The sequence below is a fragment of the Phalacrocorax carbo genome, chromosome 2 (assembly GCF_963921805.1).
Source record: "Phalacrocorax carbo chromosome 2, bPhaCar2.1, whole genome shotgun sequence".
Lineage (NCBI taxonomy): Eukaryota > Metazoa > Chordata > Aves > Suliformes > Phalacrocoracidae > Phalacrocorax > Phalacrocorax carbo.
In genome coordinates, this window is record NC_087514.1 from 66,669,436 (window position 1) to 66,741,368 (window position 71,933).

The following is a 71,933-nucleotide window of genomic DNA, read 5'->3' on the forward strand; positions in this document are numbered from 1 at the left end:
CCAAAACAGTTTTAGCACAGTTGTCTCTGCTGAAATCGCAGTTTTCTGAGGAGCTGCCCTAGGACTGTGGTACAAACCCCTGCAGGAACTAAGGACTGTTGCAGACCTCACCACTTACTGTTGCAGGTGATGGATATGTTCCTTTCACTTCACTTTCCATAGCATAAACCTACACATAATAGATACCCGTAGAATTCAAGCACAGCAAGCTGTGGTAGCCACTGGCCAATTTATATGTATGTCTCCACCTCATTACAAATATGCCCCAAGCAAAGTATTCCATTGCAAATTCCTCTTCTCCTGGGAGAGCAGTAAAGCATTAGTAATGACAAATGTTAGTGATAATGCTTAAAGTATTCCTGGAGGATGCTCAAATATTTTGGTGATGAGCTTGTTAGAACACCTTCTGTAAAGTGATACTGAACAATACTCATGCCCTGATGCAGAATCAGACGCTCCTTTGAGCATGTTTGTTCTGCAGGGAGGAGGGGTTACAGTCTGAATGAAAAGGTTAAGAAGATGTGTTTGAAGAGCAAGAGATTTCAGTGAGCACCTGCGGAAATGAAATCAGGCCCTTCTAGCTCTCAATCAGGCAACGAATGTGTGGCAATCTCTCCTACTGCAGGGAGCCAAAGCTCACACCTGCCTTGGCAATGTTACAGAGCTAGCATTTTTCACATGGATAAAAGCTCTTTTGGAGTATCTTCTGTAGGCATAGCTAAGGTTTCCTTGAGTCAGGCAGACTTCTTTTCACCAAAAAAAGTGGTTTTCATAAAAGTGTATAGTTGATACTGACGTGGAAAGAATAAAACTAAGTATTGTTAAATGTTGACATTGCTTCTCTCTTTTCTGAAGATTCTCAGGACATGGAAGGCTACAAGTCTTTAGTCTTTTATTTTAGAAACCACCGCTTTCTGTAAGGCATCACCACTGAAGAGTTTGCCACTGGTTATGGGTGTGCTCACTACCGCTGCACCACCCTTATCTGTAACAGAAGGCAAGATTTTGCAGCTGACTCTGCTCTAGTCTACGATTAGATTAAGTAACTGGCATCTCCTGAGTACGAGGATCTCTGCTGCTAATGCAGCACAGTGCCTGAGAATGGCTCTTCCTGCTCTTCACTCTCAGTCCTCCTCGTCTCCTGACTCTTACGTGTTTTTTCCCTCTGCTGCTGCCACCCCTTAAGCTCTTTGCTATTGAATATTCAGTAAACAGTAACGTAAACTCACTGATTAAATCATACAGAGTAAAAATTTAAAAATGCCTCATAGGAGTCACACAGTATCTCTTTAAATGACTCTTATGCTATTCCCGCACTATGTAGAGAGCCTCATGCTATGAGTAATATTGGAAGCAATGTAAATAATATATTAAAAAAAACCAACCCTTACTTCCTCTCAGTCAGGCTTATTGCACATTTTACTGTTAAAAGATGCCTCAGATCTGGACCCTGGTCAGCTCATATGGACAACCACCCATTGTATGGCTAGAAGAGTTAGGTTCATCTCCATTCCTCAGTAGACTTCTAGCTGCTTACTATGAAAGGAGTAGACCAGCAGCTGACCAATAGATCAGAGAGCCCCACCTGTAACCAGCCTGCTGCTCAGCATGATCCTGACACGTGGGAGATGTGGGTCTAAGACCCCTAAGGGATTTGAAGCCTTTATCCAAGGTCAGCCTGCTAACTACTGTGCTGCTGGGTAAAGCATGATTACATGGGGCACTCTCTTCTGTGGGGTTATGAGGCTGCCTGCTGAATCAGGTCACACAGGTAGGACTGGCAGGGAGAATACCTTGTGCATGAATCCCACAGGAGCTGGGGTTAAACAAGTGCCAAGCTGCTTAGAGTCATCAGGTCACGGATTGCTCTGTGCATGCAAAGGAAAAGCAAGCACCTGCAGGGTTAGCTCATGTGAAAGCCAGCTATGCCTAATTTTAGTGCTAGATACATGCTGTCAAGGATGTGTATATATTCCCTTCATGAATTCAGCTGTTGGACTGCAGCTAATTTCCCTCTGCTATAGCATTTGCATAAGGTTTTATGAGTTCTCCCTGTATGAATGTGTGTGAGTAAAGAGCAAGGGCAATCTGATAATTTATATGAAATGTAGGTACACAGATCATGTTCTTGCATAAGTGTATCATTGCTTATTTCTACCATGACTTTCTATATTATTGATGATTCCTAGCAGAATGGAGAGATAGCACAAACTTCAAATAGGCGCTATCCTGAATCTCACGAATACCACATATGTACGTGTACATTCATGCATATGTACATACACAGAAAACACCCTTAACAGCATCCCACTCATAACATGCAGTTAAATATAGGAGTCTTTTGTCTTCAATGCAATACAGGAATGTAGGAGAGAAGAGATTACTTGGCAAGCTTATTTTCAAGGGAAAAAAATTGTTTGGCCCTGTGCACTAAACCACAAAACCAGACACACAGAATTGCTCATACCCATTTCTTGGAGAGTAGAAGTAGGGCCTCCAGAACGCACGCCTCCCCCAGATGCTCTTGCTTCCTGGGACATCATTGATGAAGCCAGTGATCCTCCTCTGATCCCAGAGGAAGTGAAACCAGCATTGTGGACGTTTTGGTCAGACATTTCTCTTGCTGATGGTGTGGAACCCACTGAAGCATTGCGAGGCTCAGCCAACCTTTTTAAACACTGCCTAGCTAACAGCAAAGAAATGAAACTACTACCACAATCAGACAGAAGGAAAACTGAAACTTATCCAGGAAATGAAACTGACCCTTGTGAGCATGCCTTTTTATTGCTGTTGTCAGATCTAGGTTCAGGCAAACCAACTAATTCCCTTTTATGATGCTAAAACACAGTAGTAGCACATGAATCATTGACTGGCAACTGATGTGGCTGAGAACTTTGCTTCTTTGTTCTTTTGCATTGCACTCTTGTACTGAATTGCACCTGCAGAAGATAGCCCCTCGTTTTAATAATTAATACAACTCTGAGTAAATAAAATAGATAAAAAGGCAGTAAAGTGGTGGTCAAGTCAAAACTGCAACTTGAGTTGGTTATAGCACCCAGAGTTCAGCTGTGGTACAGCCACCCCTGAAGAAACTGGTTTACAGAGGGCTGGAAATCAGAACTCAACAATGGATGCTGGAAATTAATTTATTTATGGAAGGAACGGTTAGGGGACCTTACGTCATATGAGCAGATTGACACAGATATTTTGTTCTTCCTCATGCAAATCCTGCTAAAGCAGGGCCTCCATCTTTAATGAACAGGCCTTTGCAATTAGCACACACTCCTTTATTGCAGTTTTTCTTAGCCAGTAGTTTAAATAAGGCTGTTTTAAAATCCATAGGTCTCCTCCCGTATGTAAAGAGGAATATCTGATTAGGTCACAATACCACAGGTGTGGCTTTCAAAGTAGAAACATACAGAATTAAAATATGGTGTTTTCATGGTTGCATAATATCCATATCTTGTACACGGTGGGTTATAGAACAAAGGATACAAAGTCTGTTCCTCTCTTCTTGTATGTGCTGTTTATCTGAGCAGTGGGACATCAGGCAGCATGGCTCTTTTAACCTTTTTTTAAATTCAATTATTCTTTAATTCATATATGTTAGTTTTCTTCATTCTAATGCTTGCTATTTTGATTTTCTGCTCTGCTTGCATTATGACTTCTTTAATTATGATGCATCTTTATCCCCATAATGTCTCCAGTCTCTCATTTATCATTTTGAATTACTTAAGGTTATAAAATATCTAAAGTTGCAGCTTAAATGCAAGTAAAATTCCATGTAAGAATAGGACAATTAATGCTATAGGCCCTCTTCAAAGTGACAATAAACCCCAAAATGTCACTTTCTTTGTACGTATTGCTACAGATACTTCCTTCAAAACTGCTAAAATCTTTTGGTGTTTTGTTAATATCATTTACTTAATACTCCAAAGAGCCCATCAGGAAATGATGATAAAGTCTGGCAAAGCTGCAGGGAATGAAGGCTTCACAAAGTTGCAGAGACTCTGTATGTGATGACCTTTTACTCAGTCCTAAAACACAATTCATAATGGATACACACAAAGTTGTTCAACTAAAAATAGTTAGAATTAGATAAAAGTGTTATTGCAAACAAAGTGCCTCAAAGCAATTTATGATTGGCAGATACATCAGTGAATAGGTGGGGAAAGGAGAAAATAAGAGTAGTCTCATAAAAACAAGGCGAAGAAACTCAATGTGATGAGAGGGAAGCCACTGAAGGTATTCAAGGGAAGCCTGTGTTTACAAGCGTGCCACGGACCTAGTCAGCAAGGAGGTGGCTCTAAAATCTGCCATGTGGTTGCAGTGAGTTGGATGAGGAACATGTGAATAGGCACAGATGACATGGTGTTAAAAACAGCTGAGCTCTGCCTACCTTCAGGCTCTTGTTACTGTAGTGGTACAGCAAATATAAGTTATGGAGAAGTTCTGACCTGGAAGGGGTTTTCTTTTACTTGTTTTCAGCTTATTATGAAAACTTGGGACAATCTCTTGTATGAAGATGCATGAAAACAAGGTCAATCTCTTGTACCTCTGTCAGGGCTGAGTCTGCTGTTGGGTCTTAACAGCCCTGGCCAGCCCCTGCTGGGCCTTCAGTCCCTGCCTGAGAGATGCCATAGGTGGACCTCTCCACAGCTCCATCACAGGCATACATCATTGATCCAGACTGAGCTGCAGCCTGTCTTCATGCCTTGACCTTTGACCTGCCCAGTTAGCAAGGATAGACTTGATCAGCTATGACTGGACTGTGACTGACCCTGGCTACCATCACCAGACCGGGAACTGATATGTTGACTCATGTTTCTGGCTTGACCTTGGAGTTGCCTCATCACTACAAACTCGCCTGATGATTTGGACTCTTGGTTCAACCTGCCTATGTGGGAAACTCTAGCCCGGGAACGGCTAGCAGAAAGCGGGCATTGAAGTAGAAGGACAGGCTCAGGGTCGGAGCGACCTTGGGCCCAGCTGTTGTTGACCGGTAAAGGAGTGTGAGAAACAAGTAACTGCTAATTGCAAGGCTGAACACAGGAGATAAGCATGGGAGGAGTTGGCATCTACCTCCCAGCCAAGGATGAGCTATGCTTTTGCAAATATGTATGAGCTAATTTACGAACGGTATAAAAGATATTTGCTAATTGCCAATAAACGAGACTTGATGATCATCATCGGATGGTGCCTGTCTCCTGCTGGTTTTCCGTCAAATGGTGACCCCGACGTGATACCACGGACGGTCCAGCGTAGGGTTCGGGTCCTGCAAGCAGAGGGACGGCAAAACAGACAGTGCAGCTGGTCTGCGTACCCTGGGCGACCACATAGGTGGGCTCAGTCTGCGTGCCCTGGGCGACCACATAGGTGGGCTCAGCCGATACGTGCTGCCGAGACCTTGGGAGCTGCAACGGCGCCGACGAGCACAACGCAGAGGCAAGCAGCATATGATTTCTTTACATCCCTCTTAGAAAGGCGTAGCATTAAGGGTATAGATCTACGCAAAGAACTACCGTTGCTGATAAGCTGGGGATGCGAGAAGGGACGCTTTAGTAACCCACACCTGAAAAGGATTATTTCGGATACATCAGCGAGAGACGGAGATGCACTGGCAGACGGTGGCCAGGGGGCAAAGAGGAGTCGATTTATGCATCATTTTTGATACGTCCCGACCCTCCGGCCTGGATCCAACCTCGGGATTCAAGACGGGATCCGCTTTCCGCAGTTGAAGCTAACAAGGGAGCGAGAGCCGTACAAAGACGCTGATTTTCCTCACATCGGGCGATGGAGGTCGAGGTAGCTTTCGAATTATTAAAGCGCTTTTTAGAAAAGCGGGGAGTAAGTCAGTTAAAAGACTTGTCAGGATTAGTTGCAGTGGGTAAAGCGAAAGGGTTTTTTAAAGAACCGGAGTCGATTTTTGAAGTAGAGGAGTGGGGAGCCTATGGTGATTGTTTGTGGGATTTGGTGATAGATGACGATAAGACAGCGGAAAAGTTAATGAAACCTTGGCGGGAAGTGATTAACTGTATGAAAAAATATAAAACTGAAAAAAGATTAGCAACAGCCACCTCTGATCGGCTAGACAACTGTGACCCCAATGCTGGAAAGATTGGAATTGGCTTAGACAATCTCTCTCCTCCCTTCTCGGGGATCCCAGTTGTCGTACCTCGAAAGCCCCTTATTCCCCCCTCTCCCGCCCCTGATAAATCTACATCTGTAGAAACTAGCGGAGGAGGAATAAGCTTGGGAAAGGGAGGTGAAGATATTGAAAATTTATGTGATGTAGTCTCTCCGGTGGAGGAAAATAAGCCGAGCACGCTGTCTAGTCACCGTTCTGTGCCTGCTGTGCGCAGCCAGGTTGACTGGCGAAAAATCGGGTTAGAGGCATTACAGAACGGGGACCTAGAGACCGCCGATTTGTTAGCTCAGGCTTTCCCTGTCATCTATCAACCGGACCCTGCTAACAATCAAAATTTATTAGCACACCATAATCCTCTTGATTGGAAAATTTTTATGAAGGGCCCATTGCTGCGTCAATGTGTTATGGAAAACTCCAACCATGCTACTAAAAGCATTTTAATTACACTTCCCCTAGACGCAGGCATTGAGGTGATGCTTGAACGCATGAGTCGGGTACCTCCCGGCCCCCGAGCTATGTTAGTTGAAGCATTGAGGGAAGTTGGGCAGGGAATGGTACGCGTTCAGCAACAAGTTTGTGCCGCTCTCGCCCCATTGGGTCCAGCCAAAAACTCTCAACAGTAACCAAAGAGGGTCACTGCCACATGGACTTTCCCAATCCCACTGACATGGCTCACAGCAGAGCCAGTATGGGTCGGGCAGTGACCGCTCAAACGGGAAAGTCTACAACAAGCCTGTATATTAATAAAAGAACAATTAGATCAAGGACATCTCAAGCTGTTACATGATCTACGGGCAGTGAATCAGCAAATGCAAGCGATGGGGGCTTTACAGCCTGGCCTTCCAAATCCAGCCATGCTACCAACTGACTGGCATTTACTAATTATTGACTTAAAGGACTGCTTTTTTACTACAAAGCTGCATCCTCAGGATACCCAGCGGTTTGCATTTACATTACCGGCAATCAACAGAGAGGGTCCTGACTTACGCTTCGGATGGACAGTATTGCCACAAGGCATGCAGAATAGCCCTACTCTGTGTCAACTCTTTGTAGATGCTGCATTGAAAGAAGTGAGGCAGCAATGGCCGGACACTATAATTTACCCTTACATGGATGGCATCTTGTTTGCGCAAGTACAACCTTTCTCAGCACAGCAAGAATTATATTTACAGCAACAGCTCCAGCTACACGACCTAGTAATAGCAGCAGAGAAGGTTCAACGTTCACCGGTATGGAAATACCTTGGGTGGCGCATCAGTGACTCTCAATTCTTCGCCCAATGTTCAAGGGCACTGACCCTGCCGCGCCGGTCCGACCGAGTGCTGAACAACACACTATGATACAACGTCTTAGCTCCGAGATCGTCCAGAGAGCAGTAGACCGCCTGGACCCCGATCTCCCCATCGATCTCACCATACTCCATGGTTCTACTCACATTTTGGGTGCACTTACTCAGTGCAAAAAGAAAAAGGGGGAGAAGATAAGGGTGTTGGACTGGCAAAAGTTTTGTTTGTGCAAAAGTTTTGTTTGTATTAAATCACTTATGCCTATTTGCAGAACACGATAACCCTCCTGCGTGGGTGCGTCAGTACAACACATTGCAGGTATCCCTCACAACCCAACGGGTCAAGCAATAGTGGAACGAGCTAATGGGTTGCTGAAAACCTATGTTCAAAAGTATGCAGATATAAAAGACCCGCAGGAGCGGCTGGTAAAAGCACTGTTTGTGCTAAACTATTTGTGTGTATTTGGCTCTGAGGGAGTGCCTGCTGTCATCGTTCACTATAGACAGAAAAAGGACGAACGGGAGCTACCCCGAGTTTGGGTCAAATACAAAGACCCGCATACGGGTGTATGGTCAGGGCCTGTGGAGGTTTTATATTGGGGGAGGGGGTATCTCTATGTTTCTACCCCTACAGGGCCGCAATGGATTCCAGCTAGATGTGCCAGACCCGCCACCTCCCCCACACAGCGCGACGCAGAACAGTTGCCCACCGCGGCACCAGCCGAAGCGGCACCTGAACGGTTGGGATCAGCGGAAGGAACCCAGAGGAGCGCTGTGCAGCACTCACCAGTGAATAACCACGGTCCAGGAGGAACAAAGGTCCCAGAGGGTGCATAGCGCCCGAGGTTTGGTCTGGTTTCGACCGAGAATACAAGGCGGACTGATAATGAGCTCTGCTGAACAGAAATTATGGGTATTAGCCCTTTTAAGTGTATGTAGCACTGCCCTTGTGCCTAACGTTTTTGACCCACGAGAAAATATCTGGGTCACACTAGCTAGATCATTGAATACAACTAGCTTTTGTGCCAGCCTAGCAACGCCCGACTCCCCATTTGTCACATGTCTTATTGGGGTGCCTTTAAGTAATGCAACCTTTATGACTTTTACTCAGTCCGTAGCGGAGCTGCAACAGCAGCATAATATAACTCGGAAGCGTCCCTTTAAGTGGCGTGACACCCCTTCGGTGTTTGTTGAGTATGATATCTGGGATGATGTACTCCCCGTAGGCCCAGAACCACAAGAGCTTGCCCTTGCGGGCTCTCTTAATGCTACTGCTTGGTGTAACTATACCTCTGTAAATATATCACGCTCTAACAATATGCCTATTGTGCTACCTGCAGGTTTGTTTTTAATTTGTGGAGATGGGGCTTGGCCTGGCATCCCGTCACATATAAAGGGAGGGCCTTGCTCTATAGGTCGCCTAACGTTTCTTACCCCTAACACTTCAATGATTTATCAACATTATAGAAAGATGAGAAGCGAAAGGAGCACTCATAAGTTTGAGGATAACTGTGACTCTACAGCTGAATTTTGGAATCCTACAAAGATCATAGCTGTTTCCTTCTTGGCTCCTGGAGTTGGTGTTGCTCAAAGCCTCACGACATTAAACAAGCTAGGGTGTTGGCTAGCTAAGCAAACAAATGCCGCATCAAAGGCATTATCTGACTTATTACTAGATGTAGACTCTGTAAGACAGGATGATCCATGGCATTGGTTTAACAGCTTGTTTAATGGATGGGGCATTGGCAATTGGATCAAGAGTATTTTGCAGATGGGATTAATAATATTTATACTGTTTATTATTGTATTAATGTATGTCCCTTGTATATCGCAATGTATGCAACAAATGATGGAAAGAAGTATGAGTGCCGTGTTCCTTTCTCAAGGAACAAAAGAAAAAGGGGGAGATGTGGGAAACTCTAGCCCGGGAACGGCTAGCAGAAAGAGGGCATTGAAGTAGAAAAGCAGGCTCAGAGTTAGAGCGACCTTGGGCCCAGCTGTTGTTGACCGGTAAAGGAGTGTGAGAAACAAGTAACTGCTAATTGCAAGGCTGAACACAGGAGATAAGCATGGGAGGAGTTGGCATCTACCTCCCAGCCAAGGATGAGCTATGCTTTTGCAAATAGGTATGAGCTAATTTACGAACGGTATAAAAGATATTTGCTAATTGCCAATAAACGAGACTTGATGATCATCATCGGATGGTGCCTGTCTCCCGCTGGTTTTCCGTCATGCCTATCATCCCCGTATCTGCTGTGCTCACCTTGCTTGGGGTGGTGGGACAGGGACTCACTGTTCCCTGGCAACTTGTGACAGGACTAACATCACAGCCTCCAGATTAAAAAGACTCAGTGAGACTGCTGAAGTGGGATTGGGAACAAGAACTCAGTCCCTGAGCCTGCAGCTTCCAGAGGTCCTCTCCCTCCACAGATTCATCCAGAAAGACATGCTGCTTCTCTCACCTGGCAGCTTTGTGTGAGATGTTTTCCTAAATGGTCCCCTACCTTGTTTTGTTTTGTTTTACTGGTATTTCTGGTTAGAAAGTGTAACTTCCAAGATGTTAGGCAAGTGTAGTTGATGTCCAGCTGAGTTCACAGAGAGCCTGTCACAGAAGCACTAAGGCAGTTGTAAGTCTTTGTGGACAGTGATAATTTAAGAGCCAAACTGATGCAACTTCTACTTAAAGTATGGAAGGAAAGAGAAAACAACTCATTTGTATCACTGAGCCTGACATTATAACAGTAAATTTGATCTGGGAAGTATCTGAGTAATTTCCCAGCTCCAGAAGCTAAAAATCTGAGGAGAGGGGGGTGTGAGCTGACCTGAAAAACATCCAGTGGCACTTCTAAGCCTCAGAGAACAGAGAGTCAAAGCCATGAATACCAAGAGTACGACTGCCTTTATTTTCAGTGTCACTACAATTTCAGTAGCCTTAGGTGCTGAAGCATTTATAGATGAGGATAACATAGTTTGATGTTTAACTCTCTGCGTTTCAGGTTCAAATGAAATCCTTAAGTGTCAAAAACAGTCTAGACTGTGTGCTTTTTGAAAGGAATTGGAAAACCAGAGGCTTGATTGGAAGTACTTTGGAAATTTGAGCCGTGGGCATCCTTCCCTTCTTCAGTTAAAAAAAAAAAAAAGTGTGCTAAGCTGAGAAAACCAAACAAACCAATACAACCAGATGTACACACAACTCTTCTATATTTTGCTCAGGAATGACCTTACTCATCTGTGTCTGTGGATATAAAGTGTTGTGCCTCTTCAGTATGTTTTCCTTGAAGTCCTCACTAGTGTGCCACTTAGAGATATTTTCCTCACAGTGAAGCTGGGCAGCTGATCACAGACATTAATCTCTGCGTAGCCTCCTTTCGGTAGTCACCTTTTTCATTCCAATAACATGTTCATTGAAGTCACTTTTTCATAAACATTTTCCCATAAACCTCTGTTTCAAAAGAGATTATTCAAAAAGCTTTTAAACAATTACTCTTTTGAAGGGTCTAATTGAAGGAAATAAACCTGTAGAGAATCTGACTGAACCAAAGATCTTCAGCATCCAAGATTATCTATCTGTCACCCTGTGACCTATTTCCTTCACACTATTTTTTAATTTTTGTAGCAATTATAGTGTATATGGATAATACCTATTAGCATATTTATGGTCATTGCTTCATATTTATTGTCTGCACAACTCATTAATCTTCATCTAGTGTGTGAGGCTGACAGCTCAATCTATTTTGCAATCTCTGGGCAGCAGCCATATCCAAAAAGCTTTTGTTTCCCTGTAAATAAACTGTGTTCAGGACCAGAGGACAATGGTACATCATGCAGTGATTGACATAAGCCATGGCTGCTAATCAAAAGTAGATTTTATTACCAGCTGAGTCAAGTGCATTATGGGGCCATTGTTCTAGTGCTGTCAGGGCAAGAGCATACGTAGTCAGTCACCTTCTCAAGATGGGTTGATTGTTCTCCAAGATTAGACAGAGTTGCCTTATTATCCATCCCAGACAACAAGGCATCTCACCCAAACAGACGCCTTTACAGAAACTGCCTGTACATTGAATTGATTTGAATTGCTAATGCATAATCTGTCCAGCACAGATGTGCAATGAATATTTGGATGTTGTTTTGCATGTCAGTTGAGAAGGCTGAATGATGAGGTGATGATCATTCAGTGATGGGTACTGGACATTTGCCAACAATTGAGTTTGAGCACTTTCCCTGACAGTAATCAGATCAGCTTCCAAAACGTCTTTTCTTCAATTCACTGACAATTTATGTTAGAAGATAATGCAGCTCTCTTACAGTTAACACAGTTGGCAGCAATTTGCATTTTTTTCATATAATTAAATTTTTCATTTCATCCAGGAAGAAATACATACAAGCCGCATATAACTGATACATATATTCCAAGACACTTCCAAAGTAACTCCACTTGACTTATCCATCTAGATAGTCAAAAACACTGAAACACTCCACAATACAGGTGGCACTAGTTTTATTAGTTATAAAGCTACATTTGCTGTGAAAAATTAGAAGCCTTGTTATCAAGCTGTATTAGGTAAGGTCTCCAAAAAAAAGCAATTAACATAACAAGCATTTAACACATGACCATGGTCATGCTTAGAGTAGGTCAGCAAACACACTGTTCTCATTTTAAAAATTTCAGTTTCTGTCAGGATTGACATAGTATAAAAAAGGAACAGAAGTGAACCCCACCAGACTTCAAGGAACTGATATGAGCTCACACAGTGACCTCACATGATTTATGTGAATGTGAAGGAGGTCTTTATGTAGTCGTAATCATAGAACCATACAAAAATTTAGGTTGGAATGAAGCTCTGGATCTCATCTGGTCTGGCCAGGGAGTTACTCTGTTACTTGCTCAGAGACACATTCAGTTGAGTTCTAAGTTGTCTCCAAGAATAGAGATTCCATGTCGTCTCTGGGCAACTTTCCCCAGTATTTGACCACTCTTATAATGATTTTTCCCCATGTATATCTAATCAGAATTCTGCAGCTTATGTCTGTTGTCCTTTCTCGGTGCACCTCAGGGGAGATTCTCCATCTTCTTTATATTCGTCATTACTTCAGATCTAAAAAGCACAGTTAAAACCCCACCTTTAGGACATAGGTAGCTAAAATGCTGTTGATAGCTTAGAAAATCAGGGGTTCATGGGGACACTTCTGATACCTAAAAAAATTTACGTTCTAACTTTATTTAGGTATGCGTCTAGCATATCTCTAATTGTATAGTGAATCACTTTCCCTCAGAAATAAATAATAATGCTTCTCAAGAACTTCTAGAGTTCTTTTTAGAATACACATTAATTCATGCAGGTTTGTTATCTCTCTTTCTAAGAAAAAGATGAGTACTCATGTGTGGTAGGTACTTCCTTTAACTTGCCAGTCCTCCTACTAGTGAAATGTCCTATACCTAGGAAAAGAGTGGGGAGTGATTGAGCCAGAAGTTTTACAACCAAGGTCAGAAAGGAGTTTACAGGTAAGTCTGATTTTTCCATATGTCAGCCTTGTTCAGGGTTAGGCTAAGTGGATCTCATTTGGATTTTTATTATCATGTTCATCTGTCAAAGAAAGAGATCATTATCCCTGCATTACAGATTAAACAAATCACAGAGTTGCACTGATGGCTTTTGGGGGGAAGAAAATTCCAACTTTGGATGCTTTAGTTTTACGTGCTATTAAAAAGAGAACTATAAACACGTGTAACATCTGTACGCTCTGCATACTCATATCAGCTGAAATTCCATGGGTTTTCAGCTAGAAATTCAGAAACAAAGCCTTTGAGTAAGTCGCCTGAGAAGACAAAGTTTAGACCTTGAATGGAGTCAGATGGCAAAATCTTACTGGATGTCTGCTTCACACATCTGAATTGCAGCCTGTACTCCTCAGAGCTCCCCGCACCTGGATCCTACCCAACACTGGCACCTCCGCTTTTGACCTTAATACTATGTTGGTGAGCATAGTCAGTCTTGATGTTGTAGCTTATGCCAGGACTTTGTTCTATAATCCAAATATATCAGATGAGGCTCTGCTCAAAACAGACTCTGCAAAAGAGGGAGCAGTCGTGCCCTGAATGCTCAAGCTCAGAGGATTCACCCAGATCAGGACTCAGCCCTTTAAGACCCACACCATAGGAACCTGGAGTAGAAGCACCACTCAGCCATGGACTCATGTTCCCATTTGTTCTCTGTCTCCAAGGAAGCCTTCATTATTTCATTGGGCTTCCTGCTGATGCTTTCATTTCCCATCCTGAGCTATCACATGCTTCTGAGACACTGAAATGAAAGCCTAGGCATCATTCTCAAGGCTGCTAGTTTCTGCTGCAAGGAGAGTGATACTTGAAAGATGTCATGAAATAGCCAGCACTTAATGTTCTTAGTGAAGTAATTTTTTATCCCAAAGACATTTAACACAAGCCATTATTCCTGCACTGAAAGATCTTTTCCTTACGGCTAAAAGTCTTCTTTTCCAAACCATGGAAAGTTACTTCAGCTGACAAATAAATGTCAGCAGCTTAGTCTTTTATTTTTTGACCCTGAAAATGGACATAAAGACAAATTGTTCACATATATATTATTCTGGTAAAGAAACACATAGATACGTGCTAAAACTGTGTCATCTGCTGCGTAAAAGTTCCATTTGACCTTGAGATTGCAGTCTTCTCATGTACAGTTATATTAACAAAACCCTAGAATACAGGAATACAGACTATTCTAGACTGTAGGAAGGAAAAGAGTATTAATAAGTTCATGTGGTCTTCAAGATGTATAGACATGAGGGAAAACTGTAAGTCTTTCTGGAACCTAGAAAGTAGATTCATGAAAGCAACGGACCAAGTGTATAAGCCACTAATTGCTTGTACCTCTCCCTTAAGGGAATATAAGGGGCTTTTTTTTCCTGAAAGAAATGTGGTGAAAACAAAAATAAAACGTGAAGAAATGGAATTAATGGTCAAAGTGCTATTTTAAACAACACTGAGCTCCCACTGCTATTCAAATGTAATCAAAACTGCTCGCTTAACAAAGGCATTTCAAAATACACCACCTACAAATTTAAGTAAGCATATGTAAGCACAGGAACCTTTTCTAGTTCATGGGCACCACATGGACAAGTTCATGGTAGAGTTTGTGCTCCAGCATAAGTGCTGAGCAGTTCAGAATGGCTCAGGTCCCTCAGGGCAGCTGCTCTCTCAGCCAGGGAACCTGATCCAGTGGATGCCCATGGGCAAGCCTGGTGGGTCCAGTTCCAGATAGAAGCATCTGGCAGAAAAGGAGACTGTGATGCCTCCCATCTACAGCCTCAGTTAGAGGACACGAGTTCACTTGCTGTCTCTGCTATGGGGGTTGTCAGCTCTCTTCCTCACCTCCCATACTGCAGCTTCTGCATCCAAGGAGTGCACTCTAACCACGTGTATCTGTGATCAGCGTTGCAGGGTCCAAGGGACTACAATGAAGTCCTGTTTTCAGAAATGAAAGGGCAAGTCTTGTCAGAAGATGAAAGCTGAGCACAGAGAGCTTAAAACATATGGACCTCTCCGTGCCTGTAAGTTGAACATAATTTTATTTTTCCTATTCCCAGGAGATTTCTGAGGCCACATATATTATGTTACACAGATATTATGGTAATAAGCATAGTATAAACATTTAATGTAAATGAAGAGGTTTGAATGCTGATACAAGCGAGTATCTATGAAAGTGTAAGTTGTGGAAGTGCCTTTATGAGTGCTTTGAAAAGCTATTAATGATGAAGCGGCTAATCTGTTGCATGGGCAAGGGGTCTGAAGACCAGATGGCCTGATTTACTTCTCAGCTCCAGCTGCAAGATGTGTGGATAGGTTTCAGGCCATGCTTACAAAGGACAGGGGTTTCCTTGGAAGAGCAGTAAGAGTGGCTGATTCTTTTAGAATCTTCTAGGCCCTAATAGAGTGTTTCAATGAGGGGAAACCTCTTATGTTTCTGTGTAAGTTTTTGCATCTGAAGGATGTTCAGATTTGGCATTAGTCTTTTCTGTTTTGAGAATGCAGGCTACATCTTTATATGACTTACACTGTTATGCTGGAGATTGTAATCTGATTGAAGGCTGTGAGTCTGCTTACAGTCATTGTTACAGATAAATGTAATACAGCAACTGAGATATTGTAAAGGGTAGACAATTATAGCAGCATGAGTAAGGATGAAGTACAGTGAAAAAAGCACACAGTGAAAGCTCTCCCTGGAAAGGTCATGGAGCATGTCCTCTTTGCATCCATACCTGAGCACGTGACGGATAAAAAAGCAATCGGCAATACCCAGCGTGGATTTGCCAAGGGTATACTGTGCGCGGCCAACCTGACTGCCCTCTGTGCCAAAATGCCTGGTATCCCCTCAAGTGCAGTGGAAGCTTTCATAACAGAAAGAAATCAAAATTTCTCAGAAAAAGCTGTTTGTAAAGGAGTTTGCAACTGTAAACAAAAGAAAAAAACTTCCTCACCTCTACAGTATTTAGGGAAACATGGCTGCCCGTGAAGGCTGGACATTAATAGATGCCTTGAAGCAAAAGTGCCTCCAGCAATTAGGTAACTTTCCTCAAGACACAGATGGCTGTAAACTTCTGAACATCACCCATTTATGACAACAGAATGCAACCCTTACAAAAAGGTTCATCAAGCAGATCTGAATCCTTGTGGCTAGTTCTTAAGTGAGAAAGAAAGTGCTTCTTTATTTATAATGCTAAAGCTGCTGGGCAAGACACAGCAAAAGACTTAAATTAAATGTCAGCTCATGAGGTACTAACAATAAATAATGGAGAGATTTCTGTTGCCTTTGGTGGCTCCAGATAAGCCACTGCATAAACTATTTACTGCAGGTAGGTTGTGCAGTCCTAGATGGATCATTCTGTCCTAGACGGATCGTCTATGTTTTGTTACTTGGATGAGAGAGCAGGCTGGTGTGAGCCTGTGCTGCCCACATCTCAGGGCCTTTATGGTCCCAAGCCCTGTCTGTACAGTAAAGTAGTTGGGAATGTACCAAAGCTTCAAGAGCAATCCTCTCTCATTTCTTCTTCTCATGCAATATACACCCATCTAGTGTACTATCCTTCCCTGCTTGCCTGCAGTGTGTGCAAGCTGTGGCGGTGGCAGCGTGCTCTGCAGATGGATGTGTTTTTGCAGGATGTCTAGTAGGAAGGGATGCTGATCCATGATCCAGCAGGATGTTACGAGACAGAGAGGGGATATGAGATGACTTAGAGGCACTGATGTGGTCCATTCACAGTGCCCACACGTCTTCCTGCAGGAATTAACTGCTAATCTGCCTCCTGGGGGACACTGACACTTTAAATATTTGGCTACCCTTCTGCATCGCAGTACTGAGGCTGCCGGACCCCCTGGGATGTGTAGCCACAGTCAGAGGGTGTTCAGGGGTCTCAGTAAGGCCCTGAACTCCTGCCTGGCAGAACCTAAGACTCATCTTCAGCTTGTCTACTGTAAGGACAAGCTAAATGCCAATAAGACTTACAACATCCTTGCATGTGCAAACTGTTGTGGCCTCTTTAAAGTCTTGGGGGAAATCTTTCACCAGATATGGAGATTACTGAACTATCATTTTTCAGGGTGCTGCACATTGCAGATGGCACCAGTGTGTGAAAAAGCATTAATGTGGGGTTTATAGACCTGTGGATTCCTTTATCAGGTCTCTCAAATGCTTTCCCTCCTTTGCCACCACAGCTTATTGATTCAGAACTCATTTACTTCAGCCTTATGATATTCCCTCTTTCCTCCACCATTTCTCCTGTTCTCCAAAAGTCCCCAGACACGTGTGAGGCAGTCATAGGCTTGAGAACTCTTTTTTCCTTCAGTCAGGCCTGCTCTGTAGAACACTTCAAGAATCCTACAAGCAAATTTTTCCCCTCAGGAATATGTTTGCTGTGTACTGCGGAACCCTCCCTTACCAGGGAGGTTTCCTTTGTACTGTCCCTGCTCACTGTATATTGCACATCTGTCTGCCCTGTGGACCTTTGCTTGGATCCTCAAGGGAGTGCTTGCTCTATCGAGTAGCTGGAGGGTGAAGAGGAATGACCAGAAAAAAGGACTGCAGCACAAACAATGGAAGCAGAAGGGGACAATCATCCATCTTCTGCTGTGTAAGGACCTAGTACTAATGGCCCCTTGATCTTAGTTTATAGCCTACTTTGAGGAGAAACCTGAAATGCATTAGCATCCACCCTAAAGGTGCGTGTGAATTTTGAGACCAGTAGTGAACTGTCCACTCTGTTGAGCAGATGTAGCACAGATCCAGAAGAGTAAAAGCATTTTATTCCACTATGCTGAGTGTGAGTTATTCCCCCCACTCTCAAGCCTGGAACTAGCAGCAGAGGCTGCTGTGGGTACCGCTTACCCATACGTACAATCCCAAGGGGTCATACATCTGGAAGGAAGCAAGTGAGAGAGCTCCAGGAGGGAATCCATGCAGGAGCAAAGGGAGGTTCATTAGCAAAAGAGTTCCCAAACTTTCTGTCAGCTTGTCATTTGTGCACACCTCCTGAGCCTGCTCTGATGGAGCAAAGAGACAGGCTCACCCCATCTCATTCTGTTGCCCTGAGATGCTCCACTCCTTGGTAAATCTGATAATCCATGCTGAAGCCTGTCCTGAGGAAGGCTGTGCCTGGTTTGGGGTAGCTATCAGAGCATGGTTAGATATGTGGAGAAACCTTTCTTGGAAAAGGGTGACTGAGCAGAAGGCACCTTTCACCTTCACACGAGGAGCAGGGCATGGACAGGCACAACATGGACACTTGTGTAACACTTGTTACTTCCCAAGAAGTAATAACTGCAGTCCTTGCAGGTTATGGTGGTTCTGCTTTCTGAGACTGTCTCCCCCACTGCCTCAGTCACACTCAGTTTGCAGACCTAGTGCCTGTCATAAAACCCGGGCTGAGTGACAGTGAGAGCTGTCAGGAGACAATACCCATGGCCGCAGTTGCAGGCACAGTGACTGGTTATGAGAAAGCCACTCTGTGATGTGGTTTCTCTATGCAGCAGCACCAGGTAGACACTATTCTGGAAAAAAAGTAGGCTGTAGGACCTGATTACTTGCAAGAGTTCACAATATCCTCTGGTGTATTCTTATTACATGACTTTAAGGGGGAAGAAGCTGCTGGAAATCTCCCCCTGTTTGCACCTGGACACCATGATCTAGCGATACCTAAATCTATCTGTTTCTTACCAGTATCTGTCCTTTGTGCCCAAGTCCACATTTGTTGGTCTGTTCCATTAAGACATTGGTGTGTGGATGAGACCATTGGAAAAGGGGATGAGAGATGTTCTGGCCTGTGAAGAAAATCATTCCTTGGTCTCCCAGTCAACACAAGGGGCTCCTTCTTGGACTCAAGAATCTACAAGAACCCCCAATCCTGATGGCAGAGCATCCAGTAACTCTTTATTTGTCACAGTAGAGTGATATTTAGAAAGGTGTCCCACCCCAATGGGAAAGCCATGAAAAATTCTGTTTAAATATCAGGAGCTATTCTAAGTAAAAGTGTGAATTGGACATACTTATAGACTGCCAATGAAGCTGCTGAGAGGAGTTAGTGCCATGGGAAGAAGCAGGATAAATGTGTAATATTTGCTGGCTCTTCTTTGGTACAGAGGGGTAGGACTTGAAATCTTATTTGTTCAGCAAGATTTTGACACTTGTCAGTTCCTGCCATGGTTATGTCACAACTCATGTGAAAGTGAGTTACATCAGTTTAAATGACATGTCATCTGAAAGTCTATGGATAACTTCCTGGCTGTAGGCCCACCTCCATCCATTTCTCCTGCTCTTTCCCTCTGTAAGGGTTGGAATATTCTTTGTAATTAGCAAAGGGAGTCTGTTACTGGGAGATTGCAAACAACATTGCAAAGGGGAAAAACTGTTTTTATCCTCCCTGTCCACCAAGACCAGCACCAGGCAGTCTAGTGGGAAATTTGAATATTTGGCTGAGGTGAGAGCTTCAAATCTGAACTTAGTTACTTCGCTCAGCTTGTAAAGACCTGGCATGAGTGTGGAGTAGCCTGTCATTTTGCAAGCACCTTAGCAATCAATTAGTTGGCCTTCTGTGTATTAATTCTTAACAGCACAAATCTAGGGTGAACTTGGAGCCTAGAATCACTAGTGTGGATGAAACATGTAGAGTCCTATGAAAAGGAAACACTTGTCTTGAAACCCACTGTGGGAGTCTATTGACATGAGTAGATCCTGCCTGAGTTTCATCTATTTAATTATCTTAAAGTTTTTTTAACTCACTGAAACTACAGCCTTTGTTGTTTCTTCTAATCAACTTTCTATTGCCATTGTAAATGAGCTTGTTCTTTGCCCGGGTGAGAGAATCTGATATAAAAGGGTTCTAAAGAAAGAAGGTGGAAACTAGAAGTAGTCCTGCAGGCAAGAGAAAGGAGATTTGAATTAACTTCTAAAAGGAGTTGATTTTCTTGCCTGTTTATCATCTGCTTATTATCCAGAGGAGTCTCCATCCAAGCAGCTGCAATATTGCAGTAACTGTGTACTGCTCTCTGAGCACCAGGGATCTTTTTTCCCACATTCATACCATGGTCATTGGAAGAAGTCTCACAGATCCCAGTGTGTTGTACATTTAATCTTTCTTCTACTCTTCTACATGGTTTTAACATTCTCCTAAGAGAATAGCATCTTTGTGCCACGTACAACTACATTAAACATTAATCACAGTAGGCAGCAACATCTGCACCTTTCTTCCTGCGTGTGGTGACTGTGCAGGCCGTTCTAGGATGAAACTGTCTGAGATGAGAACACCTTCCTGAGTATTTTGTAATAAGAAGGTGCCTCTTGTATCATAGTAATAAAGAGATAAAGAGATAGAGGAAATGAAATCTGATAAAAGCAAACAGTAAGTATAATGTGGGGGGGCAGGAGGGAGAGGGGGAGGGAGAGAGAGCGAACACAGGGTATCGATGCCAATATAACCACTGCTTATCACAGTGTGACTCTGGATTTGAGGTGTGGCTTCTTGCAACATAATACAGCTTGTTTTCAGTGTGCTGCTTCCTCTCTTCTGGACCACTCTTCAACAGGCACAAAGCACTTACAGTGTTGCTCACACATAAAAATGATCTCATGGTTGGCAACCCAAAGTGATGTTATATCAGGCTCTAGACTAAGATATGAAGGATATTACTGTACTCAGCTGAGTTCATAAGAAGGTCTTATATTAAATATTTTCCTAAATAAGAATATATTTATACACTTCTAATTTAGGTGAAGGGTCTGTGCCTTCCTCCAGTTTGTTAAAATCAAATATATGCATTTGATTTATTTAAACACATATATACTTATATAAATTGTGATTCCTATTACTGTAAATGAATAATATGTAAATCGTCCTACTCACTGCTGTTACTTCAAGTTTGTTCTTCAAGAAAGGCATGTAGGTAGGACCTATTTTATGTCTGACTGAAAAAAATGCCCTTCAGGAGACTGGTTTAAGGAGGAAGCTACCTACTCTGGAGAAAAGCACATTTCTTGCTGAAAATCCTGCTGTTGTTATGATCTCCTGTGGAATTCTTGGTTTCTCCTGAATCTCAGTTTGAAGACGATCCTGGCACAGAGTGTTTTATCTCAGGTTACTCCATATCTTTCCAATCCTTTTTATTAACCATTTAATACTTTCTGTGATAGATTTGTGCTCAGTAGATGTCCTTCTTCAAAACTCATCTTTCTTCTTCAAAATTTGCTGCTCTTCTTTGTCTGGTGGTCAGACATGTCCTGAGTCCTCAGAGGCCATCCTGACTGGTCTCAGGATTCACTTTCTCTTGTCTTTTTATACGGATTAGCAGAACAATGAATCGTTTCTTGGTAACTGCGAGATCTGGAGCATATGAAACAATCTCCTTTGCTCACCTACAGGATTTTGCTTTAAGTTACTTTTGGGGAAAATATCCATGCTTGGAATCAGACAAAAATCAAGGAATCTTCTACAAATTCTTCTACCGGCTTCTTCACACCTTGAAGGAAAGGATGTTAATGCTTAATCATTCCTATCAGATTGGTGCATGTTCTCTAATCCTTCTCGATTGCTGTCTACCACTCTTTTAAAAACCTCCCTCTACAATCCTTGTTGAGATGCTTTGTTTGAGATGACCACAGTAGATATTTTTCAAATTATATTTCAAATTATATTTTAGGGAGCCTGTTCACCTACACATAAGTCAGAGTTTGTTTTGCCCAATTTTATGTTAAACTAGTACATAGTCAAAATCTCTTTCCTTTGTCAAATATAGAAGTTTGTTAGAGCTGTAGGGTTAGACTATCATGTTAGTTTAATTCAACAAGAGCGAGTGCAAGGTCCTGCACCTGGGGAGGAACAACCCCATGCACCAGTACAGGCTGGGGGCTGAACTGCTGGAAAGCTGCTCTGCTGAGAAGGACCTGGGAGCGCTGGTGGGCAGCAAGTTGACCCTAACCAGCACTGTGCCCTTGTGGCCAAGAAGGCCAACAGTATCATGGGGTGCATTAAAAGGAGTGTGGCCAGCAGATCAAGAGAGGTTATCCTCCTCCCTCTACTCTGCCCTAGTGAGGCCACATTTGGAGTACTGTGTCCAGTTTGGGCCCCCCAATTTAAGAAGGACAGGGAACTGCTCAAACAAGCCCAGAGGAGAGCTATGAAGATGATCAGGGGACTGGAGCATCTCCCTTATGAGGAAAGGCTGACAGACCTGCATTTGTTCATCCTGGAGAAGAGAAGACTGAGCAGGGATCTCATCAAAACCTATAAATATCTGAAGGGTGGGTGTCAAGAGGATGGGGCCAGACTATTTTCAGTAGTGTCCAATGACAGCACAAGGGGCAATGGGCACAAGTTGGAACACAGGAAGCTCCACTTAAATATGAGAAAAAACTTCTTTCCTCTGAGGATGACAGAGCAGTGGAAGAGGCTGCCCAGGGAGGTTGTGGAGTCTCCTTCCCTGGAGACATTCAAAACCCACCTGGATGTGCTCCTGTGCCCCCTGCTCTAGGTGTGCCTGCTCAAGTGGAGGGGTTGGACAAGATGATCTCCAGAGGTCCCTTCCAACCCCTACAATTCTGTGATTCTGTGAAGTACCCTTATTCACTGCAGATAGTATTTTAAATTTAATTCTAGTTAATATCTGCTTCAGTGTCTAGAAATATAGTCTCACTAATGACCCCATAACCCCCAAGTTCTAGGAACTAACTTTCCTTTAACAACACATAGGTAGAAATAAAACCTACATGAGCATTTTTATCACTATGGGGGACAGCCTGGACCAGACCTCTCTCACTCAAAAGATCAGATCTCCATAGTGGGTTTGTATATACACAAAGTATTTTGAGACTTGAGCATCCCAGATTATTTAAGAAATATAGCAGGAACGCAAGCTGGGGGAATTTACCCTGTCACCTATCATGAACTTTCGTATAGCTTCAGTGGTCAAAAATTCATAGATGATGTTTTGCAATACTATTAACTTTGTTCACAGTAAATCACAGCATAATTTAAAAGTGCCAATTTCTTGTCTTGAATTTATGCTGAAGTGTTAGAAGAATACTCCTCTGCAGAAAATTAGGTGCTGCTGAAATAGGTGACAAAGCATCCTCTCCTTTAAGTATTATTAAAGCAGAGACTAGCGTGGGATGAATTAAACATCCCCTCTCAGCAGAATTCTCTCAGTCTGTTGCTGTTTATGACAATGCATAGATTTTCTTGGGACAGAAACAGTTTCAGGAAGGGGTTTGTCTATTTTCATGTCCTTTAAGCACTGCATGTGCTCTTTGGGTGCCTTTTTTGATCCATTTTTACATGGTTTGGGATATTTAGGGATAAAGAGGTTCTGCCTACGAACAGAATAAGTCTGAATACAGATCAAAGATCAGATTGGATTTATAGTCTGTTTTCAGAAGTGTCTGAAAGCAGATGCTTATGTCTAGTACTATTTGTGTGTTATCTAATACAGTTTCCAGCTCCTAATCACCAGTTATCGATAGGACAAGGGGCGATGGGCACAAGTTGGAACACAGGAAGTTCCAGCTAAACACGAGAAAAAAACTTCTTTACTGTGAGGGTGACAGAGCAGTGGAAGAGGCTGCCCAGAGAGGTTGTGGGGTCTCCTTCCCTGGAGACATTCAAAACCCACCTGGATGCGTCCCTGTGCCCCTGCTCTGGGTGTGCCTGCTCAAGCAGGGGGGCTGGACAAGATGATCTCCAGAGGTCCCTTGCAACCCCTGCCATTCTGTGCTTCTGTGACTTTCTAAGCAATAACTGTATTTTGACCATCTCTTTTTAACTCAACCTATGTGCCTAATTCTTTTTTAAATCTATTTTTGGCTTTTAACGTTATTTTAGCACTAAAAAAATAGAGTTCCCACAATGTAACTGTGCTGTGAGGGAAAAAAAAAACGTTATGTTTTTGGTTTTACCCTGCAGTAAGGCTGTAGAACCTGCAGTCTAGTGCTAATGTTAAACCAGTGTCATTATGCTGAGGAGAAAGTAGCATAATCAACAGAACCAGAAAAAATATTTTGTATTTTCCTATTTAGTGCTTTTCTGCTTCTAGGTATCTGCACAAACACAAGTTCAACACAGAAGCATGACACTTGGTTTGCTACATCTAAAGCTAAGGAACAGATTGAAACCAGGGAAGCAGTAGCAAATAATTTCCATTCATACAGTGACATCCAGTGGGTCCCTCCAGAGTCTTTCTTCACATTTTGCTCTCATCCTTTGAGCAGGAATAAATAGTCCTGTTAGTATCATTTTCAGATCACTATTTCAAGACCACCGGAACTTCTCACAGTGTCAGAATATAGCCCTCATAGATAAGTGGCATTAACTGATTGCTCAATAGCTGTGGACAGTGCACACAGAAGAGGCTGTTCAGTTTGGTTTTTTTTAAATTCACCAGACAGCTCCTTCCAAGCCAGTCAGCCCCCAGCCGGGTACTGCTCCTTGGGATTATTCTGTCCCAAGTGCGGGGCTTTACATTTACCTTTGCTATCTTCAATTCATGTTGGCTCAGTCTTCCAGACTGTCCAGACTTCTGTGTGTGATGGTTCTACTTCCCAGCATGTATATCTCTCCTCCCAGCCTGCTGTCATGTGCAAACTTGGTGATGGCGCTTTCGATACCATCATCCAGATTGTTCACAAAGACGTTGAATACTGTTGGACCCAATAGTGACTTCTGAAGTACTCCGCTCATGCTTTCTGGCCATGGTCCAACCTCCTGCTCAAAGCAGGATCAGGCTGCTCAAGATTTTGTTGAGTCAGGTCATGAAAACCTCCAAGGACGGAGACTGTGCTACCTGTCGGGGAAGCCGGTTTCATGGCTTGTTTGTCCTCATGGTGACCAGACATTTTTCCTTATACCCAGTTGGAATCTCTCTTGTTTTGATATATGCCCTTTGTCTCTTGTCATCCTACTAGGCACCAGCGTGAAGAAGCTTGCTCCTTCTTTCCAGTAACACCTTACAAGAACTGGAAGGCTGCTATTAACAAGCCCGCTTTACTCAGCCTCCCCCAATAGGGCACATGCTGCTCTCTGACCAGGTTCTTTTACATATTCCATGCATGAAGGATTCAATGTTTAACACCAAACCTACTGGTTTTTAAAGTTATCTTATGTTACATGGGATTTTGATCTATCAGAGCGATAATGCAATGTTAAATCACAATACAGGTACAAATCATACTTAGGACTGAGTATCGCGACTGTAATATGCAGTTGAGTCACAATACAAACATGATTTCCACTACTAATCCCTATAATATATTCACCATCATGATGCTGTGTGTTCCCAGCCTCCGGGAAGGAATATGTGCGTTGAAACCCACTCAAGCCCATAGCTTTCTTCAGTGTTCTTCCTGTTTGTTTTTTGAATTTTATATTCTACATTGGGCTGAGCCATGCTGGTATATTTGCATTCTTTTCACTAACTTGGGGACCAGCAGCTACACAGCTAGTTTATTCAGCCAGCTGATACAGCCATTTGCCTAGAGCAAAGGCTATCTTCTGGTTCCCTTTCTGCTGAGGGAAGTTCACCGCTGTCCAACAGCTATGCTTGGTAATTCACACATGCTCCCATCCCCAAGCCTGCCCTGCTCACCTTGCCAGCATACTACGGGATGCCCATCTCCTTTTTACACACTGCTCTTGGGTCCCTGCCCCTTAGTGACAAAATGGCCCTTGCTGCTCCCTGGCAGTCTAACTCTATCCTGACTGGATCTGGACAGCTGGTAAAAGAAAGGATTGACTGGAGAGAAACTGAGGTAGTTGGGGATTGAGGTGGTCCTGGATTTCCTTCTGGCCTATTTGAGTACCATTTCCTTTGTTAGCACCAAAGATGGCTTAATTCTTCCTGACCACTGATAAGCCCCCAATAGAACATCAGGCATCTTAATTCAGCTGCTGCATTACTTGCGCTGATCCTGTAGGAGCTCTGCTTGGACCTCTCTCACATTGCTGGAGGGTCAAATGCCCTGCAAGGCTCCAGTCACTAGGTCCCTCTGAGCAGCCCTTTGCCATATTAATCTTCTTAGGCTTCACTTTGTTAAGAAAAGGTTTTTTAAAAAGGAGGATGCCAGAGCCAAATGGTCTGTGTCACGTGCCAGGTGCTAGAAGAGGAGTGCCCAATGAGAGATACATTCCTACTAGGTTTTATGCTTCCATAGTCCTCTGTCCTCTTGTCTTGTGTTCCCAGAGGAGGTGATGCTCAGGATCTCTTCCTGCAATCAATCATTACAAGGTTTAATGTTTGTTACTACACATAGCACCTTGTTCAGCTGTAGGTTTGATTACAGGGCTAATCCTAGGCCAGGATCAAGATTAAAAAAGAGTAAATCAGACAAGGTGCAATGCTTCTACGATTTGTTTTACACACTTGGAAATATTTAGAGACATAAGATTATGCCCCCCCTTTTTTTTTTCCACTTCTGCCTGGGAATAACTGAAGAGGGCTTCTTAATTTTTTGTCTTTTAAAAATCTTGCTATACTGTGCTGGAGTTCTGTGTTTAATTGTGAGGGGGGAAGTTCATTAAATTAAAAGATGGTATGTGCCTGTAGTTGTAATGTAGGTGGTTTGAAGCCTAACTTCCCATTGATTGATTATCTTATGTAAGGTTTTTAAAACTTAGCAACTCTTGCTCCCTTTCTCCATGTAAAACAACTCCAAATGATTTCTGTTTTCATTTTCTCAATTGTTACATTTTTCTTCTTTTTCAGTGCACAGGAATTGGAGTCATAAACATACCATAAGGTTAATAGATTTGTCTCAGAGTTCATGAGGTCAAACTTGTTGGTCTTCCCATATGACTAACAGTGCAAAAATCTGGAAGCAACTCAGTTAATCTTGGGCATAAAATAACCAGCACTGAAGAACTGCATATCCATAAATCAATAGAGACTAACCTCTGATTTATTTCTTTTTGGGTCACATGTTCTACTTTCATCATAAAAGCAGATAAAGGTAACTATAACTAAAATGTCTATTTCCTTGTCTACCATTTGTGTTAACATTCATGCTATTGAATACACCCCTTTCATAATACTATATTTTTTCAGTATTCTACAGTTATTGTTTCATTAAAAATACCCCTGTGATATTAACTGTATAATAAATTACAATTCAAAATAAAATACCAGCCATTTCATCCATGAGAGAGAATAATAAAGCCATAATAAAAAGGAATAAAGTTTAGCAATATGATAATGTGGCATGAGGGTTTTATAGACTCCACGTAAATGTTAAAATCTATAAATTTTTTATATTGTGTAAAATTGTAAAAAATAGTAATGAAGAAGGTGGAGAGAGAGAGAGGAAAAAAGCAACATTAGCAGGTTGGTTTAATCCTGAAATTGCTGCTATTCCAATTTCTTTTTATAATCTGAAAAAGAGTGTATAAATATTACACGTATTAAATAATTTGTTTGTGATTTATCTGATTTACTGTAGGTGTTAAAGCTAAATTGAAGAAGGAAGATTTTGGGTTTCCACTTTCCAGTCCACAGTATTGGTAAGTGAAGAAGCTCTAAAGCCTAATCACCTCTCTTCTTGCCTTCCTTTTTTTCACAGCTAGTATCCCTGTAGGTACTCTGCCTTTATTTTTCCAGCTATGCTTAAAATACCCCTGTGTTTGGCTTCTTTTTATATATTTGGGTTCTAACCAAAGGTAGAAGGATGTGCAAATTTGGAAGGAGAAGATAGGACATGAATTCTTCCTCGCAACAATTTTCTTCTTGTTGCATCCTCCTTCAGACCAAGGCAATTTATACAGACATAATGTTATTCTTCAAGCTGCAATCAATCCACTCAGGGTTACTGAGGATTACTGAACCTAAACCACAAAGAGCCAAAGAGGAGTTGATCTGTGCCTTCCCTCTCAAGAGGTAACCTAGTGAAGATTAATTAAACAAGAAAAAACCTGATCATCTTTATATCTCGTGCCTTATCCCATGCCAAGGAGGTGGGCTCTGGGGGAGGCAGCATACAGTACCCCTCCAGCAAGGGGAAGTGAGAATTGATTGCAAAGAGGGAGGCTTCTGCAACTATACTGCAGTTATGAATGGTGTGGAGAAGATGGATAGGGTTTAGTTGTTCACCGGCTCCTAAAGGAAAAATTAGGAGGGTTAAAATGAAGCAAGCAGGAGGTAGATTCAAAACAGTCTGAAGAAGGTGGTCTTCATGCAATGGGGAGTTAAACTGTGGAAGTCCTCATAGTTGGGTGTTATGAATATAAAGATTTCGATGAATTTCAAAAGGGAAGTAGAAAAAGTGATGGAGGAGAAATCCACCTGAAGAACACAAAGAAACCACAACCAGCTCAAGAATTCCCTCAGCTGTCAGGGAGCTGCAAGAGTGAGGGTGCTCCACAAGGGCACATAAGTCAGGAGCTGGGGGTTATCCCAGCACACGGGGCAGTGACTGCCACAGCTCTGCTGTACACAAGCAGCTTGGTGGCTGTGCGAGGGTCTCTCAACAGTCCAGCAATCATTAAACCAAGAGGCTTTACCAGCCCTGACCAGCCCCACCTGGGGCCCCCACCCACACCCACTGCTGATGGGTGCAGGGGCTCCATTTACGCTCAGGCCATGGCCTTCAGTTTCTGTGTGAGCTGTGTTGTAGCTGCACCTCTTTCTAGTCCTGCCCTTGAGTTGTTTCGCTTTCCTGGTTTGAACCTGGACCTGACATGTTACCTTGTTTCTGCCTGATGATCACTGAACTGTTGATAGGACTTCCTTTTGACACCACCCCTTCTCCAGTTGCCCAATTCAAGAGCTGTGGGACTGCACCTTCTCATTGATCATTAAGACCATTGCCCAGCCTTTGTTGTGGCCATCCTTGGCTCCTGGCTTGTTCTCTGCTGTGGAAAAGCCTTGTTCTTGCTGCGCCCTGGTAGTTATCTCAGGCCTTCTCAAGCTCTGAGCTGAGTACCATAGAGCCTGGCCTTCAGACTAAGCCAGGCCTTGCCCCCATAGCCTCCCTGCACCTAGGTGTCATAAGACTTTACCCCATGGCCACCCTGCAGTTTCTGTTTTGACCCCAAGCACTGCAGGGAACTGTGATCAGTATGCAAAGGCAGATCACAGCCCTGTAGGCTTCTCTAACCTCCCTTGCACCCAGAGTGACACCCCCTGCCCACCAACTCCTTTAATGCCTTTTGGGAGCATCTAGACTGTCATGCTCCAACACAGCAGCCCTCAAGGACCATTTCAAGGACAATCTGGTATGTGGGTTGATCTGTCCCTCTACGTCCATTGCCAGTGCCCCATATTTTTTGTCAAAAAGAACTATGGGGGTTCCTGACCCTTCATAGAAGGAGCCTGCCAACTTAAGATAGCTTCAGCCTACCTTGGATCCACATGCCAGCAGTTGGTGTCCACCAGATACCCCAGGAACTCCACCCTGTGCTGTTGAAAAGAGCAAATCTCTGGGGTTTGACATGGAGCCACTACTGTGCAAGTGACTAAGCACCTCCCTGGCATGATGCCTGCTGAGCATCAGAGAACACGAAGATGACAAGAATGCTACTACATAGTTATCAAGCAGGCTGTGCAGGACATCACTTACAAAACGATGGGAGGTGGTCAGAGTGTAGAAGAGACCAAATGGTATCGCAAGATCTGCTCAGTGTCTGTATCTGGTTCAGCAAGTGGTTTTCCACTCCTTCCCCTCTAGCATGCAGGGACTGCAGAGTTTCTTAGAATCTGCCAACTTCTTTTGATGACTTGTAACAGGGTTTTCCAGTATGATGGCTTCTACAGCAGCACCTACTTGGAAGGGGCTTCACTTTCTATGGGCATAAGAAGCTCACGCAGCTTCTGAGGAACCAAAACAGGCATTCACCACACCCTGCCTCACAGTCCTGCCCAGGCCATGGCTGGCATTTCATTGCGGAAGCAGATGCTTCTGTGCCATAGGGCCCATACTCTCCCTGAAGCTGGCCCGAAGCAGGACCCAGGACCCTATGTCTATTTCTCTAGGCAGCTCACCCGCACTGAGAGGAATTATGATGTCTGGAACAAGCAGCACCAGGAAATCAAAGCTGCCTCTGAGGAGTGGTAACACATTCTTAAGGTAGCAGAAGAACCTGCCACCAGAAGCTGGAATACAATTGAGGGATGAGTTGCTTCTCTCCCCACCTCGTCTGCCAGGCTTCTCTCTCTCTCCACTTCGTTAACTGTCCATTTGTCACTAACTTTTATTTTTGACCCAAAAGTCTGCCTGCCACACCAGCTACCTGACATGTACCTGAACCAAGTGACTGTCAGAGCAGGCAGTTTGTTGGTGCAACTGACAACATGGTTGCCATTTCTACCGCAGTAAAAGCAATCCCCTTTTCTCCTCTCATTCTTGGGATGAGGGGTGAGGTAGATGGTGCCTATGTCCACTGGCTCTTCCTCCGGGGATAGTAAAGGAAGATGGAGCAAAACACGGCGGAGGTCTGCATATGATCTTCCTGGCAGAGCCAGCTGCTTCCCCAGTGAAGGGCCTGTCTGGCAGGCTGCCCAGGCTCTGGGGTAGGCCAGTCCTAGACAACTAATTTTTGAGGGCCTCAGTCAGCCCTAGACTTAAAAGGGCAACAGGGCTTGCCCTTCACAGTCAGTTTCCACAATAAACACCTTGAATTGAATTGCATAGTTAGTGGCCCACTAATTCCCTTACTGGAGCTCCAGCAAGACAGCCTTAGCTGCTGCACAGTTGCGGTCCCCCTAGATTGGCTCCAAATCATCAGGTTTTGGAGCATAGGGCCATTGTCTTCCATATGGTCCGAACCCACTCTTGGGTTGCCCTGAGAGCTGGGAGATTATTATTACTGAGCATCTAATATTCCTTGGGATATACATCCCCTGGATAGGCTATAAAGGTTAGCCACATCTGACTAAGAAATCCTGATACCAATGTCCAAGTCCCTACTGAATGGTTCTAGCAGTTGGGGAGCAAGAGATGCTGGAGCAGCCTGAAAGGCTGTGTCATGCCTCTCCATGCTGACCACAGCTTCCTGCAGGATTCTGAGGTTAACCTGCAGCTGATGGGCTCCATGACAGTCAGCTCAGGGCCTGAGATGACCAAAGCCACCTGTTAGGAAACACCAAGACTGGGGCTGTTCTGCAAGGGATGACAGTCAGAACCTCAGGGAGACCATATGACAGTGGGACAGTGATCTCACTGACCAGGGCAGAGCACCCAAGCAGAGCAGCCTGGTGACAGTAACAGATTCTGTTGACAGTCCAGTGATCACCTGGTAAACGTGAGACGGCAGGTCAAGTCCAAGTGCAATTCATGAAACACAGTGAGCAGGAGCTGCAGGGCACAGGCCTACACACACGCCTGCCATCAACACAGCTCAGGAAAGGGCTGGAGGCCAAGGTTAGAGCATAAACAGAGCTGCCCCCCCCACAGCTATGCTGGCAAATGTGCACTGGCACGTACCTTAGGCTCCAGGTTATCCCCAATGCAGTCTGGAGGGGAGAATGTAACATAAACTAACCAGCCACAGGAATCTTCTCCAACCGTCTTGCACCTTCTAACTGGAGCTTAAAACACAGGCCAAATATATCTTGAAGGTGCTAACATCAATGACCACAGATTATCTTCACACTTGCTCTCTCCAGGCCCTTCAGTCACTCATTGCTACACCCATTCTGAAACCACTGCACAAAGATTTAGCAAAACTTTTACGTGGTGGGGAAGGAGCACAAATGCTGGAACAGGAAAGAGAGGTGATATTCAGGCTTGCCATTTCTTCTGATGTGAACAGCATGTTGGAAATGGGGCCTGTGAGACCACCCACTCCCAATCCACAATGACTAACCATTAGTGCATCCCAGCTTCCCGATTAAAGACAAGGACAGGCTTTGTTTGTGGATTTTTGTTTGTTTTACTTTAAATAAAAGCCTCATACTGAGACCTAGGTTGCAGTCCTAAGCAACAGAGAGACTGGTATCTGTTGTAAAGTACTAAAAGTGAAAATGCCTGAAACTTTATCTTAAATACAAATTGCAGAATTTGGACTACAACATTGTATTTTGTAGATAAGACTGGATTTCAAAGAATGAGGAAATTGTAGTTACTCAATCTATTTTCAGACTTAAAATTCAACTGTATGGGTCCTGTGTTACTGGAAACCAAACAGAACCACCAATAAAGATGGGCTAAAAAGAGAAGTAGGTAAAAAAAATCAGATACTCCTTGACCAAAATCAGGTATTACACCCAGAAAAAGTCAAATTACTGTCACACGTGCAGTCACTGCATTAGGAGAAAAGTATCCCCCAGCTAAACTATTCAGAGAAATTATACCTAAAGTTACCACTAAAATGGGCAAAATAAAATCTTTTTTTATTGCCTGTTCCAGATTACTTTTTCAAGTGTGCTGTCATTCAGAATGAAACGTTAAATAAAGGAGACATCATCCAAGTCTCTACAAACCGGAAACTCTCAAAGTAGTATTACATCCTTAAGCACTGCAGGTATCTGCAATGACATAGTATTCAGTACTAACATTTTTGCCCGAGGTAGTCCTGTGTCCTTGGTCTTATTACTCTAGTCTCAGCTTCCTCCTGCTCACACACCTGTACACTTGTTTATGACACCCAGTGTGACTACATGATGCAATTTAAGGAGAGGAGTACAGTAAAAGGTCAATCATTTTGAACCACGCCATTCGGTGTGATTTTTTCAAACACGCAGTTGGTCAGACTGTATAACTCTCTCCACACTTCAGCTGAGATAGCTCTTTTACTTAAAAATTACTGATGAACATTTAAAATAAAGCTGCAATTCTTATCTGTACAAATACACATTTTGTAAATTGAATCAGCCATGCTGTACATTATTCCAAATAAATGTGCAATAATTTCCTAGTAAGTTACTGCCATTTAACTATGCAATTTTCCAAGGCACAGTACTCAAAAGAACACCTACAATGGCAGACCAGCCTACCACGTGAAAATTTTAACCTTCTAAGGAGACAGTGGGACATGTTTTGCTCATTCTTTGTACTGAACAACATAAGGCAGCACAAGAAGCGTAGGAAAGAAATTCAGATGTCCAGGGTTCTTCATCACAGTCACAATTAATACTGGTCCACTATACAAATGAGAGATACAAAGCTGTAAAATATACTATGGGAAGATAATTTTATTGTGTTAATCTGCATATATATTGATACAGCTGTTCTGTGAATATTTCTGAGGAAAATTTTTCCATAACTCTGGCTCTCCCAGCTGCTCCCATTGTATCCTTTAAGAGAGGATCTCTCACAATTTTTTCCATGGCCTCAGAGAATTGTGTTGGTAGAGGATCACACAGAAATCCTGTAACATTATGCAAGATTGACTCTAAAGGACCGCCTGAATTAACCGCTACAACCGGACATCTCATATACATTGCCTCCAGAGGAACAATGCCAAAGTGTTCGTTGCTTGGCGTATAAAGCACACATACAGAGTTACTCAGAAGAGAGATCTTCTGTTCATCTGAGAATGATCTCAGAAAAGTGACATGGTCATTAACGTTCAGCTTAGCTGCAAGTCTCCTCAGCTCTTCGTAATGCTCCACATTCTCCAGAACTCGCTTATCATATCCACCTCCCATAACCAGGTGAACTTCATTCCAGCCATGAGAATCCAGTCTTCCTCGAAGCTCATGCAAAGCTTCGAGAGCCAGCGCCAGGTTCTTTTTTCTCTCATATCTATTAATGGAAAGAAACAAGAACTTTTTCTTTTTGGGTATGAGGTCAGCTATGTCCGCTGGAACTATGGTTTCAAAGCTACTGATATTGAGTGATGGGTAGAGGACGCCCGGGTCTATGTGAGATAAGGACTTAAACGTGTCTTTGAACACACTGGCGGTGAACTTGCTGTTCACGACAATACAGTCTGCCATGCCAGTCGTGTACTCTTCCAGCCAGTCGAGCGGTAATCTGTAGATGCGCTTTAGGAGAGACTCTCTCTTGGTCAGAAGCTGATCAGGAAAGTGACAGTAAAACAAAACCTTCTTACGGGTTCTGGCCAGTCTAAGTACAGGAATACAAGCAGACACCTAGTCCAACCAGGGGAGACAAGACAAGAGGAGACATTCATTATTTGTTTTAGCGCTGCTGGCACGTACATGTCATTTCAAAGCCAGTGCTAGGAGTCTAGGCTAAGAGTCTAAGAGCCAATCCTCTGCAAGCCAAGTGCCTTCTCCCTCTTCCCTCCACAAGCTACATTCCCTCCTCCAGGACCTCTTGCTACACCTCTGGGTTCCTCCCTCACCTCGGCCTGCGAGGTCACCCAGACACCTTCTCTGCCAAGCCCCCTTCCCGGCCCAGGCCCCACCTAGCAGCGCGACGCCCCCTCCTGCCAAGGCCACCCACCGAGAGGAGCCCAAGCGGCTGCGGCCTCGCCTCCTCTCCTCTCCCCGCCGCTGCCCCGCAGCCCGCCGGCACCCCGCGCCCCGCCGCAGCAGCCCGGCCGCCCCGCACCTGGTCGCAGACGAAGACGTCCGCCCGCTCGTCGCTGAGCAACAGGATGTAGAGCGCCAGGAAGGCCATGCGCAGGGCGGCGCAGCAGGCGTGCCCGCGGCCCCACAGGCTGCGCGGCAGCCACCCGCCGGCCCGCCGCACCGACAGCCCGCGCGTCTCCGCGAAGCAGCGCTCCGCGTCGTAGTGCGCCGTCCAGATCTGCACCCGGCAGCCCCGCGCCTGCAGCGCCAGCGCCGCGTCCACCACCAGCCGCTCCGCACCACCCAGCCCCAGGTCCGGGTGCAGGAACAGCACGGACGGGCCCTCCCCGTCCGCCGCCGCCGCCGCCATGGCTGCCACGGCGGGAACGGCAGGCCGCCCACCGTGCACCCACCGAGCGGCGGCACACATGCGCAGCACGGAGCCGCCCCCCGTTCCCTAGGACACGTCAGCCTTCCTCCCGGGCCTTCCCGCCTGCCCCACCCGCCGGGCGGCCCCGGGCACTGCCTGGCGTATGGCCCCGCCGCCGAACCGGCTGGGCCGCCGCGGCAGGCCGGCCGCCGGTGAGGGGACGGGCGCGACTGGAGTCGCCCGCTCGGAGAGCGGCCGCTGAGGGAAGGCGGGAGGGAAAAGGGTCTGGCGGCTCTCAGGCATCACTGCGGGCAGCCTGGCGGCGCGGCGCGGGGCGGGGCCTGCTGCAGTCGGGGACGTGGCCGGAGCGGCCGGAGGGGAGCGAGTGCCAGGCCCTGCGGACCCTGAGCCAGCGCTGCTCTCGCCATGGTGAGGCTCTGCCCGCGGCAAGGGGTGGCCCAGGCGCCCCCTCCACTCCCGGCCGCCTCTCACCCCCTCCCGCTTCTCTCTTCTCTCCGCAGCCCGGGCCCAGCCCTAGCGCCACCGGTGTCGGCTCCGCCGGCCGCTCCCCCAGCAAGGCCGTGGCTCCCCGCGCGGCAGGATCCACAGTGAGGCAGAGGTAGGTGCCCGCGGCGACTTCGGCGTAGGGGCAGCCCTCTGCCCCGCCACTGGCCTTTGCGCTCTGTGGCTGGGCAGCCCCAGTGGCGGGCAGAGGGGCGGCGGCGACGGGCCGGGCTGTGGGCTTCCCTGGGGTGTGTGGGCAGGGCTCCGGTGGGCCCAGCTCGTCGGGCCGGGCTGCTCGTGGCTGCAGCCCCAGGCGGTGCTGCGCCAGCCGTCGTGCCTTTCGCTCGCCCGGCGGCACAAGCTGCTGGCCTTTGGCTCACCTTGCCATATAGGCTGGTGCACGTGTCTTGCTTCTGCAGGGTCACTTGGGGTGCCTAGTGCTGGAAGCTGGCAGACTGCGAGTGTGTTTTGATCTTTCTTTCATTCTGTTATCCCCTAAAGGAAGAATGCCAGCTGTGGGACAAGAAGTGCAGGCCGTGCCACTTCCACGGGTACTGGTGGGATGTGGCGGTTCTACACTGAGGACTCTCCAGGGCTCAAAGTGTAAGTCGATATATGGGTGCTGGTAGGCCTGGGGGCTCTATATTTCATCTGCTTATGTGATCTGATCAGTCTTTGAATTGAGAGATCAGTGTTCTGGTTTACATGGGAAAACATGCTCAGTTGATGGCTGCTTAGATAGATTTGGGGCAAAAGATTTGTATTTGATCTGTAGACCTGGAGAGGTAGTTTTTAAAGTTATACTGGCTTTAAAAAGGTAGGTACAAGTTGTATTTTGTAATTGCCTAGACTTCCCTTAAGTGGTCTTTGAGGACTGCAAGCAATCCCTTTGAAGTTGGAAAGGGTTACTTGTCACAGTGAATTTAGGCATCTACCTGCATGTTTTTGTTCTCTTTTAATTAAAACTTTTGCCTTTTCTTTATTAATAGGTATGTTGTGATCCTGTGACTCACACACACCCCCTTCCCCCCCTTGAAAACATAATATAACTGATAAGTCACATGCTTGCAGAATCTCAGGTGGTTTTATTAAAAAGCTGAGAATAAATTATTTTAGCTAAGCTTGTAAAGCAAATAGCATTCTGATACCTTGTATATCCCTGTTTTTACAAGGTGAGTATTCTAAGGTTATGGTCAAATATCTGGTGGTAGTGTCCCATAAGCTGTAAAGAGAGACTAAGTTTTTCCTTTTTGGCCAGTGTGAGTTATTTAGATCAGTTTCCCAAACAAGCTTTGCAGCCTAATACTTGGGTAGCAAAGGTGGCAGGTGTATTTCAGCTGATGGGTGTGTGCAGAGTTGTAGCCTGAGTGGAGTTTGTGCTTCTTGTAGACTTCTGCTTCATGGCCTCTTGCTCTTACTAGTTTGAAGAGACTGAAGGCACTCAGGGATGTCCCTGTTGCTTCTTTTTTTCTATAATTTGTTAGTATTTATTTTGGAGCCCTTCAAGAGGGCTGCTTCTGGCTGCACAAACAGGATATTTGGAGAAGGGCTGGTGATTGTTCCATAAGTAGTCCTTTCTGTGAAGTTGTCTAATGTGTAGTCATATGTGCTTGACACTTCAAAAGATCAAAACTATACAGCAAACCATCAAAGTAGTGGTGTTCTGCTACTGCAGGTCTTGCTTTCTCCATTCTGAATCCAGAGAGGGGACAAAGCAAAGAAAAGAAAAAGACAGTGAGCAACAGTAGTGTAGTAGTGTTCTAGAGCAAATCTATGCAGATAGGCAAGCAACTGTTTTCTGTGTTGTCTGGTCTACTAAAGCTCAATTTAAGAAAATGAATAAAACAAAACTGAAAAAACAGAAGTGTCTACCATTATGTAGATTTTTTTTTCCAATGAACTTGTGATATGAGCTGTCAAAGCAGCTTTACCAATTTCATTAAGTTTTCTTGTGAATCCTTTAGTTTCACTTTTGATGTTGAATGGCCACACAGTTGTTCTAATCTTCAAACAAGCAGGTCAATAGATATATTTTCCCCCTTCTATTTATGTTGCAACACAGTGGTTCCCAAATTTTAAGGTTTTGGAACACTGGGAGTGGTTTTATTGCCAACTATGACAGCTAGCTGTATGGTCAGGCTTTTAATGGAAGAAACAAATCTGTAAAATGATTTGGTTTTGCAAATCGCCTACATGCTGCCTAGATACAAAATTTTCTGAACCATGGCTTGGGAGCAACTGTCTTGCTTACAGCATTCTATGTATTTTCCTATGTGTTTTTTTCCATAGCAACCAATTGTTATGATCTCTGTCCTATTCAGTAGGCTTAAAAATGAAAATGGGTTATAGAAGGGTTGTGGTTGCCTCAGTAAAGTGCTTCAGTTGAAGTTGCTTTTAAAAATGATTGTAATAACTACTGTGTGAAAGCTTAGCCTGGTGCTGGGTTTTTTTTGTGTTTTGACATGTTGTTGAAGTTATGAGCTCTTAAAATTACTGTGAAGAAGTATATTAAAACACCTGTCAGCAGGTAACTTTGTGCTAGCTATGATCAGGAGAATTCTGCTCTAGATCAAAAGTTTTATATTGTGCATAATTATACTGCTGCTTCAGGTATTTAGTATCTGTACTCAACATCAGAAATAATAGATGTGTTGAATAAGCAAGTTTGACTAACCTCAAGAAAGTACATTTATCTGTAGTACAGAATGCTACAAAATATGTCTTTAAAAACAGTATTAGCAAAAGGGAGGTGTGGGGCTTCTGGCTGAGAGTGGGATATGATATTTTTCTCTTTAAAACTCAGATCAAGCATAGCATGCTTTGAAGAGAAGACTAAACCCAAACATGTTGCTCTTCCTGTTGCATTTGGTGCCTGTATCTTGTCTTGAGCTTTCTTGCTTAAAGAGCTATAGGCAGTGTTTTCTGTGGAGCCATAACAGAGAATCAAATTGGGCTTGTGGTATAATAAGCAGCCGTAGGAAAGGCATTCTGAGAATGCATGGTACCAAATCGTTAGAGGTGCCTGAATCTGTTTAAGCTGCGTGGCGGGCTGAGAAGATTCAGGTGTATGGAGAAGAACTGCAGGGTTTCAGCAGGTTGTCTTTGGGACTGGAGGAAATGAGATATACATGTCAGTATTGGAAAGCTGATTATTCTGTAGGGGGGATCAATGTCACCTGCATTTAAAAAAAAAAAAAAAGAAGACCAAACACACAAATAATCACCCCTGTTTATTTCCATGTTGGTCTGTTCTGGTTAGTCGTGCTGCTCTATCCCTGCGTGCCTTCGGCAGAGAGTAGCTTGCATAATACTACTACTAAAGGCTCAAATGAATTATAAAGTAATTCTGATACGGTGTAGGGACGTTGTGCACCTGGTTTTGTTACGATTTATATTATGTAGGACATAAACGTCAATTATGTATAAAACACTGGGGACTGAGAAGTACATTCTGTTGCTTAGTGAAAGATGTCCCTTGATACGGGTTGCTTCTGTGGTTGCTGAGTGTGCGGACGTTTTTTATTTTGCACGTTTTGTCATTGGTTTATTTGCTAAATCCTTTTCTTTCTGTGTTCTCCATACCCAAATAAGACTGAGTATGATTAATAGATAATAATTGAGTTTTAACGCTCAATGTAAGATTATATTTATGGACATTTAAAGTACATGGACTATGATCTCATAGAAAAACGTGTTAGTGAATTGTTTCAATCCATTTTCAGTTTCTTTTTTACTTTGTATTTAAGTAACGTTTACCTGCTTATACACAGTAACCTGGAGGGTAATCTAGGCTGGATAACAGAATTCATGGTGTTTCTCCCAATAGCAGGTTGAAAATCAGAAATGAGATTGTATGAAGTGAGTGGTATGAAGCAGTGTTGTGTGTGATTGTGTAATAGGGCATGTAATTGTTGTGTCTCAGAACAGCATGAAACAGCTGATTTGGTCTCTCGACATGCACCCTAAGATTAAACTGTTTTTTAAAAACATCCCTATACAATTTCTAAACAATGTATAAAAGTGTGAAAGAAAAAAGTTAAGAAATTTGTTAATTTATACATTTTAGGTAGTGATTTATTGATGGTGTTAACTTAGACATTCTGTGTATCTTTTTCAAGAAAACAGAAGTCCCCATCTCTCACCCACTGCTGCCATTGTTTTCAAACGAAATAAAACCTCTGAAAAAAACAGCTAATGTGAATTTTATGCCAAAATTTTATTAGCCGCTAGAGGACTCTGTTGGTTTTTGTATCTGACTGAATCTCTGCTCAGATGGCTATCTGAGTAGTAAATACAGATTCTAATTTTCCGGAGATTGTTTTCATAATGATGAGTAATAATGAATCACTATTTACTTTTTAAATAAGTAGGGTTTTTTTTGGTTATTATATTGTACTTTATAGTTATGTAACATTTAGGGCATGTAAAACTACCTTTAAAAACACTGGGGCAGCAGCAGTTTTTTATAAAAGGTGGCTATGTAATTTCTGTGTACTTTAAGGTATTTTTATGGGGAGGAATAAGAGTTTTCTCACACAGTTGCTTATGAAACTGATGAGTTTCCTTGACTGATAATGACTGGCCTTTGGACAAAGCAGACTTTTTTTTAAATGTTAATGCATTTTTTTTTCTTTATTTTTAGTGGGCCTGTTCCAGTTTTGGTCATGAGTCTTCTTTTTATTGCTTCTGTGTTTATGCTGCACATCTGGGGTAAATACACTCGTTCATAGACTCAGCTGCCAACCTAAAGCATACATCTTGGACCAAAAATATGGTGGATCCTGGTTGCTCTTGGAGGGAGACTGGGGCAGCTTCCTATCACCTGGTGAAGTCCTGTCAGCTTTGGCTCTAATACAGAATTAATTCCTCAGTTTGCTATTTGGGCAGGTTTAAAGTCTGTCATGAGTCTTTTTATATTTGTATCTGTACCCTTAGAATACAAGTATTGCAATAAAAGTTGTATATGGAAATAGAAACAGCTTTAACTGTATTTCTTCCTCCTATTCCAACATGCCACAACTAAAACATTATGCTTGTGGTTTTCATATATAACCATATTTCTGAGTAAATGCCATTTGACAGTTCAAACCAGATTCTTCTGTACTGTAAATTGCTGTATAATTTTATGCCAGAACACCTTTTTTTTTGTGAATGGGAGAGGCAAAATCAGGCACACAAACATACGAAGGTATCAAATGTGTTTGATGAAATAAAATTGAGGTACGCTACCTGAGCTGAGCTGGTCATGTTCTTCTGTTAGCTCCAGAAAAACAGCTGGATTTATTTCATTTATTTCCTAAATGCAAGTTAAAGTTTACTCAGTGTTCATTATACATTAGAGTATATAAGTATGCTTGTTTTTCAAACTGCACTTGAAGAACAACATGAGCTGGTATCTAACTGATTTTGAAAAGAATAATTGCATTGCTGTCAAAGACATGTTTCTTCTGCAGGCCCAGAGTCTTTGAAAGAGTTTTAGGGAAGAAAATGGAATGGGAGGACTGGAAAAGCAATGGCTGCTTTTTAAATGACAAGACATGGAAACAACCTGAGATACAGCTAAGTGGCTCTTCAGATAATCACTCCAGTTTCCTTCTGGGTGGTGTTCTTTATTTTCCTTTTGAACAGTCAGGCAGCTCTTCCTTCTCTTTTTAAAGGTATATACGTATTGGTACATTACTGTTTCAGTTGTTTCTCAGTGCCGATGTGGTCTTGAGATTCAGTTAATCAAATCAGGCCTTTCCAATCAGTTGGATAGAATTATTTTATACTGTTGTTCACGTTATGATTCCTGTTGGAATATCAGCTTGTAACAGGAAAACAATAGTCTTGGTTACACAGCCTTGATAGAAGTGTTGACTGCTGACATGTTGTAGAAGCAGCCTCTCTTACACACCACCTTCCTTTACAGCAATTCTTAAAGGAGCATACTTCTGAAAAGAAGAAACAGTTCGGAACAGCAAGAAGAATAAGGAATGTGGTGTCAGGCTATAAAGATAATTGCTTTGAGCTGTGCTTATGCCATAATATAGTGTAAATGTAGAGGGAAAGATAGAAGGCTCGGAGCAGAAACGGAAAATTGTCTTATAAAATGTAATGGTAGGAGGGTTATGTTTTCAGAGGGTTGAAGCTGAGCAACAGGGAATTCTGGTGACTCAGAGGCAGCAGGGTAGGTTATACACTAAAGCGGTGGAAGCTGATCCAAATAAATCATATATCAAAGGGAAAAGGATCCACAAATCACTTACCGCTGTGCATATGGAAGGAAAATGAAAACACAAGGGAAAAATAAACAAATAGGGGGATTAGCTCACTACTTCAAAAGGCAGAGGTAACGATCTCTTATTTAAATGCTTTGCCTAGCAAGAAAACAAAATAGGTACAGTGAGTGATTTCATTTTAAGGCAAGAAAGAAAATGCTAAGGAAAGACCAAATGCAAGTCAGTTGTTCTACTGACCACGTGGGCAGACTGTGCTGCTGATCTGTTTGTTGTACTCAAATGGAAAGGAATAATGTACACTAAATTAGTGTAAGGACAAAGAATAATGGATAACAGTAACATCTAAGTAGGTAACCTCTTCTTTACTTGACGGAAAACCAGCGGGAGACAGGCACCATCCGATGATGATCATCAAGTCTCGTTTATTGGCAATTAGCAAATATCTTTTATACCGTTCGTAAATTAGCTCATACCTATTTGCAAAAGCATAGCTCATCCTTGGCTGGGAGGTAGATGCCAACTCCTCCCATGCTTATCTCCTGTGTTCAGCCTTGCAATTAGCAGTTACTTGTTTCTCACACTCCTTTACCGGTCAACAACAGCTGGGCCCAAGGTCGCTCTAACTCTGAGCCTGCTTTTCTACTTCAATGCCCTCTTTCTGCTAGCCGTTCCCGGGCTAGAGTTTCCCACATCTCCCCCTTTTTCTTTTGTTCCTTGAGAAAGGAACACGGCACTCATACTTCTTTCCATCATTTGTTGCATACATTGCGATATACAAGGGACATACATTAATACAATAATAAACAGTATAAATATTATTAATCCCATCTGCAAAATACTCTTGATCCCATTGCCAATGCCCCATCCATTAAACAAGCTGTCAAACCAATGCCATGGATCATCCTGTCTTACAGAGTCTACATCTAGTAATAAGTCAGATAATGCCTTTGATGCGGCATTTGTTTGCTTAGCTAGCCAACACCCTAGCTTGTTTAATGTCGTGAGGCTTTGAGCAACACCAACTCCAGGAGCCAAGAAGGAAACAGCTATGATCTTTGTAGGATTCCAAAATTCAGCTGTAGAGTCACAGTTATCCTCAAACTTATGAGTGCTCCTTTCGCTTCTCATCTTTCTATAATGTTGATAAATCATTGAAGTGTTAGGGGTAAGAAACGTTAGGCGACCTATAGAGCAAGGCCCTCCCTTTATATGTGACGGGATGCCAGGCCAAGCCCCATCTCCACAAATTAAAAACAAACCTGCAGGTAGCGCAATAAGCATATTGTTAGAGCGTGATATATTTACAGAGGTATAGTTACACCAAGCAGTAGCATTAAGAGAGCCCACAAGGGCAAGCTCTTGTGGTTCTGGGCCTACGGGGAGTACATCATCCCAGATATCATACTCAACAAACACCGAAGGGGCGTCACGCCACTTAAAGGGACGCTTCCGAGTTATATTATGCTGCTGTCGCAGCTCTGCTACGGACTGGGCAAAGGTCATAAAGGTTGCATTACTTAAAGGCACCCCAATAAGACATGTGATAAATGGGGAGTCGGGCGTTGCTAGGCTGGCACAAAAGCTAGTTGTATTCAATGATCTAGCTAGCGTGACCCAGATATTTTCTCGTGGGTCAAAAACGTTAGGCACAAGGGCAGTGCTACATACACTTAAAATGGCTAATACCCATAATTTCTGTTCAGCAGAGCTCATTATCAGTCCGCCTTGTATTCTCGGTCGAAACCAGACCAAACCTCGGGCGCTATGCACCCTCTGGGACCTTTGTTCCTCCTGGACCGTGGTTATTCACTGGTGAGTGCTGCACAGCGCTCCTCTGGGTTCCTTCCGCTGATCCCAACCGTTCAGGTGCCGCTTCGGCTGGTGCCGCGGTGGGCAACTGTTCTGCGTCGCGCTGTGTGGGGGAGGTGGCGGGTCTGGCACATCTAGCTGGAATCCATTGCGGCCCTGTAGGGGTAGAAACATAGAGATACCCCCTCCCCCAATATAAAACCTCCACAGGCCCTGACCATACACCCGTATGCGGGTCTTTGTATTTGACCCAAACTCGGGGTAGCTCCCGTTCGTCTTTTTTCTGTCTATAGTGAACGATGACAGCAGGCACTCCCTCAGAGCCAAATACACACAAATAGTTTAGCACAAACAGTGCTTTTACCAGCCGCTCCTGCGGGTCTTTTATATCTGCATACTTTTGAACATAGGTTTTCAGCAACCCATTAGCTCGTTCCACTATTGCTTGACCCGTTGGGTTGTGAGGGATACCTGCAATGTGTTGTACTGACGCACCCACGCAGGAGGGTTATCGTGTTCTGCAAATAGGCATAAGTGATTTAATACAAACAAAACTTTTGCACAAACAAAACTTTTGCCATTCCAATACCCTTATCTTCCCCCCCTTTTTCTTTTTGCACTGAGTAAATGCACCCAAAATGTGAGTAGAACCATAGAGTATGGTGAGATCGATGGGGAGATCGGGGTCCAGGCGGTCTACTGCTCTCTGGACGATCTCGGAGCTAAGACGTTGTATCATAGTGTGTTGTTCAGCAGTCGGTCGGACCGGCGCGGCAGGGTCAGTGCCCTTGAACATTGGGCGAAAAACTGAGAGTCACTGATGCGCCACCCAAGGTATTTCCATACCGGTGAACGTTGAACCTTCTCTGCTGCTATTACTAGGTCGTGTAGCTGGAGCTGTTGCTGTAAATATAATTCTTGCTGTGCTGAGAAAGGTTGTACTTGCGCAAACAAGATGCCATCCATGTAAGGGTAAATTATAGTGTCCGGCCATTGCTGCCTCACTCCTTTCAATGCAGCATCTACAAAGAGTTGACACAGAGTAGGGCTATTCTGCATGCCTTGAGGCAATACTGTCCACTCGAAGCGTAAGTCAGGACCCTCTCTGTTGATTGCTGGTAACGTAAATGCAAATCGCTGGGTATCCTGAGGATGCAGCTTTGTAGTAAAAAAGCAGTCCTTTAAGTCAATAATTAGTAAATGCCAGTCAGTTGGTAGCATGGCTGGATTTGGAAGGCTAGGCTGTAAAGCCCCCATCGCTTGCATTTGCTGATTCACTGCCCGTAGATCATGTAACAGCTTGAGATGTCCTTGATCTAATTGTTCTTTTATTAATATACAGGCTTGTTGTAGACTTTCCCGTTTGAGCGGTCACTGCCCGACCCATACTGGCTCTGCTGTGAGCCATGTCAGTGGGATTGGGAAAGTCCATGTGGCAGTGACCCTCTTTGGTTACTGTTGAGAGTTTTTGGCTGGACCCAATGGGGCGAGAGCGGCACAAACTTGTTGCTGAACGCGTACCATTCCCTGCCCAACTTCCCTTAATGCTTCAACTAACATAGCTCGGGGGCCGGGAGGTACCCGACTCATGCGTTCAAGCATCACCTCAATGCCTGCGTCTAGGGGAAGTGTAATTAAAATGCTTTTAGTAGCATGGTTGGAGTTTTCCGTAACACATTGACGCAGCAATGGGCCCTTCATAAAAATTTTCCAATCAAGAGGATTGTGGTGTGCGAATAAATTTTGATTGTTAGCAGGGTCCGGTTGATAGATGACAGGGAAAGCCTGAGCTAACAAATCGGCAGTCTCTAGGTCCCCGTTCTGTAATGCCTCTAACCCGATTTTTCGCCAGTCAACCTGGCTGCGCACAGCAGGCACAGAACGGTGACTAGACAGCGTGCTCGGCTTATTTTCCTTCACCGGAGAGACTACATCACATAAATTTTCAATATCTTCACCTCCCTTTCCCAAGCTTATTCCTCCTCCGCTAGTTTCTACAGATGTAGATTTATCAGGGGCGGGAGGGGGGGGAATAAGGGGCTTTCGAGGTACGACAACTGGGATCCCCGAGAAGGGAGGAGAGAGATTGTCTAAGCCAATTCCAATCTTTCCAGCATTGGGGTCACAGCTGTCTAGCCGATCAGAGGCGGCTGTTGCTAATCTTTTTTCAGTTTTATATTTTTTCATACAGTTAATCACTTCCCGCCAAGGTTTCATTAACTTTTCCGCTGTCTTATCGTCATCTATCACCAAATCCCACAAACAATCATCATAGGCTCTCCCTTGTTTTATTCCCATATAAAAGGGGATCTCTCCTGTATCCTTAACCTTAGTCATAGCTGCTCGAGCAACTCTCATCGCTTCTCTACACTTCTCTGGTCCCAATAAAACCTGTGCCTCCGTTCTAAAGAACGCTCCCAGTCCTAACAGTTCATCCAAGGTAACGCCTTGAAGGGGATCTCCCGGTGCCCTCTGGGTTGCAGCTGACGCCTGTGCCTCAGCTTGCCAGTGAGCCTCCCACAGCAATCTTTGGTGTGGCGAAAAAATCAACTCGGCGAGCCCTTTAATATCGGCAGGCAACAAGACATGTGCAGTGAACAGATAGTCCAGCATTTGTCTTACAGGCTCACTCGATACTCCGAACTGACTAACAGTGAACCGTAATTGGGACAATAATTTCCAGTCTAACGCAGTAATCTCCGCCTGCAGTCCTCCCCCGGGATTCGGTCTATAAATTACCGGAAAAGCGAGAGTACCACCGGCTTCAACTAGTTCAGGATCACCCTTTTCTGCCCCCTCCCGTGCTAATGCTGCCCATGCCCCTCGCCGCTCCCGCGCAATGGCTTCTACCAAGTCAGATTCCGCTCCAGGCATCGGCTCATGGCCTAGGCCGGGAGCCAGTACCGTTGCGGGCTGGTTATTCGCAGTAGCGGGAGTTGCGGGTGACGAGGGCAAGTTTGAGGGGTCTGCCGGCCCAGGGGGCAGGTAGACAGTTGAAACCGCAGGCGGGCCCGGGGAGCTAAGTCCCCAGTCTGAGCCGTAGCTCCGATTTCGCTCTTGAGCTGAGACAGCTTGCTGCACAGCTCGCTTTTCTGCTTGTATCTGCAATAACTCGTTATGTACTACCTTCCATAGCTTACTCATTTTCTTGGCAGTTTTATCTTCCTCTAACACCGCCTCCCACAAACTGTCCCTCACCTTTCTCCACTCTGCCAGTTCATGCACCGTATGTGGGTTTACAAAGTGTCCCTTCTCGCATCCCCAGCTTATCAACAACGGTAGTTCTTTACGTAAATCTATACCCTTAATGTTACGCCTCTCTAAAAGAGATGTAAAGAAATCATATGCTGCTTGCCTCTCCATTGTGCTCGTCGGCGCCGTTGCAGCTCCCAAGGTCTCGGCAGCACGTATCGGCTGAGCCCACCTATGTGGTCGCCCAGGGCACGCAGACTGAGCCCACCTATGTGGTCGCCCAGGGCACGCAGACTGAGCCCACCTATGTGGTCGCCCAGGGTACGCAGACCAGCTGCGCTGTCTGTTTTGCCGTCCCTCTGCTTGCAGGACCCGAACCCTACGCTGGACCGTCCGTGGTATCACGTCGGGGTCACCATTTGACGGAAAACCAGCGGGAGACAGGCACCATCCGATGATGATCATCAAGTCTCGTTTATTGGCAATTAGCAAATATCTTTTATACCGTTCGTAAATTAGCTCATACCTATTTGCAAAAGCATAGCTCATCCTTGGCTGGGAGGTAGATGCCAACTCCTCCCATGCTTATCTCCTGTGTTCAGCCTTGCAATTAGCAGTTACTTGTTTCTCACACTCCTTTACCGGTCAACAACAGCTGGGCCCAAGGTCGCTCTAACTCTGAGCCTGCTTTTCTACTTCAATGCCCTCTTTCTGCTAGCCGTTCCCGGGCTAGAGTTTCCCACATTTACTCTTTGAAATACTTACGTCCCTAAAAGCTGTCTTGCCACATCAAATAATTTCATTTAAAGCCTTCCATTTTTTTGCTTGTCTAGTATGAGCTATGAACTCAGAAAAAGAAAAGGGATGGGGGAAAGGCCTGCTGCTCTAGAGACTACATTTAATTCAGCTGAGTATAGAAATGTTGACTCCTTTGATAGTGCTGTCCTTGATTAAATAGTTTGCTTTCTAGAATGGCCTGATATATATATTTGCATGCACTGTCAAGGAGTCCAATATCTCTAGTTTTGCACAAGTTATTTCCCATCCTTTCTTGGCTTTATATTTTGGAAGTGTGAGCTTTCCTATGGTTTAAAAAGCCTTGCTGCTTTAATTCATGAAAGAAGTGATACTTTAGTTGAGTGCAGCTGGCTGAAACATCCATAGCTTTGTCTGATGTCCCGTCTACATAATAAAAAGAAATTTCTCTATATGTTTTCAATTTATGATTATTTTAGTGATTAGAATTAGTGTTAGATATTTATGCTCATATTTTTAGCATTTAATGTACATGAGCTGTAGTGGATTCTTGCAATCAATTATTATCCAAACTCCAGCTTTACAGAAGTATAGATAAAGAAATGCAAGTAGCAAAGACTTCCTAGAAGTTTGGCTAATAATGAGTGTGAAATTCTGCTTGGCGTGTGTGAGTAAATTATGGCCATGCTGATAAACAGTAGCTAATCTGTAATACAGAAAGCTAGTCTTTCAGTAGTAGGTGGAAAAAAGGAGAGGATGGTTGTTTGCAAAGCTTTGTATCGGACAACTAGGAATTAGTAAGACTTTGGATTTTTATCCCTACCATATGTGATTGTAACACAAGCTTGGCTGAGCTGGATGTTAGAATTTGTAAGCAGCTTTATAGTTTACTTAAGTGCTACAGAAAGCTCTAAGTTCACAAAGATCTTGACTTTGTGTCCTTAACAGTAGAGGTTCAGGAAATCAGAAAGAACTTACATTTCCATAGAAGATATGATAAAGTACTAGAATCTTCTATTCTTGACTTAAAAAGAAATATTTGCACCCTCAGACTCCATTATTCCTCAAGTGAAGAAATGGGTTTTAGAAGGAAATGCTCCTGTTGTACACGAGTACATCTGTGTCACTTAAGCCCTCCCTCCCTCCTCCAGCAATAGATCTGAGCCAACTTCAGCCTGACTTAGCAGAGGAATAGAAGCTGAAAGACACTATTCTTGAGGGTGGGCAGAATAGGTAGCTGGTGGAAGAGGGAGGATGTAGAAGTTCCCTCTGAGCAAGAGACTCTCACTTTTAACTTGTTACCTAGGGAGAATAGGGGGAGAGTAGACTTCTTCAATGCATTTATGACAGAAAAGCTTTAATCTTCGCTTGTGGACCTTTTTGCACATTGAAGTCAATCACCCACAAGCTACGGATCTGTAGGTATGTGGCCTTCATTAGTTCTGATGTTTCAGAACTACTTCTTACTTTTGCTGTCTGTGTAGAAGCCAGCTGTACTACACAAAACCAATCTTGCCCCCCTACCCCCCCCCCCCCCGCCTCCCCAGGCTTCACTATTTACTGGTGTCTGGTTGGTTTCATCCAGGCCAGCCTTTCTTGTAGAGTGCATATAGCACGTGAGCTCCTCCCATCTTTTGCCATCATGTCACGATAAATACTGTGCCTCTGACAATCGCTTGCAATGTTTCTCATTCTTGAAGGGACCAAAGGGAAGAGCAGTTGTTCAAGTGCGTACTTCATGACTGTCCCATACATACACAGCTCTTTTGCAGCAGAAGGTTTTTTCCTTTTATCACATCAAACTCTGAATTTACCCTCCAAACAGGAACTGTCAGCTCTTCCCAATGTCTCATCTGTCTCCAGCTGTTAAGCTCTCTGAGCCTATCAGACAAAACATAAACTAGTGTAAGCTCTCTTCAGTACTGTTCACAGTAAGTTATAATGCCTTTACTACAGGCATATTTATATATCTGTAAAGATACATGCATGCACGTATGTATGGTCGCTTTATCAGTTCAGAAATGCAAATGGATGTGTCTCTGAAGATGTAAGAAAGTACACCCTTATTAGACTGCACTGTGACAGCACCGCAAAAAAGCAGACGGAACAGCTTGTGTTCTCTTCCTCAGCTGTGGTAGCTAGAGACGAGTGGATGCTGTGCTGAGATCATGTGGTGAAGGGGCTAAATGGTTTTATAAATAAATTAATGTATTCTGTGAGGGGCTTGGTAGAAAAGTTATTTTTTTTTCCTCTCTGGAGAAAGAGATGCCTCTTGTTTCTTCAAAGGCTAACTTGTTACGTACTTCCAGCTTTGATAATAAGGCTGTGTTGACATGCTTGTATTAGCTGTTTATACAAATGTGTTTCACAGAATCCTATGTTTTGTAGACTTGGCATGATTAGTAATATATTAAGGGTATTAATGATTCTTAACTTGGGATGTGAGCTGTAAGAAGGGACTGTCTGCCTTTTGGTTTTTTTTTTATTGAAGGATAACTTGTATAAGCATTTATGATTTCTGCTTTGATTTCAGAAGTTGGTGAAAAAAAAGGCAGGCAAAGCAAGAGCAGGTGTGTGAAGTTACTGAGTACATCTCATCCCTGCCATGTATTGTGACTGTCTCTTCTTCCTGCTATATTCTAGTTGTCTCTTTCTATGGAGGCTGCCGATTATACTGAATTGTGCCACCTAGTAGGCTGATGCTCTGGTGCAGAGATGTGGCAGGTAGTAACAATAGTGAACAGAACAGATCCATTTTACTTTTGACAAAATCCAAATTCAGATGTGGATCACCACAGATTTGACACCTTTATCTCACATTGGGCTGCACGTTGAATATAATTATCCCTGATTCTTATTTTGAAGGATTTTTCACACAGCTGCCTTCCAGAATAGTGTGTGATTTTTGACCAACCAGAAATGGAGGAATTCTTTGAAGTTACATCAGCGTTTCGTGAAACAGAACTAAGCAAAATTCTTCATGCGCGGCCTCCTTCAAAGGGCTTTTTGTTTTAATATTAACAAAGTGAAATTCTGGTTAGTTTAGTGTGATTGTGGTTTTTTTAGTTCAAGCATTTATCACTTAGTAAATACACTGACCTGTTTTCCTCCTCTGATACTACAGGGAGATATCAAATAACTTTACAAATGCTGCAGAGGTAAGACATTATCTCAGTGAAATGCTTTCAAAATAAAATCAGAACTAAATTTACAGTTTGTATGCTCCGGTTTCAAAGGGGCTGCACCCCCAACATCTGTTAGTTATCAAACACCATTCTGTGAGACCTTCCAAGTTTATTAGCTAATCTGATTGTTCTTCTGGTAAGGTAATATGAAAAGAACCTAAAGCAACATTGCCTTACAAACCCAAGATTGGCTGGCAAGTAACGTTACTCCTTTCTTATATAAAAGTACCATGCAGTTAGAGTACACTATATGTTGTAATCATTGGAGGAGAGCATATGTGTTCCTCACCTCAAGAAGATATCTGTGAGAGGAAAAACCATGACAGCATGATGCAAACTGCTGAGAAGTTTGCGAAGGACCAAACTATTGTAATGGAGTGTGAATCTGAACCTGATGCAGTTGTGGGGCTCAGCATGATACTGTAAGTCAGCAAAAATAAGAACCCTCTAAAACTCAATTCGTAGTTTTAGAAAGCAGGCATTCTTTATTGTGACACCAGGCACACAGGGGATCACTCCACCTGGTGCGCGCGCTGCATTGCTGTACTACAGGAGTTATATGCAATCAAAATATACCTATTTGTTAGATTTCTAGGAAATTATTATCATATTCATACTATTCTTGGAGCTCATTAATATATGGAAATGTCCGTAACACATGCACATTCATGTTCATTGGTGGTCTTCCAGGGTCCTCTGGTGGTTGTTTATAGTCTTCCTCACCGTGTCCACTGGTTGAACTCAGTCTTTGAGCATGCTCAGTTTGTTTTTGTCTCGACTACACAATTCTTACTGATACTAAACTAGGTTATTCTAATACATTTCCCTATTTATTCTACTCAAGGATACAGTGTCTCCAGACTCCCTTCCATCTAATCACATATAGCAAACTCTAAGACTATCTGTTCACAAAGTATTCCAAGTATTTCAAACTTAGCTATGTTGCTCCAATTAGAAGGGACCATATGATGTTTTTGAAGTTGGTATCAGGTAGACATAACTTTCTAATTTTGTTCCACTGTTGTTCCCATGCTCCTTGCTGAAAAGCTTTTTTTAATCACCTTTTATGGCATTTGGGCATGATTTAAAAAACAAACAAAAACCTTAAAGAAGGTTGAAAACTCATGCATTGAGGAATAAGAGCCTTTCTCTCCTCTGTTCCAGGTGGAATTAAAGAACACTAATCTCCCTGGTGTCTGCATGCAAAATTACCTAATGATAGAGTGAAGTCATTACCTAATGACTGAATGAAAGAGTTTGTGGAGTGAGATTTTTCTCCCTGTTTCTGAACAGAGAAAGAACCTCATAACACCTGTGGGAAGAGGAAAAATGGTTTTGCTAGTTCAGCTTCCAAGAATGTTTTCCACCTCCAAGCTGAAACTATTTCTAACCACTTTCTGGCCCTTGGCAAACTCAAGAACAGAAGAGCATCAGACAGGGTCTCTTGTGTTGGACCACTGCATGAATATTGACCACGTTGAGGGGAAGCTTTCTCAGTAAAATGGTTTCTTGCAGCAAACCTTGTATCTCAGTTGTTTAGGCTGTGGTGGCTATGGCAGTGTAGCTTCTCTTAAAGAGCATCTGTGTTCCGTAGAAAGCAGAGAGGTCTTTTATTTGTCCTGGTGTCCAGGCAAGGTAGTTTACCTGCAGCTGTTCCTGATATTTAAGGAATGCCACTACTTCATTCAGTGATAGCCCTTTCTTTCCACTTTTTCCTGGCTTTTCTTGAGGATGGGTAACTTGATGAACTCCTTTTCTTTGTGTGAATGACAGAAATCTCGCTTCTCTAAAGTGAGATTTAATTTCAGATTACTTAACTCTTGATTTCTATAATGTAGCTACTCATAGTTGTCGGCCTTTTGTAGTCACTACGTTTCTGGGGCTTAGTTCTGCTAACCTGTTTTACTGTCAAGTGAAAAGGTGCTGTGTTGGTGCCTGTTGCTCCAGGCAGTTGAAGAACTGTGGACAGCAACTCAGAGTAGTTGGAGTATTTGTCAACATTGTAGGTAGGATCAAATCCAACCCTGCATCCCGGCTGCTGCCGACAGAGCTGCTGACCTTTAACTTAATTTTGGTGATGAAGTAATCTGAGACTGCGCAGTGGTGATGAAACCCAAAAACCTCATGAAGTCGTACTTGATAGGTCACGGTCATCAACAAAGACTTTCCAAAGAGCAAAAATTTTAGCAGCGCTATGATCCTTAAAGAAAAAATAATTGGCAATTCAGGAAAGCGCTTTAAATAGACAATAGGTCAGTAAATGCTGCTGGAGCATGTTTTTTCTGTGTGGGCATCACTGAACCATTTCATTTTAACTTGCTTCAAGCTGGTTGTGCCAACACAGGGTTAGAGTCTATCTGCTAGTGCCTTGCCATCACTGGGCAGCATTTTGTGCTACGTATGGCAACTGAGTCAGCCCTTTGCAGTGGGAAAAAAAACCAAATTGAATGGATATAAATTTTGACTGATTTTAGTCTTCTCTCAAAATAATTGTGTAACCAATGAAGAATAAAAATAGAACCTCTTAGGGAAATGTTAGCAAACTTTTTGTGTGTGTGTGATGGGCTTGACTGCCTCATAGTGAAGCTAATGTGAGAGCTGCTAAGACTCTTTGTGAGGAGGGCGAGGCAGATGTGGGTTTGTGTCAAAAAGGAAATGTAATGCTTTTACTGTTAACTTTCTAAGCTTGCTCTTTTCTGTAAGCCTGAAATGAATACCCAGGAGCTTTACTGATTATTAAATTCAATTAGATTAGAAAAATAGACCCTCCTTGTACCTTATGGTAAGGAACGAGCTGTAAAACAATGTGCTTCCTCCAAAAGATTGCCTTTTTAATTTTTTATTTTTTTATATTTGGAGCATTACAGAGACCATGAACAATAATGTATTTGGTTGAAGTTGTAGGCAGACTGTGACAGAGTTTATGGTATGTGTGGTCTGAATTCTGTAATACTGTCAAAGCTGGGTCCCTGCCAAAATTGTGATTCTACACTTTTGAAATATGCCACAAGTGACTGGTAGAAAGGTTCACTTCAGAAGTTAGATGATGCTTGTACCTGATGATATCAGAAAGTTTTTAGAAATGCGAGTGTGTTGGGAGCCTAAGACGCAGTCTTGACATTCAGAAATATTGGAGTATTTTTGAATGTCTCACAGCCTTTCTTAGCATGTCATGTGATGTTTTCAGTTGTTTTCTTCTGTAGCTTGCCTGTGGGGTGGACTTCTGCCCAAATACCAGAGGTGGGTGAGTAGAGCACAGGTCACTAGGGGTGGCCATGCATTGAAAGGGTAGGCAGTGCACCTTTGGGTGGGTGTGCTGGCAACCCTGTGGGATGGAAGGAAGAGGAAGTCAAATGACGGAAGCAGAAATCACTGCTCCACCTCCTCCATCCCCCATTGATAGTAGAGATGTTCTTTGTATGCTTTTGTTGTTAGCAGACTTCAGCAAACATATCCAGCACACCCCGAGGACAAATCCAAGTAGTCCTGTTCTAGAAACTCAGCACTGGTTTCTTCTGACCAAATGTACTAGCATTTTGATTCTTTAGTTAGCTGGGTTAGAATATATGTATGCATATCTGTCTGTATGGCATTAGACTATTTGAGGAACTAGTCAATTCTGTAACTAGGAGATTCCTGGCACCTCCAGATACCAGCAGGAGGAGGAAATTGTGAACACCGCCGATTTGCTCCTGTGCAGCAGGTCAAAACCTGCTCTGTTAAATCAGCTTAAGTACTGTCTTCAGTGAAGCTGGTGTTTCGGCACTATGACCTCTTCTTTAGCTCAGACCCTGCAGCCCTTCTTCTGCAGCTGTGGAAGAACTGGGTTCCAGCTTAATTTTGTGCTTTGGAGCAATGGATCTTGAGACTTAAATGGAGCAACGGCCATTAGCCATGGTGCATCACACCAGATCTAGCTGCAGTGCAGTGTGGCTCCCTCCTTAACCTCTGAGGTCTGCCAGCGAGGCAACAGAACAAGCTCTGCAGACCTCAAGAACTGTTTTGGTGAAACCAGGCAGCCTTCAGAAGTCACTTGGCGGGAAAAGAAAGATGGCCATAGATGTCCCTTTCTGCTTTCTGATGGTATAAATAAAAGCTGATAATTGGGGTTATTTTAACCTCTCCCTACCCCTTCTAACCTCTGGAATCTGCTTTTCTTCTGCATTAGAAATTAAGGCCTCTTGAGCCAGGCCTTTTCACTGGAGAAGTAGAGGAATTGTGAAATCACAAAGTGTTAAGGGAAAATGAAGGAGTTCTGTTAAAAAGGATGACTAGAAGATGTTTTCTTCCTTAAAAAAAGCTATTTAAATCAACAGCTAATTAACACCTTGATGAAGGATGTTTTCATGTTCAAGAGCCTCAGCTTTTCATGTCTCTACTACACTCTCAATGAATAGCCATGAAAAGATAGAAGGTAGTTTGCTGCAACTTACAGTATATGGTAGATTGAAATAAAATAAGCCATATATTCCCCCCGAGCATGTTCATGTACAAAAAAATAAAAGCCTTTCTCCTAAACAACCAAGTTAGCATTTATGAGGATCTGATGCTATTATAAATTCATTATCTTTTCAAAAAGTAATCTTATGAATTAAAATATTTTTAAATCAAGATGCTTAACTTCATAATCTCAAAACATTTATTTTTAAAAATTATTAACTTTTAAAAAAAATTTTTGTTTTGGTCAAAATGAAAATGAAAAGTAACTGCCAAATGTCAACGTTTTCCACGGACCAGAAATTCAAATTGGAACCACTTAACACTCCGTAGCTATGACAATGTGAAATAATATTGGAAATATGGGTATAGTTCAGAATGAAAGGTGCTTAGGAAGGGACTCGTGGATGTCTCTCATCCCGCTGTTTGCTCACAGCAGGGCAAGCATAAAAGCTTGATCAGGTTGCTGAGGGCCTTGTCCAATTGCATTTTGGAAATCTCCAAGGAGCAAGAATTCAGAGCTTCTCTGGGTAGCCATCCCTGTGCTTAACCCCTGTCTGGTGAAGATTGTTTTCTTATATGCAATTAGAAGTTCCCTTGTTTGACCTTGCAGTGATTGCCTCTTATCCTTTTGCTCTGCATTGCTGAGAGGACTTTGGCTCCATCTACTCTGTAACTTTAGATAGGCGAGGACAACAGCTAGCATTTCCCCCTTAGTCCTATTGAGCTCAACAAATTTGGTTGCCTCTGTCCCTGCGTGTTATATGCTCCAGCCCCCAACCATCTAAGTGGCCCTCTCCTAGATTCTCCAGTTTGTTGTTGCTTCTTTTGTACTGGGGGCACAAAACTAGACACAGTATTCCAAATGTGTGTCAAATAAAGGAGTATCTTTAGGATTACTTCCCTTGACATGCTCTTTGTGTATCTTGCTATATTGTTAGCCTCCATCACTGCAAGGGCATGCTGCTTGTCCATGTTCCACTTGTTCACTGGGACACCCAAGTTCTTTTCTGCAGATGCTCTCTGGTGAGTTGGGCTGTGTCTTGTTGCATGGCTTTGCTCCATCTAAGATGCAAGACTTAACATTTGTCCTTCCTGAATTTCAAGAGATTGTTGTTGGCTCATTTTTCCATACTGCTAAGGTCCCTCAGATTGCAGTGCTGTTCTCCAGCCTAGCTACCAGTTTCTGAAATTCTGTGTCCTCACAAACTCACTGAAGATGCAGATATTGAGACCAATTACCTTCCTGCCACGAGCATGAGGATGAATCTGTATCGCTGCAGGTTTACTCTAAGCTCCTGTCCCTGCTTTTGACCATCCGCATGAAAACCTGACATGTCTGGGCTTCTGTGCAAGGCTGGCATTGAGATACTGGATTTCACATAAGAGCAGGTTCTAGCCCCATGCTCTACTTTGCATGGAAGTTGCAAGTGAAAACTCAGATGTGCCTAAGAGTGCCTTCCTGAAATTCACTAGGCACTGTTCCCAGGCCTTCTGCTTGTTCATTTCTCACTCACCACCTGTGCATTCAGATCTATCTGCTGGCTCATAAACTGATTTATATAAAGTTTTTACTTCTCAGTAGCCTCCACCATTTCTGTTATGTGTAGGTCTCACACAGGCCATGCTAGATGGTCTGCAACATGCACTAGGTGGCCAGAGAAACACAGAAAATTAATTTCTGGTATGATTTCAGTAAAAAAGTGTGTTTTTCCTAATTTCCTCTCAGCATTCCCAGTGATCCGAGTAGAAGGAAGAAAACTTCTAAATATATACTCACCTTTCATTCTTTCTTACCTTGAATTAATTCTATGAAAGGAAAAGCGGCTCTAGGAATACAGCTGTAACCATTCTGCCAATAAAAAAGGGTTCAGTCTCTAGGATATCTCCCTAGAATGAGTTAAAGCCACTACAAGCTGAAATCGGTGTGTCCAGCTGCTCCGTTTGGTGGACAGCTCCTCTTCTGTTTGTCTCCACAGACACAGATTTTTAAATAACTCTACCAGTGGCCCTGTCCCCCATCCCTCTTGCCTGCTCTCTGGCTTAAGAGCATTGGGCAGGCTCATTGTTTGTTGGGTTGAAAATCCTGGTTCTTTCTCTTGGGAACGTTTGTCCATCCAGAGTCTTAGGGCTGGGTGGTCTTCTCCCTGTTCTCAAGCAGACAAGATGTTAAAAGCCTTGAGGAAGAACCCTATTCATGTAATCCCAGGTAACTGCCCGTGCTGAGCCAGGTCCCATGTAGTGGCTGAAATATGGATGTTTTCCAAAGAGTTTTGGAACAGGTGTCTGGATGTTTACACCTGGCTAATTTTTGCCATATAGACATCAAAGCCTAAAGGGAGAAAACAACACTGATGCCACAAAGTTCAGTTTCCCTGCTCTTGCAGACAGTGCAACATAAAAGCATTTTATGAACTGATCAAACTCTGTGATTTAAGATACATGAACTTCCCAAGTCCTGTCTGAGATGTTACAGTGGGATAAGTGCAGCAGTTAGGTATCTCCTTATGAAAAAGACACCTTTTAGCAGTGAGGCTGTAGGTGTAATCATACCAGGCTTAGTAAAATCTGTAGCTGATTCACAGGCTATGTAAATACGACTGTACTTTAGGAAGATGGTATTGATGTAAGTGTATTGCCTGGCCCTGACAATGCATGAGCATCAGGTAATGAAAAGCTGTTATCTTAAAAACCCATCTCATCACCATGTTTTGTAGAAAAGTGCTGTGAGACAACATGCTAGGGAGGGATGGAATCCGTCTGTCTAAAAGGGGTAAGGGAATCTTCAGCAGTAGGCTGGCTAACTTGGTGAGGCGGGCTTTAAACTGAAGGACTTGGGGGGTGGGATCTGTTGTGAAAACGCTCACACCAGCGCGTCCAACAGGGGAGTAAGTCACGCCAAGCACTGTGGTGATAAAGGTTCCTTAGTTGTCTCCCAAGAGGTGAGACACAAGAGTAATCACCTCAAGCGTATGTACACGAATGCACGCAGTCTAGGTAACAAACAGGAGGAACTGGAGCTCCATGCACACTCAGAAGGGTACGACATCATAGGAGTAACTGAAACATGGTGGGACAACTCAAATGACTGGGGGATCGCAATGGATGGTTACAAGCTCTTTCGTAAGGACAGGCAGGGTAGAAAAGGTGGAGGAGTTGCACTCTACATTAAGGAACATCTTGAATGTATTGAAGTCAACTATGATGATTGCGACTGCTCTATCGAATGCCTCTGGGTTAAAGTCAAAGGGGTCATCTCCAAGCAGGACCTCACAATGGGCATCTGCTATCGACCTCCTAACCACAATGATGAAGCTGACAAAGTGATATTTGGGGCACTAAAGCAAGCTTCTGGCCAACAGAACCTGGTCCTGATGGGTGACTTCAACTACCCAGGCATCTGCTGGAAGAACAATACAGCAGCTCGCATCCACCAAGTTCCTGGAATGTATAGAGGACTGTTTCCTGATACAAATGCTAGACGTGCCAACCAGGAAGGAGGCGCTGCTGGACTTGCTGTTCCAAACCGAGAAAGCCTGCTTTGTAATATCTCGGTTAGTGATAGCCTTGGCTGCAGTGACCACAATATTGTGGAGTTCGGGATCCTGCTGAGTGTGCTGAAGGTCAGCTCTAAGACAAGGGTTATGGATTTTAGAAGAGCAAACTTCAGTTCACTCAGGGCTCATTTGGGAGGGATTCGATGGGAAGCCTCCATGGAAGACAAAGGAGCTAGTGAGTGCTGGGAGTTCTTCAAGAACTCTGTATTGGAAGCACAAAGCCAATTTATCCCCTACAAAGGAAAGGGAAGTAAGCAGAGCAAGAGGCCCCCATGGCTCAACCATGACCTCCTGGGTCTACTCAAATCCAAAAGGGAAGCACACCAGAGATGGAGAAGTGGAGGATTATCCATCAAGAGCTACAAGGGCATTGCCAGAGTGTGCAGAGATGCAGTTAGAAAAGCAAAACCCCAATTCGAATTGAAACTGGCTGTAGATGTGAAAAATAACAAGAAAGGTTTCTTCAGACATGTCAACCATAAGCAGAAAAAGAAGGAAAACATAGGCCCACTGTTAAACGGAAAAGGACAGTCAGTCACCAATGATGCTGAAAAGGCAGAGGTCCTCAACATCTTCACCTCTGTCTTTACCAACACTGTTGGGTCCCAGGCTCTGGGAACGAAACTGCCGGTTGATCCAAACACCGACCCACCATCAGTGAAGGAAAAGTTAGTACATGAATTACTACAGGAGCTTGACCCCTACAAATCAATGGGCCCTGACGCCGTCCACCCAAGGGTGTTGAGAGAGCTGGCTGACATCATTGCAAGGCCACTCTCCATAATCTTCGAGAAGTCATGGAGAACGGGGGATGTCCCAGAGGACTGGAGAAAGGCAAATGTCATCCCTATCTGCAAGAAGGGCTCGAGGGAGGATCCGGGTAAGGCCCATCAGCCTTACTTCAATCCCTGGGAAAGTTATGGAACGAACCCTCCTTGGGGCCATCACAAGTCAAATGAAGCACGAGATTGGGAAAAGCCAACATGGCTTCACTAAAGGCAGATAGTGCTTGACAAACCTGGTGGCCTTCTATGACAAAGTGACTTGCCTGGTTGACATGGGGCGGGCAGTGGACATTGTCTACCTGGACTTCTCCAAGGCCTTTGATACGGTCCCCCACAGCCCCCTCCTGGAGCAATTAATGCGTTATGGCCTAGACAAGTGGTCCGTGCAGTGGGTGGGGAACTGGCTGACAGGCCACACCCAAAGGGTGGTGATAAATAGCTCCTTTTCCAAGTGGCAACCTGTCACAAGTGGAGTCCCCCAGGGATCAGTATTGGGCCCAATGTTATTCCATATCTTTATAAGAGATCTGGATAACAGCATCAAGTGTAGCCCAATTAAGTTTGCTGATGACACCAAGTTGAGTGGGGAAGTAGACACTCCAGAAGGGAGACCTGCTTTGCAGGGAGACCTGGATAGGCTGGAAGAGTGGGCCAGCAAGAACTTTATGAAGTTCAACAAGGAGAAGTGTAAGGTCATGCACCTGGGAAAACATAATCTGGGAGTGCAGCACAGACTGGGATCCACCTGGCTGGAGAGCAGCTCTGTGAAAAGGAACCTGGGGGTCCTGGTGGACAGAAAGCTCAACATGAGTATGAACAGTGTGCTGCTGCGGCCAAGAAGGCCAACAGGATGCTGGGTTGCATCAAAAAGGGCATCACCCAGAGATAAAGAAGTCATTATCCTGCTCTACTCAGCGCTTCTCAGGCCACACCTGGAGTACTGTGTACAGTTCTGGTCCCCGCTCTACAAAAAGGATGTGGACAGGCTGGAAGGGGTCCAGAGAAGGGCCACCAAGATGATCAAAGGACTGGGAAGCTGCCATACGAGGATAGGCTGGGAGAGCTGGGTTTGTTCAGCCTTGAGAAAAGGAGGGTTAGAGGGGATCTCATCACCATGTACCAAGGGGTAGCTATAAAGAAGATGGAGACTCCCTTTTTACAAGGAGTCACAGGGAGAGGACAAGGGGGAATGGACACAAGTTGCTCTTGGGGAGGTTCCGATAGGACACCAGAGGAAAATTTTTCACAGTGAGGACAGTCAACCACTGGAATAATCTCCCCAGGGAAGTGGTTGACTCAGCCACATTGGACACCTTCAGGAGTCATCTGGACAGGGCGCTGGGCCATCTTGCCTAGACTGCGCCCTTCCTAGAAAGGTTGGACTAGATGATCCCTGAGGTCCCTTCCAACCTGTGATTCTGTGATTCTGTGATTGTATTAATGCTTCAGAACTTGTTCCCCCACCATCTACTGTAAGACAGTGGCTTTCGGATAATACTGAAGTTGGGAACAATACTGTTATTGGTAATTCATGGATCAGATGACAAGGAACCTTGTCATAAAAACTGGCATACACCACCCTATCCTGCCCAAGAGTCTTTGTGGAGTACCCAGCTGTGAAAAAGCTGCAAAGGCAGATTAAAGTGGTAGACTGATGGCACCACAGGTTCTGGCATTCGAGGTGCAACTTGATTGTTTTATTGCAAACTGGCAAATGTATGGAGTCAAATCAATACTTTCACATACAAAGTCTCATTTTTTCACTGTGCATTTAACACCATCAGATCCCAGCCTTGAAAGCATTATTGTAATGCCTAATTAACATGCCCATGCTAAATATTTCCAGCACCTGCCATGACAGAAGAGCTTTCATGCAGTGCTTCCCTTCTTGCTTTTCACTTCTTACCCTCACTTGATGCTGCCGGGTAAAAACCCTGCAGCACAGTCTCCCTCGAAGACCATGAAGTTGCACCAGAAGACAACAGTCTCTCATTCAGACTAGGAAGTAAATTTAAAATGAAAGCAGACCTACATTTTGTCTTGAAATAAGTTAGTAAAGAAAACATAATACTTTGAGATATTATTAATTCCTAAGAACCACTAATACTTACTAACTCTTAGTAACAAGCAATACCACCATCATTTATTTATTCTCCTGGTTTGTGGCCTTCAAGTTTTGGCCAGAACAATCCCCCAACTTATTTTCTGCTTTAAACAATCATACGGCTTCTGATCACCCCCTTCCCCAATATCCTGACTAGTTGCAGTTGCTACTTTGTAGGAGATATATCATTCATATGTAGCTCAAGTTCATATATGGGATATAGTTCATTGAAAAGCTGGGTCGGTCTTGGTCTTTTTCTTGGTTGTGGTTGATCTTGCACAGGCACTGTCTCCTTTTGCTTGCTGAGAAGGGCAGTAATCACAGGTCCTGTTCCTTGTTGCTGTGTGTGGGATAAAGCCATTTACATCTGAGCAAAGCCAGTGCTTTGCCCCCACTTTCATTTCTGCACTACATCAATGCCACTTCCAGTTTCTTTGTGTATTTTCCCACCTTTCTTTGTCGCCGGAAAGCGCTGCTTGGGTTTCTGCTGAGGTCGTCTATCATCATCCTGCCTTTTTGAGGAAAAATACAGCTTGAGATGAAAGCATTGGGTAGGTCCCACCCTAGCACACCTGCTTCTGCAACTGATCCCCGGGCATTCAGGAATGTGTTCTTTTGCCATGTTAACGAAGAAAGAATACTGTTTGTCTCAAGTCAGACTTCCTGAGTTGGGGTGAACTTCAGTGACACAGGCCGGGTTAGAATTGAGGATTTCTGGAGTCCTTAAGTTACAAATATTCCTCTATATAATGCTGTGCACTTGACATAAAAGTATAAAGTCCATCTAATATGAGTTAGCCCATGCATGAGCTGTCAATACTAAGAAATACAGGCAGCACAACACGTCAATTTACAGAAGAGACTGGCTGAGTCCAGTTCTGAGCACCCTTAATATAAGAAAGACAGTGATAAACTGGAGCAAATCCAGCAGAGGTGGTCAGGGGCTGGGGGGAAATGGACCTGCGTAGCCTGGAGAAGGGGGCGCTTAACAGCAGCCTTTCTATACCTACACAGAGGTCATGAAGAAGTTGAAGGCAGGCTTTTCACAGTAGCACATGGCAGGAGGATGAGAAGCCATGGGCATAAGTTGAAACAAGAGAGGTTGGATATACAGAGAAACCTTTTCACCACGAGGACAGTCAAACATTGGAGCAGGTTGCTCAGAGCGATTGTGAGGTCTCCTCCCTGGGATGTTTTCAAGACCTGGTGGATAAAGCCCTCGTAGGCCTGGTCTGATCCCATAAGTTGAGTATCCCACCTTTAAGTTGTAGGTAATGCGGTTGCACTAGATGACCTTCCAAGGTCTCTTCCAACCTGAATTATCCTTTGATCATATGATTCTTGTGGAGGTGTTGTGACAATGACTTGAATGTCTGTGTCCTCTGAAACAGAATATTTTTCCTGGACAGCAGTTGAGGTAAAGAGCTGAGAATGAGCAGAACCTCAATAGAAGCTTTCTTCAGATTATCAAAGGTCTTGGAGAGTTTCAGAGAGCAAGAAAATTCTTAGTTTTATCTGTGATTTTATTCAGTCTTTGGAGACTGAATTTTTGATTTACTGAACCGAATAGAGATAGTTCTGTGATATTAGCTAAGAATACAGTATGCACTCCAGATAAATAAATGACATGTTTGCAGAAATCATAAAAACTGTACAGGCCACTCTGTCTGGTGGGGAAATCAATAACAACTTCCAGTGTTTAAAAGGTGGAGACATTCTTCTGTCACAGAGGCAGAGTTTTTCCCATCTGTTTTATATCTGCAAGCAAGTGTCCTTGCGTTTACAATACTTACACTACAGAAGACAGACAGGAAATCTTAACTTGTTCAATGGATTTTGGTTTCTGAAAAATTCTGCAGGTATAATTACTTTACTATTTTCTGTCCTGCTCCCTTTGTTTCAAGGTGAGTAGCCCAAATCAATGTGGTTGATGGGTTGCAAACAGAAGACAGTCCTGAAAAATTTGGCCTCCTCTTTTCTATACATTGTAGACTCAGAACATGAGAATGTTTACTAAAATACCCACATCACATCTTGGACCACATCCTTGTGGTCCAGGATTGCATTCTGCCTGTTTGTAGAGGGCTTAGCTCAGTGGTCCCCGATTAATGCCTCTCTGCACAATGTAATCAGCTGAAAGTTTCTTCACCAAATTCCAGAATGACTCTGCATAGAGGTAAATGAGAATGATGGCTTTGATGGTGCCTGGAAATAACATGAAGCATGTTAGGGTAGAATTAAAATCTCATATGTTTTTGGAAGATAATAGGAGTAAAGGCCACGTTGCCTCTTCTATAAGCTATGAGATTCCATATCTGATAGTAATTTCTCTCTTAAAATAAAAGAACATCACAAGGAAAACACATGAAAGAGTAAAGGTTGAGCTACGAGTAATATGGATTTCATAGGTTTCTTTTTATTATCATTACATAATCAGTAACAACCATTTTTTTCAAAGTAACACATGCATTGAAATGGAGAGAGAGGTCAGAGACAGTAAGCCTCAGTTTAAATCTGCATTTGTGTTTGGATATGCAGGCAGAGACTGAGGATTATGTTGTCTGTCCTGGAGACTCACATACACTGTCTATTTCTACATTTTGAGCTAGAGAGGGAGCAGTGAGCACCTTTCAGGAGTGCGATCACTTCATTTTGGTGAGAAGTAAGCTTTCATTTGGACCAAAGAGGGTGTTACAGTGCTCTTCACAGCCATGAAATCTTCAGTTTTGCTCTTCTTTTGCAATGCATAAAAATGTCTGTTTGTTTCCTGTAAGATGGCAAATTTGTAATTCAGACATTTGTCGTAGAGGCTGACTGACTGATGAGTAATAAAATCTAGTCCCTTCTAATCTAGTCTGATTTGAATATCTCATCTCGAAGAGAAAGGGGTTGCATCACAGTCCCCACTACTTGCTAGAGGCCCACTCCTCATCTGAAGACATAAATTCTTGAGAGATTTTTTCAAACTCAGAATTTGACAGAGACTTTTCTGCTGTAGCCTTTCAGATCTCTATCACAACGCCAGTATTCAAGGAAAAGCTGTAGACTTGTAGCCCAATAGATATGGTGCTGTCATTTGTTGTAAGAGGCCACAGGCTTTGTCTGAAGTTAACAATGGAGGCCTCTGGTCCTGTTGGGCTTTGTATGGACTTGTCTTGGCCTGCCTGCAGATTTCTTTTAGCTTGTTTACCTGTCATAATGATTGTCTAATGACAGTACTGTTGCTGACTTACTAGAATACTAAGAATACTAGAAAGTATTACTTTGTTTTAGCTTTTGATCACCTTTGTACAACTGCGTGGTGTAACACCTATTCTTATATATATTTTTTGTAACTAGAAGATATTAATAACAAGTACTTAGTCTCCGTAGAATGAGTTGTGTATGACTGATCCTAGAATAAAACACACTGAAAGTACAGGGACAGTATGATACCCAAGGCTCCAGGGCTATGAACAGCTCAAAGGGGTGACTTATTAGTGATCAAAGGAAGGCAACCTTTAAGGCTGGGTAAAACCGGTTAGGGATAACAAAGAGAATGAATATTAAGCATCCAACATATGTAATACACACCATGTGTAGTAAGTACATGCGTAACACAGAGTTAGAGATGAGTGAAGAAAGACCAAGGTGCAGAGCATGTTAGAAAGCATGTAAAAAAGGACTCCAGGCAGATCCTAAGTTGAAGAGGGAGAAACCATCAACATCATACTGGTGAAAGACTTGAATACCGATAGCTCACTGTTCCCCTCCCCCTGCACTGAAGCTATATAATCATTAAGACCCAGAGGGACAGTGGAAAGGAAAGCACACCACCAAAAAAAATGGGTAGATATTAAACTGTTTGTGTATATACAATTTTAACTGGACATAATTTGAACTGTGAAGTGTTAGCATCATTGTTACTGGGTGGGTAATTCTTTCATTAGACTTAAGACTTCAGCTAGACTCGCAGTAACTTCATGGCTTTGTATATATGGTATGTCCCTTTTGCTCTTAGCATTTCAAGTGTATCAGACTGATGGGAATTCAAGCAGTCTATAATGTAACCTGAATGCAATGATTTGGTAGTAAAGATTAGGAAACAGTCATGAATGGTTGTGTATCCCTGACTGATATAGCAAAAATATCTTGGGATGACCTGTCATGAAGGGGTACATACCCACCTTTTGTCATGCTTAGTTGGAGCAGACGAATCTGTTTCCAGGGAATTTTTTTCAGATGAGAGTAAAGTTCTGTTCAAGGAAGGTGTGTGATTATGTCATGAGTTAATCTTGTCTTAGAGAGGCAAGATGTGTGACTTTTTTTAGTCTTTAGGAAAAGACAGCTTGCACACTGCTGAAGATGACAGTACTGGATTTGGCCTTCACACACTTGACCCAATTATAGTGAATATGTGGTTTACTTTATAAGACATCATTTGGGGATGATTCAAGCAGTCATCATCCTCTGATACCAGGATCTGCCGTCTTTCAAGGAAACTCTTAAATGCTCCTAGAGTTACTCTAGTTAGACCTTGTGAGTGCTGTTGAGACTTCTCAGGAAGGAGGAGGAAGACTGCCATGTTTAGAGCTTATTTACTTTGTCTAGCAGTGAGTACAGTGACTTGGATAGAATAGTTATTACATTTCAGAAGTTGTACCACGAACTTTGCTTGGGAGCAGGTCTGTGAAGCAGGTCTGGGTTTGTGATGGTGTTTAATCAAAGACAGAGGAAATGAAGCTGATACTGTGTTGTTTTAAAATAATGGAGAACAAACCACACTGATACTAAACAAAATATTGTAAGCCATAGGCTGTTTCCTGTGAAGCTAGAATGCAATTTTTCAATCAATACAATTCAAATTGCTCTTCATACATGTGAAGGACAGATTTAGACCCACTAGGGAAAGAAAAGCTGTGAAGAAGAGGAGGAGGGCTAACAGCTTACTTCTTGGCTGTTAACATTGAATAATTAAACACTAACAGCCAAAAGGAAAGCTGTTGTTTTCCTAGTCCAAATACCCAGCCAGGAATACAACATTAAGCAGCTATACAAATGATGTCTTTCATTTTCTTTTCATAAAACAAATCACTAAGTTAAACAACACATACTTTGGACTCATGGAATATAAGTGCATTTCATACAGCCAGAAGTGTAATCTCTGGAATTTGTGCTTTACATGTTGCGGGTAAAGTGAACATTTCTTAGTGTGCTGAGTTTTTTCCCTTAAAATTCATTGTGCATCTGTGGAAAATAAGCCTAATATCTAGAATGGTAAAGGTTTAATCCATGAATACCTTATAGTAAAGGACCCCCTAAAGGGCTTGTGTGTCCAAAAATTTTATTGTTTGCTAACCCTGTCCTGCTTCTGGAAAGTGTGTCATTAGTCTGTGCTTTTACTAATGGAGGGTCTTAGGGTCTTGTGGCATTAGACTCTGGCCCCTACTCCTTTTTTAGTATTTTCACAAAAGCTGAACTTTCGAGAAATTCTTACCCTGCAGCTTAAGCTTACCAGAGAGGAAAATAAAACAAGTTGTTTTATTGGTAGTTTTTATTGTGTGTAAAGCAAGGATTGTAAAAATTAGTGTGAAAGAGAGACACCACATTCATGATTTCAGACTACAACCCATACCCATTCACACATTTCATACTGTAAGAAAACTCAGAGAAGAAGGGAAAAAAAACCTAAGAGAAAAAAAAAGACCTATGAAATGAAGGAGAGATGGCACTTAGAATCCAGTATGTCTGACAGAAGAGATACCCCCTGGAGCCAGAAAATTGTCATCAGGTAGCAATGATATCAGTCTAGAGCTCCTTTCCAGCTTTGGATCACGAGGCCCATCAGCAGAGCTCCCCGTACACAGCACCCCTTCACAGTCACTCGTCAATCAAACAGATCTGAAAATAAAGACCACATGTCATCAAATTTGTGGAATTCTTCCCTTCCTGTTTATGCAAGAACTGCCAGATCTTATGTTGCTGCACCAGTTTTCTGTCCTCAGAAGGGCGGGTGATTTTATTTTCCTAGTGTCAGAGTAGGTAAGTCTTTTCAATTCTGGTGTGAGTAGGTAAGCCTTTTCAATTCTGGTGTGAAACTTAAATGTTGTTGTTATAAGACAATTTCACACTGCACAGGACACCCAGAACCTTGGTAGGAATGCAAAGGTAAGAGCTTTGAAAGTTTATTTATTCACCTCTCTAAAGCTCCTTTGCCTCCTCGGATGGGGAGGGTCAGAAGGATGGATGCAAAATACTATGGTTGCTGATGCAAAAGCCTTCATAGTTGTTTTTATTGGTTGGATTCAAGTGCTGGAACGGGCAGATTGCTCTGAAGAGGGCAGTGTGCCATTGTGTGAAGGCATGGGAGCGAAGTATAGAGGCACATATGAATAGATGGAGTCGAAGATTCAAAGGCTGTATCAGCATTGCTAAACGAAGTGGGCTAGGGATTGCTCTCTGATCCTGGATCCAAAAGGCACGGCTGAGGTCGTGTTCATAAAGCTAGACTCTCTTCACTCATCCTCCCCATCAGAGAGACTGGGTGTATCCAGCATGGCTGTTGGCCTGCTTTAGCTCTTGAGGTGTTGCTAGAGATCAGCAATGACATTTAGCCTGGGCCAAAGCTGTGCTAGAAACTGTGCTGGCACTTTTGTGGTAAGGCTGATTGCTTGTCAGTGCTCCGGCCCGTGCCCACACCCTCTTTGGTTTACTTGGATAGGTACAGTCAGAGGTTCCTGTGCCCGTGTCATGGTGGAATACCAGGTATGGGACAAAACAGTCCTATTTCAGTGAATTGTCACCTGAATGTAGCTCAATTCAACTCAACCTATGTCTTCAGAGGAGCCATAAGAAGTAGAGATCGCTCCTTGTGGTAACTGGCACTCTTCTCCCTAATAGAACTACATAGATAAGGAAAAGTTTGGAATTTATATTACATTTAAAAAATAGCAGTACTGGCAGCTTCCCCAGCACACCATATGTTGACCTTTTCTGGTCAATGTAAAAACCACAATCAACTGTCACGGGATTAGTGTTTCACTTCAGAGGTATCACCCCACGCTTTGCTTTCTCGCTGATGCCACCCTGCCACCCTCTCCAAGTGACTTCAGGCTCCCTTCATGTGACCTTTTGTTCATGGCTGTTTCCAGTGTGTGTTCTCAGAGGAGCCTTCTCAGGCTCATGAAACATAGCCTGCACATTGCCCAAAGCCAGGATTTCATTCATTCCTATGCATGCTTGGGCCTGGGCCCGGTTTCTCCAGTGTTGCTTGTCCAACCTTAAAATGTTCTTTGCAAAGCTTTTTTTGTTTGACTTCCAGGTTTCTTTCTTTGATTATCAGAGGAATATCCCCTTCCTTTTCCACACCTGTCTGTGTTTTCGTTCTCTTTTCCCACAAGATGAATTTCTGAGGGTTCTCTACCCTCCCAGCCCATGACGACAACTTGATGCCTCTTCCTTGATGGTCTTTGCTCCATATGCTGAAGATGAAGGCTTTGTATATTTTTAATGTTCTCCCATAGCATTAATTCTTTATATCCAGTATGAATTATTGGCAGATTAACAGCAATCTGGAAAAGCAGATGGTGCTTTCCAGACCTCCCTCCTCCTTCCCTGTCATGGTTGAAAGGAAACTAACATTAACGCAGCCCCAGCCTTCAGTGAGAGCACAGGCCTACTCAGTGTGTCAGGCTGCCAGATTGTTACGTACAGCTTTATCTCATGTACGTATTTCCTATTTCTTCTGGATATAGAAAGACATCTCCAATATATATATGTATTTTTACACTGTGCCAAAATTGTGTCTATAGTTACAGATGCAAATATAAAACCACCATGTAACTACATCCATGTATAATCACATAAATATATATCAGTGGCTCTGCATTTGTACTTCTAAATATATGGATGTGTGTTCACAGAAATGCATATATGTATGTGTGTGCATACATGATACATCAGGTATTTATGTGCGCTTCCTAAATCCATTGGGCATCAATAATGACATGTTTCTCTGTGGAAGCTCTGAAATATAGTTCTGATTGAAAGTTGTTAGCATGGTTTGGAATGGCAAACATCCACCAACTAGTGATCGATCAATCAATCAATCAATCAATCAATCAATCAATCAATCAATCAATCAATCACAAACATCTCCCCTGGCTAGACACAGACCCTTGTATCACTTTACATGGTTGCACTGTGTCCTGCCTTTATGCTTGCATCATGTTTGGCATCTTTTCAGTCTTTCTCCGCTAGACAACTTTCTTCAAAGATTTCATGTCAAGAAAATTCATCATGCTAGTTGTACGTGTGCCTTGTCCCTGTACAGGCAGTATTATTTGGCATCATTTATATTCTTAACAACAGATAAGAACTAGTTTGGATGTCCGCCAATACACCTCAAGCTCTTTCCTCAACCCTCTTCCAGGAAAACATTCATTTTTTAACAATTCTTTCATTCCTTGGGAAGTAAGCTTAGTATGAAATTCACTGAAAACAGCAGAAACTGGTAGCAAATAATCTATACACACAGACACAGAGGTTTCAGTCTAAGATGTTTTCCCTTTGTCTTCAGTAGTCTGTTTCTGACCATCTTTCCTCCCAGCCTACAATTAAGAAGGTCAGTCACCAGAGGCAGTGAAATTGTTTCTTTTTTATCTTTTTGTTTACTAATAGCCTGGGCTGTTCCCTATTGTGTTACCTGTAAGAAGGGTTTTGAAGGAAACTTTTTCAAGACAGGAAAGATCCCACAGCACTAGGGGCGAATGAAGCCTGTGGTGCCCTCTTAAATTCTGTGCTTCTGCACCGCTTACAATATTTATTTTTTCAGATTTTTTTGAAGAACAGTGTTTAGTCACTTGTTCACGGCTTCCCTACATCGAATGGCAAGAGGCCACCTTGCCAATGAATATAACATCAATGAGTATGGCATCTTTGGTGGTAAGCACTGCAGGGAGAGAACATCGACTGGGACATGACTGAATTTTGTGAGGTTTTGTTGTGTTTTACTTCAGTTTCGTTTCTCTGCTTGTTTCATTTGTGACATTTTGGATGTTTGCGAAGTAACAAGCGTACTCCAGGCAAATCTTGAAAAATAACTGTGTTTTCCCTATCCATGCCCAAATGCCATCTCATTTAAGACCAAGCAGATTAATGTAAAGTTTACCAAGAGAATTTGGAGCCCCATGATAGAAAGCAAAATGTATTTATTACTGCTGGCTTCTGGTGTCATTTCAGACTGTTTTATGCTCATCATGTAAACATCCCCTTGCATTTACTCAGCTATATACTTATACTCCAAAAGCAGTAGCATATGGTGTGAAAACCAGATGCCCCTGCCCACATAAAAGCTCTATACGTTTGTTTGACTGTAGTCAGGAAACAGTCACGATCTTCTTCCCACTCTCAGACGAGTCAGCTGAATGCAGCCAAGCACCTCTTTAGCTCTCAGTAACTGCTGGTGTTCCCTAGGCTCTCTGGAACGGACTGCCTCGCCTCATGGGAAACATGGCCCTTCAGAACTTCCCATGCTTTGTGTGTTAATTCTCTCTACTGAAATAGTTTTCCTCTTCCCCTCAAAGGCTGTATGGGTTCCTTCATAGAAACTTTCTACTTCATTCTTCTCCAGCATCTGGCTCTGTATCTCATTCTTTGCATCTGTGGAGCAGTTAACATCATCAGCGACCTCCTTCCCGATTGCATCTTATACGCAGTTTTGGCCCCTGTTTCCAGAGGCCAAGTTTGCGTCCTGTCTAAAAACTGCCTTTAATTCCTCATCTTTTTAAATCAGTACTCCAAATGGTAGCCCGTCACAAAGCCTGTAACAAGTCACAGCTTTCATTTCTGTTGCATCTTCACTTCTGACCGTTTTTTGTTCAGAGGTTGATATTTATGTCAGCCGTTAATTTTTTATAGACTCCCGACAGCTGCCTTGCTCCTGCATGTTCAACTTTCTGGCATGTGCAATTTTAACAGAATACGATGCTCTGAACACCAGCACAGGTCCCTCACGCTTTGCAATGAGACGGGTTTGTCTGTGTGAAGCAGGGGTCTGGCTCCATGCTCTGCCAGTGACCTGCCATGCGGGGGCAGAACAGCTCCACCGAGGAACATGAAATGAGTTCTCCCAAAGAGAGCCGGTGGCTCTGCAGCTCATCCACAGGAGCAGATACTCTCCACTGAGGAAACCTGCAGGATAAACCTCGTTCTCTAGATGCCCCTTAGGTTCGGGAGAGTCTCATCAGTTTTCTGTTGTCCTTCTGCACATTTGCAATAGCTGATTTGGCTGCTTTTACTAATAGTCCCAAGACATAGGAAACCCACAATCATGAGAAATTTCATACCTTCTGCTGCACCTGAGTTGTCAAACAAGCCAAAATCAGCTCTGAATATTTAGCCAAGATTAGAATGAGCCAACAGTACACGACTGCTGTGTGCTGGAAGCATCATTGTGTAGCCTGGGTCAAGTGTGACACCAGTGGGAATTGCATAGGCAGAGGAACTGCATGGCATGCAGAAGGGGTTTCCAGTGTATGGACCTCTGCATCTCCCATGTACACTCCAGTTGTAAGATGTGCAAAGGCATGGCTTTCTGGTAGGGCCTATATTGTTTTAATATTCTACTTTTTTCAAGAATTCTGGG

The 71,933-nt window shown here is 43.5% G+C and overlaps 2 protein-coding genes across 2 annotated transcripts; one reads left to right on the forward strand and one right to left on the reverse strand.

The window, feature by feature from the left end:
- Nucleotides 1-32,681: 32,681 nt before the first annotated feature.
- Nucleotides 32,682-34,882, reverse strand: ALG2 (ALG2 alpha-1,3/1,6-mannosyltransferase). Its single transcript, XM_064443153.1, has 2 exons — nucleotides 34,430-34,882; nucleotides 32,682-34,005 (listed from the first exon to the last, which is right to left on the reverse strand). Exons 1-2 carry the CDS (start codon nucleotides 34,817-34,819, stop codon nucleotides 33,103-33,105), a joined length of 1,293 nt encoding a protein of 430 aa, XP_064299223.1. The 5' UTR covers nucleotides 34,820-34,882; the 3' UTR covers nucleotides 32,682-33,102.
- Nucleotides 34,883-35,045: 163 nt separating this feature from the next.
- Nucleotides 35,046-40,239, forward strand: SEC61B (SEC61 translocon subunit beta). The gene is made up of 4 exons (XM_064443154.1): nucleotides 35,046-35,188; nucleotides 35,281-35,378; nucleotides 35,765-35,866; nucleotides 39,906-40,239. The coding sequence occupies exons 1-4, from the start codon at nucleotides 35,186-35,188 to the stop codon at nucleotides 39,991-39,993; spliced, it is 291 nt and encodes a 96-aa protein (XP_064299224.1). The 5' UTR covers nucleotides 35,046-35,185; the 3' UTR covers nucleotides 39,994-40,239.
- The last annotated feature ends 31,694 nt before the right edge of the window (nucleotides 40,240-71,933 follow it).

Excerpts from the sequence above, each read along its gene's own strand:
- SEC61B (XM_064443154.1), top strand. Across the intron at positions 35,379-35,764 it reads GGATCCACAGTGAGGCAGAG|GAAGAATGCCAGCTGTGGGA; the intron begins GTAGGTGCCCGC and ends TATCCCCTAAAG. Across the intron at positions 35,867-39,905 it reads GACTCTCCAGGGCTCAAAGT|TGGGCCTGTTCCAGTTTTGG; the intron begins GTAAGTCGATAT and ends CTTTATTTTTAG.
- ALG2 (XM_064443153.1), bottom strand. The coding sequence starts at position 34,819 with ATGTGTGCCGCCGCTCGGTGGGTGCACGGTGGGCGGCCTGCCGTTCCC. Across the intron at positions 34,006-34,429 it reads ACGTCTTCGTCTGCGACCAG|GTGTCTGCTTGTATTCCTGT; the intron begins GTGCGGGGCGGC and ends TGGTTGGACTAG.